This window comes from Felis catus, chromosome B1, assembly GCF_018350175.1.
Source record: "Felis catus isolate Fca126 chromosome B1, F.catus_Fca126_mat1.0, whole genome shotgun sequence".
In the NCBI taxonomy this organism is placed as follows: Eukaryota; Metazoa; Chordata; class Mammalia; order Carnivora; family Felidae; genus Felis; species Felis catus.
Window position 1 is genome coordinate 92,279,316 of NC_058371.1, and position 72,089 is coordinate 92,351,404.

Consider the following 72,089-nt stretch of genomic DNA (forward strand, 5'->3'; position numbering starts at 1 on the left):
TGTGTTAAATAACATGGAGGTTTTAGGTACTATTGGATGATTTTAATATATGTGTATTCCCTTCAGTAAATTTTATAAATAAAAGCATATTATCTTCCAAAATATGTTCTCTTAATTTACTTCCCTTTTGCATTTCTCCTATTATCTTTTGGAACTAGTCTAGATTTGTGTTGGTATTATGGACCTTTACCAACTACTCAAGCATAAAAGACCTCCAATTTAAAGGGATAAGTTTAAGGAGGATGTCCATGGGATTTGATCGACAGATCAGTAGAGAGCAGTTGGAGAGGTTTTTGTAACCATGTATCAGAATGACTATTCTTCTCTATTGGGTAAATTAAGTCTATTATGGAGGCTTGAGAGAAGAGACATATCCTGCTGAGCTGGAAAGGGTAAATGAAGAGGAAATTAAGAGTTTGACTCTTTACAAGTGAAATTAGTGGTTTACAGTGTGCAATTGGTCAAACATAAAGATAAAAATACTTGTTGTTTGGGTAACACAAATAGATACTAGTTATTAGAATCAGTCCAACATTAATTTTCTCTTAAGGACAAAGAAGAGCCGTTTTAAATGTCAAATGAAAATTTAAAGCTAATTAGAGAATACCACTGAGAAATTTAAAAAATATAAATAAAAGAGAAAAGGATTTTCTGAGTGCCCCAATATAAATGAAAGTTCTTGAACGAAACTAAAATGTAATCAGATAAATGAAGTACAAAATGCATCATGTAATGAAACATTGAGACATGTATCTGACATATTTCTGAGATGTGATTACTTCCATTTTGTTATATAGCCAAATCAATTATTTAAAAAAAAATTAATGTTTATTTTTTGAGAGAGAGAGAGAGAGAGAGAGAGAGAGAGAGAGACAGAGTGTGAGCCAGGGAGAATCAGAGAGAGAAGGAGACAGAGAATCCAAAGCAGGCTCCAGACTCTGAGCTGTCAGCACAGAGCCTGATGCAGGGATTGACCCCCACAAACTATGGGATCATGACCTGAGCCAAAGCTGGATGTTCAGCTCAACCAACTGAGCCACCCAGGCGCTCCTCAATTATTTTTCTCAGATAAACAATAACACTAATTCTATCATCATGACAAACTATAGGCACCTAACTTTAGGTATTTAAGCTTCAAATTAACATCATAATAAATGTATCCGTTTGAATATTTTTGGAAAAAAGCGAAAGGTAATACTTTTGTCTAATAAATTAAGAAAAATACATTATAGATTATTAATGTAATGTCAAAGTTACTTTTATGTATGACAGTATCCCCAGCTTATTAAAATATGTGTTTTTTTGAAATATGTATTTTAAATGTAAAGTCTAATATTATGCTTCTGATCTCTCCATTCCTTGCTTAACACAAATCCTCAGCAGAGTGAAAATTCATATAATAAGTCATAAGTTAACAGCAACCTTAATAGCAAAAACACAGCAGCAGACAGCATTTACTGGACTTCTTACTATGTTCCATCACTGTGTAAGTGCTTTACAGGAACCTTCTCTTCACTTCTCACAACAACCCCACTGAATAATTTCTATTGAAACCAAGACTCAGAGAAATGCAGTGAACTGTGAACTATCCAAGGTCACCCAACTACTGTCAGTCCAAGGACTCTGGAGTCATTTTCATTTTATTTAATTAATTAATTAATTAATTAATTAAAAAAATGTTTTAATATTTATTATTTTGAGAGTGAGAGAGACACAGCACAAGCCTAGGAGGTGCAGAGAGAGATGGAAATATAGAATCCGAAGCAGACTCCAGGCTCTAAGTTGTCAACACAGAGCCCGACATGGGGCTTGGACTCACGAACCACAAGATCATGACCTGAGCCGAAGTTGGCCATTTCACTCACTGAATACCCAGGTTCCCCGAGTCGTTGTTCATTTTAAATCACAATTGAACTTTTACCCTCTGTTTTGTGTTCTACTTCTGCATAGCAAACCATCCATAAACTGGGCTGTTCTAAGCAACAACATGATGCATTATTTCTCTTGATATTATGGATTCACTGGTGCTATAGACAGAATATTTTCATCCCCTCAAATTTATATGTTCAAACTGAAACACCAATGGGATGACTTTAAGAGAGGTGGGGTTTGGGGGAGGTATTTTGTCAGGAGGATGAAACCCTCCTGACTAAGATTAGTGCTCTTATAAATAGAAACGACCCTAGAGATCTCCCTTTCCCCTTTCATGATGGGAGAACTCAGACAGGAGGTGCGCTTCTGTGCACCAGGAAGCAGGCCTTCACCAGAACTCAAACCTGCCAGTGCCTTCATCTTTGACTTCCTGGCCTCCAAAGGCCAGAGAAAGAAAGCGAGAAAGAAATTTCTGTTGTTTATAAACCACTCATTCTATGGTGTTCTACTGTTGCAGCCTGAAAAGACTAAGACAATGGACTCTATTGAGAACATCCTGTCCTTCACATGGTGCCGGCTGGAACTATAATCACCTCGAGGCTCAACTGGACTGGAGCATCTAAGATGGCTTACTCAACATGGCTGCTAGTGGGTGCTGGCTATTGTCTGAACACTTGGCTGACATTGCCAATGGGAGCACCTTAGCTGTGACCTCTCCACCTTCCTTGGAATTCTTTCTGTATCGTGGGTGAATTTTTAAGAAGAAACTATCCAAACAATGAAAGCAAGAACTGCCGATCTATTAAGGTCCAACCTCATAAGTTATAGTTATTTCTGTTGTGTTATAGTGGTCAGTGAAATCTGTAGGTCTAGCCCAGAACCAAAGGGAAGAGAAATAGACTCCCATCCCTTTTTGGGAGATGTGGCCAAAACTATGTAGCCATTTTAATCTACTATGTTACTAATTTGTTAATAGGTCATGTTGATTTCAATAAAAAAGTTAGTATTTATATTTTAATGAAGTTAAAATTCTCTTGGAGATTTTAAATTATTAACTTCTGTTTTTTTCTCATATTATTTAAATCACAAATACCAGAGGTATATGACACCATTGTATTAACTAACCTTTCCATGACTGTATATTTTATGGGATGCTTTATTACCTTATGGAAGGTAACATTTTTGTTGTTGGAAAAAATAGAGATGTTAATGTTTACTGTCATCAATTTCACAACTTTTAGTATGTTTTTTTCTAATCCAATACATTATTTTTATTGAAACATGTCTTTGTAGTTATTTTCCTTACTACTAATTTTTCTGTTATATTTTTGGAGTTGACAACCGAAATTTCACAATCTTCTCTCCATGGTCAAGGAAATATAGTCCTGTTACTTTCCCATGAAAAAGAAAAGAAAGAGTGACCACATTATGTTTCAGACATTTGCCTGATTGTTTCCATCAAAACACCACAAATATGACTAAAATGACTATTTAGTACTTGAAAAATTAATGTGGGACTTTATTCCACATTTCTTTATGACTTTAAATATCTAAATATTATAAATTATTTATGACTTTATTATTTCATGATATTGCTCTTAAATCATTAAAACCATATCAATAAAACTGGGAGCTGATGAAATTATAAGATGGTGAATAATGTGATATACAATTTAAATAAATTGTTTTCATACTGAATACAGTTATATGTAACTATCATACCCTTGATCTGGGTGTTATGCAAGCATGCTGTCATAACACAGATGGGTCATTTTCTAAATCGGGCTTACTGCATTTAAATTCTCTAACTAAATATTTGGAAGTCTATGATATTAAGACATGACCTATTTTAATTTAATTCTTTCCTGAAATTTATGCAAGAACTGATTGCCTACAACTTTTCTATAAATTACTTTAATGTATGTAATAATACTTACAAAGTATTGGGCATGTAGTTTTATAGGCTTCCTATTGGGAATTTGTACTGACCATTTATTATATGTAAAATATTTTTTTAAAGTTTATTTATTTACTTTGGAGAGACAGACAGAGTGAGTGGGGGAGGAGCAGAGAGAGAGAGAAAGAGAATCCCAAGCAGGCTGTGCACTGTCAGCATGGAGCCTGATGTGGGGCCTAAACCCACAAACCATGAGGTCATGACCTGAGCCAAAACCGATAGGCAGATGCTCAACTGACAGCGCCATCGGGGTGTCCCACTATACATAAAATCTTAAAGGACAGGTATTTATTAATTATATCCATTATAAAGATAAGAAAATTTAAGGTTAGAAAATTGAATAAATTATCCAAATCACACATCTAACGGGTGATGGAGGCTGAATTTGATGCTTTAACCTCCTGTCTCTAAGCCTGTGTCTTTATAATATTATGTCCTATATAAGTTATTAAAAGAGCTAACTGATAATTCTTTCTACAGCATATAAGAGATTAGTTTATTTATCTTCTCTTTGTCAGGTACTGTTCATGGCACTGAGGAAATAGTAATGAGCAAAATAGATATGGTTGTGGACTTATGGGGTTTTAGGGTAATGCAGTATATAGCCACTAAGCAAATATATCAGTTTATAATAAAAAATGTGTTACAGTGCCAAGCCAAAAAGGAAAAAGATAAGATAGCAGGAAATCGAAAGACTTTCTTAATGAAAATTCATTTGAACTGAGATCTGAGAAAGAGAGTTTGAAAAGATGAAAAGCAGGGAGGGCTTGGGATGAGCACCAGCCAGTGAGAAAAGCATATTAAAGCCTTCTATGAAAGAAAGCAATGTTCAAGTAATTTAAACAAAGTCCATATATTCTGGAATGCAAAAAATTAGAAACAGGGTATATCAGATGATCCACAAGTATGTAAGGGCAAGATTAAGTTTTAGATCATGCTGAATATTTAAACTTTACCTTGAGATCACTGATGTGTTTTCCAGAGTGGGTGACAAATGAGTTTTACTTTAAAATGGTACACTGGCTACATTTGTAGAGAACAAACGGAATAAAAAACAGTTGATGAAAAAGTTTGAGGTATTTTTATATATCCACGTAGACACGAATAAATAGATTAGAATTCAGAGAAGAGATCTAGGCTATGAAAAAATATTTTGAAATAATTTGAAGCATAGAGATGCTAATTGAAATAAAGGCGACTGAAGATTTAGAACAAAAAAAAATGAGGTCTACGTCTGTTACACAAGAGCTGAGTCAACATTGAAGAATGATATTCCATATTTCATATGGATGAAATCTTGATGAAATGATTTTTTTTTAGTACCAAAAAAAGAGTGTTTGAAGGAAAAAGCAGGTCGTTAAAAATATTGAAGGCTGCTAAAGAGTCAAGTAGACAGGAAAGGAAAAGTATCTTGGATTGAATAATATGGAGGCCATTGGCTACTTTAGTGGGGCCAATTTTGAAAGAAGTTTGGGGCAAGAGCCAGATTGGCATGGGTTGAGGGGTGAACACAAAGTGAGGAAAGAAATGCAGGAAGAAAAGACCAACTCTTCCAAGATATAAATCTTACAAAGAGGATAAGAAAATTAAGTTTATAAAAGAATTTTTATAGAAGATCCCTTGGAAAAATATTTTTAAAGCTCTGTGGAAGTATAATTGAGTCTTAATAAATTGCACATATTTATTTTTTTTTAATATTTTTTTTCAACATTTATTTATTTTTGGGACAGAGAAAGACAGAGCATGAACGGGGGAGGGGCAGAGAGAGAGGGAGACACAGAATCGGAAACAGGCTCCAGGCTCTGAGCCATCAGCCCAGAGCCTGACGCGGGGCTCGAACTCACGGACCTCACGGACCGTGAGATCGTGACCTGGCTGAAGTCGGACGCTTAACCGACTGCGCCACCCAGGCGCCCCAAATTGCACATATTTAAAGTGCACTTGACAGATTTTGAAATATGTATACCCTTGTGAAATCATCACTCTCAATGAATACAACCATCAGCCTTCACTTTTCCTTCTGCCCTTCCTCCTGCCCCTCCCTTACCCTCACCCTATCTCAAGACAACAACTTACCTGTTCTCTGTCAATTAGTTTTTTTTAAATTCTAAAATTTTATATAAATGAGAGCATACAATATGTTTCTATTGCTCATCTGGCCTCCCGTTTATCTGGCCTGTTTCATTTCATGTAATTTATTTTGTAAGTTCTGTTTTTGTATATATCAAGAGTTCATTGTGTTATGTGGATATGCCACAATTTATTTTTCCATTCACTTATTGATGGACATTTGGGCCATTTCCAGTTTGGAACTGTTACTAATCTGCTATGAATATCCATGAAAAAAATCTTTGTATAGATGCATGCTTTTATTGGTCATGGGGAATAACTGGAGGTAGCAATGTCTGGGTCATATGGTAGGTGTTTTAATTTCTTAAGAAACTGACAAACTTTCCAAAGTGGCTGTCCTATTTTCCATTCTCATTACCCTTTATCTGAGTAGTCTAGTTTCTCTACAAACTTACCAATACTTGGAATGGATAGGCTTTCTCATAAGTGTACAATGATATCTCATTGTAGTTTAAATTTTTATTTTACTAATCATGTTAAATACCTTTTTTATATGCTTATTTGAAATCCTTATATCTTCTTTGACAAGGTGTCCATTCAACTACTTTACCCATTCAGTTTTTGAATTGTTTACTTTCTTAGTGTGAATTCTTTATGTATTTTAAACACATGTCCTTCATTAGATATACAATTGCAAATAGTTTTTCCCATATGATAGCTTGTCTTTTCCTTCTTTTAACAGTATCTTAGGAAGAGTGGAAGTTTTAATTTTGATAAAGTACAAATTAGGATTTTTTTTTCTTTTGTGGATCACACTTTTTATGTCATATTAAATAAATGGTGGCCTAACCCAAGTCACAGATATTTTCTCCAATGTTTTCTTCTGGAAATTTTATAAATTTTGTTTAGGTGTAAGATCCATTTTAGTTTAATCTTGCATATAATTTTAGGTGCAGTTTAAAGCTTTTCTAGTAAAATGTGAAAAGATTAATTTTTTCCTTTGAATTGTTATTACAACTTTTTCAAAAATCAAATGACTTAAAATTCATTATCTTGGCTGTGTTATCCTGGACAAGTCAAATGACTTACTTTGAATTCGAGTTTTCTTTTCTTCCAACAGTGGAAAATAGGAGAAGCACTTTAGATTTGTTTTGGAATTAAAATTAAGTAAATATGTAAGACATTCAGTAGAATGTTTTCTACATAGTCATTCTTCAAATATTGTTTCATTTTATCCCATTTATACTCAAAGTAAAACTTAGGTGAATTGTTTTAATATAATCATACATAATGTAATATAGAATCATCTGGAGATAATTATCAAACATCCACATGATCTGCCACATTTGTATTTTGCATTCATATTATTATACACATGTACATATGTATAAAGTTATTGAGGAAATATGGTTGTTAATTATGAATGACCACTTTTGTAAGGAAAGAAAAGTACAATGGTATAACTTTTTTATTATTAATAATTTTTATGTTTCTTTTTGGAAATTCTTAACATATATCCATGTATACAAAAATTTTTTTTTGAAAATTAGACCACAGGGATCAGGCAAAAATAATGACTTTTTCATTCTGTATATGGACACTCATCGGTTCTCATTGCTTTCTGTTGCTTCCTGATGTTGTAAGGTAAATCTATACTGGAACTTGTATTCATTTATTGTTTCTTTGACTGTACAAAGGTGTATTGACTACCAATAATATATGAATCATTTTTGGGTTGGTTTATGAAATGAATAAAAGCATCATTATTTTTTTAGGAACTCAGTATACTCTGAGGAAGAATAAAATATAACTGTTATAAACCAAAATAGTAATATGTGCAAACAAACAAATATTAGCCATGAAGAAGATTAAGCACATTATTTTATAGTGAATTTGGGAGGGAAATTTGGGTAAGAAAGCATCAAAGAAGAGATAAAAATTAAAAAGACAGGGTGAAAATGATAGTTAAGGAGAGGAAGAGCATTTTGAGGAAGAAAATAATATGCCAATGTAGATGACCTTAAAAGAAATGTCTTATTCCAAAAATCTGGAGTTGTAATGTTTGCTGAAGTCAGGTGTGTATGTTGGCAATGATAACAATTAAAAATTTGATTGTCACAGTTGGTTAAAGTGAAACCTAGGATTATTTTACATTAAAATTAAAATGATGACAGTAAAATGATCACATAGTTTTTAATTTTGTATGTATAACAGGAATTCAAATATTTTGTTTTAATATTTTAGTGGTAAAATATTTAAAATGTGAATATAAGGATTTTAATGACAATTCAATGAATAAATAATCTTATGATTTTAAAAAGATTAGTGGTCAGTTTTTTAGCTTATGTATCAATTGAGAATTTGCTCGAAACATGTTACATAAATATTTTTTAAAAATTATTATTATTATTATTTTTTTAATTTTTTTTCAACATTTATTTATTTTTGGGACAGAGAGAGACAGAGCATGAACGGGGGAGGGGCAGAGAAAGAGGGAGACACAGAATCGGAAACAGGCTCCAGGCTCTGAGCCATCAGCCCAGAGCCCGACGCGGGGCTCGAACTCACGGACCACGAGATCGTGACCTGGCTGAAGTCAGACGCTTAACCGACTGCGCCACCCAGGCGCCCCTAAAAAAATTATTGATGGTTGTATTAAAGTGAATTTAGACTACTTTTTCACATTCTTATTTATTTTTCTGTTACTTTTTTTTCCAATGTTCAAGCTTATACTTTTAGCATATTACCATCAAATAATCTTTGTTACCTGGGTATGATTTTTCTGTCTTTCACAAAATACTGCTCTATTATCATCTAAAATTAATTATTCTTGATTTCTCAGTGTCAGGGCTTTCAAAGAAACCCATACTTTTAGAGATTACTCTAAAACATGAGTGATTATACCTTATTTTGCCATCACTAAAAATAAATGGGACTTCTTCTGAAATTATTATTTATGTATTCTCATTTCTTTCTGTTCTCCCATATGATCACTCATCTATACCTTTAAAATATTAACTGATTTCATGTGATTCTCGGACTTTAATTCTAAGAATGAAGCCCTATAAGTGTATGTAATCTAAAATGACATTTTCTTCATCTTTCATAGTCTTATTGACTACAAAAATTTTCTGTTCCAGGCTATCAATCTGTCCTTGCTTAATTTGTTTCCATTACTGCTGTTTAATTTAATGTATTTATTCTCATTGATTAATTTCAATTTCTCTGTGTTGAATATTTACTGTTAATTTTTTTGGCATAATGTTAATATATTCCTTAGTCCACTAATTGCCCCTGAGATAAGTGTATATTCCTCATTTCAGATCATCTTATTTCTTTTACTTATTTTGAGGATATTTTCATCCATCAATGTGTCTAACTCTCCCTATTATGACATCAAGTTAAATACCTTTTTTTTATTCTTTTGCCATAACAATGCCTTTTCATAGAAAAAAGCAGAAAATAATCTTACTGCTTTTATCTAATGGATAAATAGTATATTAGTTATATGCCAAAATTTAAACAATGGTATAATTTCTTTAATTACAATTAAAAAATCAATTTTAAAATATTTGCCCTACATGTTAAAAATTCAATCATATGTTCAAAGGCAGCTTTTTTTTCCCCTTTTCTGGCAGGAATTTTATGATATGTATGGATGTGTAGAAGAAATGATAACCACTTTTGCTTCGTCTTTTTTTGGCATTTTTATTTAATTGTTATTGTGTCCATTGCTAATTCATTGCCTATTATCAAATTATCCTTAAAAGTTTTGAAGATTTTGATAACATAATGTAAATATAGCATACCATTACAGAAGTGAAACAAACTACATGAGATTCTAACAGGACTTAGGTTTAAAATATTCTGGAGTAGGGGCACCTGGGTGGCTCAGTCAGTTAAGCATCTAGCTCTTGGTTTCGGCTGGGGTCATGATCTCACAGTTTTTGAGTTCAAGTCCTAAGTGGGGCTATGAGCTGACAGTGTGGAACCTGTTTGGAATTCTCACTTTCTCTCTCTCTCTCTCTCTCTCCCTGCCTCTGCTCTGCTCATGCTTGGTCCCTGTCTCAAAATAAATAAATAAACTTTAAAAAAAAAAACATATTCTGGAGGACACATGTAATAATTGGATTTATTTATTTGTTTGCTTATTTGTTTATAAGTAGGCTTCATGCCCAGCACGGAAACCAACACAGAGTTTGAACTTATGACCCCAAGATCAAGCCCTGGAATAAGATTAAGAGTCAGATGCTCAGCTGAGTCCCCCAGGAGCCCCAATAACTGGATTTAAAGTGAAATTGTTTTGGGGCGCCTGGGTGGCTCAGTCGGATAAGCGGCCGACTTCGGCTCAGGTCATGATCTCGCGGTCCATGAGTTCGAGCCCCGCGTTGGGCTCTGTGCTGACAGCTCAGAGCCTGGAGCCTGTTTCAGATTCTGTGTCTCCCTCTCTCTCTGACCCTCCCCTGTTCATGCTCTGTCTCTCCCTGTCTCAAAAATAAATAAAACGTTAATAAAACAAAATAAAATAAAATAAAATAAAATAAAATAAAATAAAATAAAATTGTTTCAAGGAGTCTGGGTAGCTAGGTTGGTTAAGTGTCAGACTTCAGCCCAGGTGATGATCTTGCAGCTTGCGAGTTTGAACCCCACATCGGGCTGTCTGCTATCAATGCAGAACCTACTTTGGATCCTCTGTCTCCCTCTCTCTCTGCCCCTCCCCCACTTGGGCTCGCTCTCTCTCTCTCTCTCTCTCTCTCTAAAAAGTAAACATTTATAAAAAATGAAATTGTTTCAAGCATAAATGACTATGTGAGTTTTAAAAAATGATCTTTAGTTTATGGAGCAGTCTAGATTTATAGAAATATTATGAAGATTAGTAGTGTTCCCACATACCCCACATCCAGTTCCTCCTATTGTTAACATATTAGTATGATACACTTGATAATGTTGATAAATCATTAATTGAAGTCCGTACTTTATTCATATTTTCTTGATTTTCATCTGGTATCATGTTTGTGTTTCCGGATTTTGTCTAGGATACCACATTACATTTAATTGTCATTTTTACTTAGATTTCTTTTAGCTCTGACATTCTCTTAAATCTTGTTTTTTTATGGCTTATTTATGTTTTGTTTTTGCTTTTTACATTTGTTTTGTTTGTTTTGCTTTGCTTTTGATGACTGTATTAGTTTTGTGGAAAACTGGTTAGGTATTTTCTAGAATGTCTCGCTCTCAGAATTTGATGTTTTTCTCATGATTAGACTGGGGTTATGGGTTTTGGGGAGGATGACCACAGAGGTAAAGTGCTATTTTCATAACATCATATCAAAGGTACATACTATCAACATGACTTATGACCACTCATGCTGACCTGATTCCCTGGCTGAGGTAAGCTTTGTCAAGTTTCTCCATTGTAAGCTCTTTTTTCCCCCCACCCTTTCCCTACTGTACTCTTTGGAAGGAAGTTTCTATATGTAGTTCATCTATAAGGCATATATAGAGGTACATTCCCCCCTCCTTGAGGGTGGAGTATATGCATAAATTATTTGCAATTCTTCTGCACAGGATATTTATCTCTTCTCCCTCTTTTATTTATAAATTAAGTCGGTATGATTTGACAGCTTAACAGTAGTCTTCCTGTCCAAGAACACTATTTATTTAGATCATTGACTTTTTTGTCAAAATTTTCTAGTATTTTGCATATCAGTGCTATGTATATTCTCTTTGATTTATACCTAAGTTTTTCAATCATTGGTGCTATTGTCAATGCATTTTTTTTCTTTTTCCCATGTGCTCACTGCTTACATATTGGAAAGCTACATTTTAGAATTTGCTGTTGAATAGGAGTGGTGAGAGAGGACATTCTTGACTCTTCCAGATCTTATGGGGGAAATTTTCATTTTCTTATTGATTATGATGGTGGCTGAATGTTGAGTGTGTGTGTGTGTGTTTTGTATATATTTTTGTTCAAGTTGAAGTCTCCCTCTGTCTCTACTGTGCTGAGAAATTTTATCATGAATTAGTGTTGGACTTTGTTAAATTCTGTTTTGGTATCAAATGATATGATTATATAATTTTCTTTCCTTTCTTGATGTGGTAGATTACAATGATTTTTTAAAATACTTATTTATTTTTGAGAGACAGTGAGAGAGAGAAGGATGGGCAGAGAAAGAGGGGGCCAGAGTATCTGAAGCGGGCTCTGAGCTGACAGCAGAGAGCCCCGTGTGGGGCTTGAACTCAGGAACCATGAGATCCTGACCTGAGCCAAAGTCAGACGCGTAATGGAAGACTGAGCTATGCAGGTGCCCCTACAATGACTGATTTTTGAATGTTGAAATTTCTTGTTTGCCAGAAATAATTCCCACTTCTTTATGGTATATGATTCTTTTTATACACTGTTGGGCTTGATTGCTTATTATTTTGTTGTAGATTTTTATATTTGTGTTTATGATAGGTATTGGTCTTCAGTTTTCATCTTTTGTAATATATTTATTTGATTTTGGTACTAGGGTAATGCTGATCTCATACAAAGAGTTAGAAAGTGTTTTCTCTGTGTTCTGGAAGCGATTGTTTAAAATTGGAAACTTCCATCTTTAAATATTTGGTAGCATTTATTGTCAAAAATATCCTAGCCTGGTGAGAATTTATCTTAATCTGGCTTAATCTTGGGCTGTATTTAACTTGTTCTGCAGTTGTAGGTTTTGGGGGCATCACATTTCTCTGTCATCCTTGTTTTCATTTCTCCTGTTGTCCTTAGGCTTCCTTAAATTTCTTTCTTAGATTTTGTGTCTTGCAGCTCTTTTTGCTCTAATCCACTGCTATTATACTGAAGTCCTTCCTGATGGTGTGGTTAAGTTAGACACGAGAGAAGAGGGTGATAATCTAGTGACTATAGAGTTTCTTTCACTTTTCTCCCCAGAAGCAAAGATAGAAAGCCTAGAAGAGGCTGGGATAGGGGAGATGCATTTGCCTGATTTGGGATACATCTCTGGTAAAGTCTTTTCTAGAGCAAAGGCCCTTCGTTGCTATGGAGGACACTTAGATTATTTCAAAATAGGTACATTTCCACTACCCTTGCCAGAGCCATAAGGACGTATTTGTTGACTCTCCACTCTGAGAATCTGGGGAGCTGGTGTGGTGCAGGGAAAAATCACAAATATGTGGACTTCTCTAAGACTACCATCCTCCAGCATTTTTTTTTCACTTCCATGCTAATCTGTGTTCAGCTTCTAGCATGCTGTTAAAATTATCATTATCCTATCAGTTTAGAGTTTTAGCAATTTCTGTTTCAGGTGAGCAGATCTCAGCCATGTCCTTTAGATTTGTATCTCCAGATTTATTAGTGGCTTTTTACCCTCAGTTCTCTGATGTGTCCAAGAAAAGTCATTACACTGAGTTTCTTCATGTTGTTGTTGTGAAGGCAGGAGTGACAACTTACAAGTCAATTAATTGTTAGCACGGAAGGCAGAAATTCTATGGTACGATTATTTTAGCCTTTAGCTAACTTTGTTCTGTTTCAATCTATAAATCTGTTCTTCTCTATATGTTACAGACATTTATGGCTGAAGAAAAAAATAAAGCTAAGAAGATAATTATAAATTTAAATATTTGAACCTACACAATATACTCTAACCACAGAGGTATTATTACCAGATTAATACTTCATTTTATGATGAGGACATGTGAGTGAAATTTGTTTCTATCCTTTCAAGACATGCTGCTATTACCAGAAATTTAAAACATGGTCTTGGGTTGAATAGTGTCATCCATGGGAAATTTTCCATTTTGATATTTGCAATTTCAAAGTGACTGGCAAAATATGTATCAAGTAAAGATCCTGTCCCCATGAATAAACACTGACATCAAGAGTGCCCTCCACTTAAGCATTTTGCCAGGGGACTTCGACTCAGTTATAAACACTTTTGTGTTCAGTTTTTTAAAAAGAGATTCATCCACTAAATAGGAACCTATATTTGACTCCCTCAAAGCGCTCTATCAAATCTAAGAGATGTGCTATTCCTACTTAATTTCAGCTTGAAATTCTGTAATAATTAATTCTGGCATTTTGGACGGCTGAAACCTCCAACTTTACAGTTAATAGTGTGAAACCCCTTTCCCCAAAAGCTACATGAGACATAATTATTTTACGTATTTAAAATTCAAATTGCTGTTATTTTAGAATTCTATAAAACTTCTTGTGATAATTAGAGATCTGTCTAGAACAAAGTGACTACATATCTAACTATCGGGTTTTGAAACTGGAAGAGGCTAGCAGGCAAGGAAATTGACAATGATTTCTTCCTCTGCATTTCCAAATCTATAGAATATGTCCTCTGAATATGGAAGCAGGCTTTAACAATGTCAGAAAAGAAGTTTGTCTTTACTGTTTCTTTACTGAATTTGACTTTCACAAGAAAAAAAAAACAACAACAAACAGAAAAGGGATTTTGATGTCCAAAGTATTTGCATAGTTCCTCTGCAATATTCATGATTTGAGATGCCTGACTTTGAATTCTGATTATTAGCTATGTGACTTTGGGCCAGTTACTTATTATTCTGTGCCATGTTAATATTGAGATAATATATTACTTTGTAGTTTCTATAAGAGCTGGATTAATATGTCAGGTGATATGAATACTGTGAACATTGTCTATACAGATAGTGTTTGCTAATATTATTAGACTTTTGGTGTAATAATTCACAAAACATACTATCAAATGCACAACATAGTTTATTTACAAAGAGTTCCATAGAAGAAAATTGTTTTGGATTGTTAATAAAACAACAACAACAAACAAGAAAACAAAAATGAAAAAAAAAAGAAAACCCTGCAAGGAAACAATCTTATTTCAGGATATATCAAAATCGATATCGGGAGTCACTGCATAAAAAACAAAATTCATCAGTTTTCCTATGAAGCCCTTCCTCTCTTTCTACACATAGTGATCTTATTTCTTCTCCACATATTATTTTTGGAAATATGGTAAAATCTTTATTTTCTATTTGAGGTAGCAATTCAAATATTCAGCAATCAAGATATAACCTTATTCCCTCTGGTGTTTGTTTACTAGACATAGTAGCATGTCCCAATCCCAAGCAGGCTCTCTGTCTCTCTCTCTCTCTCTCTCTGCCCTTTCCCCATGCGCTCTCTCTCTCTCCTTCTCTCTCAAAATAAATAAATAAACTTAAAAAAATAATGTATCTTATTTAATCCAATATATCACACATATGTAATTTTAAAAATAAAAATTAAAATTAATGAGATATTTACATTCTTGTATCAAACTAGGTCTTCATAGACCACTATGCATTTTATGATTAAAAGCATATCTCGAATCAGACTGTTCATATTTTAAATGGCTCAGCAGGGTTTCAGTATGAACATACCATTCTAGAACATATTGTTGCTCAATCATATAACAATGTTTGTGTGTAATTTCAACAATAATAGAAGCAATCCCCAAGCCATGTCTGAATTTTAATCTGAACTTTAGCACACGTAAAGTAAGAATAATTATTTTTTTAAGTTTATCTATTTTCAGAGAGAGAGAGAGAGAGAGAGAGAGTACAAATGAGGCACGGACAGAGAGAGAAGGAGAGAGAGAATCCCAAGCAGGATCTATGCTGTGAGTGTAGATCCTGCTGTGGGGCTCTCCCAAACCTTGAGATCATGACCTGAACCAAAATCAGGTATCAGAGGCTCAACCAACTGAGCCACCCTGGCATCCCAAAGTAACTAACTTTTTTTAATCAACTTTTCATTGTACATAATTTTACCAAAATCATTTTATATTATTTATATTATTTATATACTAAGTAAGAAGAAAAGATTAATGGGGGATGCTAAATTTAAGAAATCAAAATATGTTACTATCTTTATATAATTAGACCTTACAGAAAATAGAACAATTGTGACGCAGTCTTTCACTTGTAGTAACTTAAAATTAGAATATACAGGGCATACGTATTAAAATGTATTAGATAAATGAATCAGGTATTACAGAGTAATGGACTAAAAGTACAGTTCAAGTAAGAAGATCTTTGCCAAAAGGGAAGTTGGCAAGGTGAAAAAGTTTTGAACTTAAATTGAAACAGGGCTCCTTTTTCTACCTCTAATATTAAAAAGATCTAGGTGCTGATCAGACTTGTGTATCTTTAGGGATTTTTGGTATTGGTTTACACTTGTAAAAGAAAAGACTTGATTGAATTATGTTGCTTGACATTTTCAGACAACTGAAAAATATTACGACTGATAATGTACAGCTCAGAGAAGCCCATCATGTGAGCACTTCATTTACCATAATGTAGACAAATGATCTGATCATATCTGATTACTTAAATTTTAAGTTTTGATGTTCATATGCAAAGTGTACTCTGGGTTTGAGGTTGTGGGAGAAAGGAGTCACATGTCTTGCATCTAAATTTCAATGTTATCTCCAAATACGTGTTAGCAGCTATCCACTGAAAGTATTGAAAAAAGATGATTACTCTCACTTAAATTTAAGTCATTTGTACATTACAAAGTCAACTTCCTTAGAAATTTCATAACCACCCTATGGATGACGCAATTAAGTTGCACAGCATTTTCATTTCAAAGTATAAATTTTCAAATAAATATTTAAAACTAAGCGTTTTCATAAGTCTGAGATCTTTTGCTCTTTTTGAAATAAAAATAAAGTCATTGGCAAAAGCCTTACTTCCACTACTTTCTTAAAGTACATTATAGAATGGTATAAAATTGGCTCATAAGTATAGCTAGCATCACCTCATCCTAAAGAAAGCAGCCAAACAATCAGATACCTCACAGTTGCTTTGCATGATTACTATCGGGGAATTAGAAGATTCTCTGGTATTTGTCCTTGATACAACATTTTCACAGCTCTGGGAATTACATGTAAATTAGAAATCAATTGAAGTAAACAGCATGCTATTATTTAAAAACAAATACATAATTTCAGGGGTATAGGTATATGCATTAACTGCTTTAATGCATTAATGTTCAGAGAAAATAATTTGACTTTTAATTTCTAAAGCTCTAAAATTGAGAAAAATATTTTGCAACTTTATCAAAAAGATGAGCTACATGGAATGCATTGTAACATGATTCATCAGTCATGGCACGTCATATTTTATTTCGATTGGGCACATTTGTTCAACATAAAGAGATCAAGCAGAGAAAATAAATGACAAATATTTCTTCAGACACCATTTGACCCAGCAAGTGTTAGACTCTGCGGGCAAGTCACAGTGGCTGTAAATAATAGGGTTAATTGCAGGCTTTTTTCAGCTTCAAAAACTCAGTTATGCTCATCAAGAGAAAAACAACAAAGTTCGGCAGTGATATGTTAATAAGCAATTTCAATTTTGTTCATCATTACTGTTGTTTATCAAAACTAAAGCATGCTGCTGGAGGTGGGGGGATCCTTTAGTTTTGAACTCAGGGCCAAAGAAACCGATCTCAATGGATATATTTAGCACACAGAGATTGAATTCTCCACCCTCTGGTTTGCACTACTGGCTGTATATCAAAATACGTTTTAAAATTCACATCTTCAGTCCATCAACATTTGATTAAATGAGAATGTTTTCAGGTAGATCCATTGCTTCAGTATTTTTCAGAAATAACCCCCGATGATTCTTATGTGCATCTATGTTGACAACTAATCGACTGTAACACCCTCTTCTTTCTTAAAATAACGTAATAGAGATCTTTGAGGCTGTGTAGTCAGCAAAGTATTATCAAAGTTTTCTTCACTGTAAATTACTCAGTTAGATCTATTCTTAATCAAAAATGCCTGACAGCCCATTGGAGGTGCATACCAGCTGCAGAATTCCATGAAAGATAGGTACTTTCAGTATGCAAAAGTTTATTATTTCAAGCTACCATGTATCTTTTTTTTTCTTTTAACACACTTTATTTGATTGAAGTGTAACTGACATACAACACCCTTGTAAGTTCCAGGTGTATGTCATGGTGATTCGATATTTGTATGGTGATAGATGGTGGTAACTAGACTTACCTTAGGGATAATTTTGCAACGTATAAAAATATCAAATTGCCACCATATACCTTGAAGGCTCATCTTTCAAAATATGAAAGGATAACAATGTGCTGTCTTCGCATACAATTTAAACATTATTGAAAAAAAATTCTAATTGTTTTATTACATGAGCAAAAGATGACAGCAAAACACTGAAACAAAATTTGTTATCAACCAGCTATTGTGAAGAAAATTAGCGTTCGTCTCCTAACCAGTGTATTGGTTGTCAATAAGTACTGACAGAAGATAACAGCACACCTACAGGAGTCTGAATAATGGGCACAGACTTCTGCTGTGTCCCTCATTTTAGAAACTTGCCTGTTGTGCAAATTTACGCAAAACCAGTAGCAAACAAACATGACATCTATAAAGAAAAGACTACACAAGAGATATGTAATTAAACAGAAGAAAGATATGCACCATGGAAACCTGTACACCTTACCATGAGAACTCAGTATCCTAAGTCCGTTGATGGCATATATTCTAAGAATAAGACCTCTAAGAAAATGACACAAAAATTAATCAAAAACCCATTTCCAAACTAGGCTACAATATGTATATTTCAATCTGATATGTTAACATATCTAATATAATCTATGCTTTGCCTTTCTTACTGTGTGTTTTTGCTGGCAGGTCCACTGGTAAGTGGCCGATTTGCTGAGATCCATGCCTTTGAGACCCCAGAGTTTTGTATATAAAATGTGATGGAGGGGCACCTGGGTGGCTCAGTGGCTCAGGTCATGATCTCGCCATTCCTGAGTTAGAGCCCTGCGTCAGGCTCTGTGCCTATGGCTCAGGGCCTGGAGTCTATTTCAGATGCTGTGTCTCTTTTGCTCTCACTACCCCTCCCCTACTCATGCTGTCTCTTTCTGTCTCAAAAATAAACATTAATAAATAAATAAAAATTAATTAATTAATTTAAAAAATGTGATACAGTCTTTTACTAAACTTACTCAAATAATAGACACACAAAGCAAACAACAGAGAACAACGAGGAAAAATGAACTCTTAACCTATAATTTATATAAATTAGATTAAATGAGTAAAGTGATCATTTTCTCACCATTAGTCTTAGTTAATGGTACAGTAGCATTGTTTGAATTATACATGTTGGAGATCACAGTGTCCTCTTTAAATCATTCATGTTTCTTAACCTCACATGTAATTATACTCAAGTTCCATTTTTTCTTGATTTTGTTTCTCTTCATTTTTAAGCTAACACCTTCCAGTCCCAAAGTCCAGGCATCCATGCATTCTTACATATTATTACATCAGCCTCTAAACTATTACTTTCCTCTGGTATCTGCCTCAAATTGCTGTGACTCACATTTCCACCATTATTTGTCGAAACATTGATCTAATTATAAACTCATCCTTAAGAAAACCACGATTTTCAGTTGTTTCCAAGTAAAGTATGAATTCCACCCATTTCAGATATTTTATTCTTTCATTTCCCAACTCCTTTTCAATCATATGCCATAGAACCAATTAAATTGGACTCTTTAGGAGGCAAGATAACATAGTGACCAAATGGCTTAGATGGCTTAATTGCTTAATGACCAAAAAAGATGGGCTTTTAAATTAGCTGTGGTATTTGAGGGCTGACTCCATCACTTAACTTTCTCTGACTTTGGTGAAATTACTTCAGTGAAATCAAAATTATGATATTAACTATTAACAGTAATACTGTGAGTGCAAAATGCTTAATGAATATAAAATGGCTTCTTAGTACTTAATATTATTAGCTCTTAATCGTAGGGTGAATTGTGGTCTCCCAGAAAGGTATATTGAAGTCCTAACCCTCACTCAGCACTTCAGAACTGGACCTTATTTGGAAATAGAGTAGTTGCAGATGTAATCACTTAAGATGAGGACATATTGGTGTAGGGATGACTGGTACCCTTATAAGAAGATGACCATGTAAAGATGTAGAGATACAGGGGTAATGTCATGTGAAGATTGAGGCAGAAATTGGAGTGATGCATGTACAGTGTAAGGAATGCCAAAGATTGCTGGCTGTTACTAGAAGCATGGAATAGCTTCTAAGGGCGCTCAAAACACCAGTGTCAATATCCTGATTTTAGACTTCCAGACTCCAGAACTGTTTGAAGACACTTCATTGGTGGTATTTTTGATGGCAGCCCTAGGAAGCTAATACATTTTATTATTTCAAGTTTATTACTTATATTCTCTTATCTTTATTCCTTTGTTTCTGCTTTACTAGTTGTGCTTTTCAGGACTTGATTCTTATTTATGGGTTAAGCTCAGTTCTCTAATGTCTGTATTTCTACCAACCAATCCCTACTCCTATTAACTCATAAGTACCTTTGTTACAGTATTTATAATAATTTTGTTTATTTATGTATATTCCCTTTTTCTGGAATATAAACTCCAAATATTCAGAAACTAGGATTTATCTACTTTTTATTCTTTGTTGGCCCTGTGTCTTTCACAGAGCTTTGCATGTAGAAGTTCATGAAACATTTTTGAATTAGAATTGCTTTTAGTAGTTGGGTCACCTGGTTGGCTCAGTTGGTTAAGTGACTGACCCTCGATCTTGGCTCAGGTTATGATCTCAGGGTTCCTGAGATCCAGCCCTGCATCTGGCTCTGTGCTAACAGCAAGGAGCCTGCTTGGGATTCTGTCTTCATCTCTCTCTGCCCCTCCCCAGCTCATGCTTTCTTTCTCTTCTCTGAAAATAAATAAATTAAAAAAAAAGAATTTATTTTAGTGAATATGACAATGACAGAGTATCGTTTCTAGACAATCTTTGTAATGATAATTCTAAAACTCATAAAGACATTGTAAACTTTTTAGAATATGTTGGACAAATGGTGTAAATGAATTTTATAATAATGAAATTATTGAATGAATAATTCAATGAATTTCAATGAATAATGAAATCTAAAAAATGAAATTTAGAATAAGGCTACAATATAGATACACTTCATCATTAAATTTAACATTAACTATTTTTTGTTAGAATATTTGTTTGCTGATTAGAAAAACATAAAACTCCTAAAGATTTCTTTTTTAAAGGAACATATTATTTGAAAGTAAGATTATGATCCAGTTCAACATTTTATACAGCAAATTTAAAAATTGTTAAATTAGTAGAAACTTGAAAAAGTATTCAAAATTGGAATGTCACCATCAAAATTCACCTTTGTATCTTATTCTTACACTCAATGACAAAATAAAAGCTCAAAGTTTTTTAGCATTTCTTGTTTAACTGAAAGCACAGTCTCTAGCATATTCTATATCTAGTGCTTATTTTTACCAAATCTCATTAGATGAATATATCCTCATTCTTTAACCATCAACACTACAATTTTTAAACATTTATTCATTTTGAGAGAGAGAGAGAGAGCTGGGAAAGGGGCAGAGAGAGGGAGAGAGAGAATTCCAAACAGGCTCCACGCTATCAGCACAAGGACCCATGTGGGGCTCAATCTCATGAACCATGAGATCATGCCCTGAGCAGAAATCAAGAGTCACTCAACTGACTGAACCACTCAGGTGCCTCGAAAGTGCTGCGTTTTTAATTTCAGCTGTAAGATCCTTTCAGGCAGGTCTAAAACCTGGGTGGCAAAGAAAAAAAGTCAGCTTCGATGTACTCAACTTTACAGTAAACATCCAGGAATGTGCTGAGGTTAAGATAAAACAAATTACACCAGAAGAGTTGGGATTTTGACAGAATTTGTGAAGGCTTGAAAGCCAGAGAAACTTGCACCTCTAGTCAGGAGGCTGCTTTGTGTGTGGTTCGTTGAAACTAAATATTCCACTTTGCTTGTGTCCCTTAGCATTCTTCTGTCAATTTTCTCATCTACTTGTGACAATCCTACATTTTATAATTTGTTGTACTTTATCATAGAAACAGACTTTGTCACATAGTATCTCATATAAGGTTTGGCATGGAATTTAATTTTTATTTGAAAAACAAACCAAAATGTAGGGGTTTTTTTTGTTATTAAAAAGTGTTTGATAAGAAAAATAAACCTCTCAAATAAGAAAAGAAAATGGGAAAGGAAAAGGCATATGCTTGGGGATAGGAGGTAATCAGTAGGTGCTGCACAAAAACAAAATATGTGAAATTCACTTCACCGCCTCATGGTTTTTACCTTAAGCTGTCTCCACTATGAACAATCATCTCATGTGATACCTTTGGAAAAGAGTTTGCTCTGGTTAGGTTTTCTGTGTATAAAATATCAATAGCCAAAGGTGTATCTATAGAATCACCTCGCCCCTTACACGTAAAAGTCTACAGAATAAAAATCATTCATTTTTTTTCTTTTTTTTTAAAGCAGGTCAAATCAGTTTTTTGAGTGTGTGTGTGTGTGCGCGTGCGCAAGTGTATGTCTTTGTTTAATCACAGTAATAATTACAGTGGTATTAGGTAAATATTAGCAGCTGTGTTTTCGTATTATTGCAGTTTAAGATGGAGAAACACCCACACCAGTAGAAGCCTTGTAGAATGTTAAACTGTATTTAAAATGTCCATGCTATAGAGTTAAAAGAGAAATTTTAAGAGCATAATAAAATCATGACTCTCATAAAGATATAAAATAAACATATCACAGGTTTTATTTAATTTATTAAATAAAGAGGGACTAGAACAAGCAGAAGGTATTTATACCCTGAGTATAGGTTATATTTACACGGATATAATTAAATGGTTTATGTAGCACCTGCAAATCATGCTTTATAGTTGGCTGAAAGTTTCACTGGGATAGGCACTATGAAAAACTGAAAAATTGAAAATGAGGTCTGGAGGTTATATTGATATTATACTGATAAAATTTAGTGCCCACTAGTAATTGCGGTAAAAATGTTAAGGAAAGATTCATGGTCTGCTTACAAAGTTGGATAGCGTTTTTATTTGCTTCTAGAACTCACTCTTCAGGATTAATGAAGGCTCTTATCTGTTCAGTCTCTTCAACCAACATATCTCATACTTCTTATTTAACACAACCTAAAACTCTGCTGAGGAAATTACTTCTCTGCCTCCCTTCCAGGTGGAGTTTGTTCTTCCATATTTTGGGTACCATGCACAAGGTATGGTAAATGCTCTCGTCAGTTCTTCAGTATCTTTCATGCTGCTTAGCTTTGATGAATTTTTTAAATATTTATCCACTTTTGAGAGAGAGTGTGTGCGCAGGGGAGGGGCAGAGAGAGAGAGAGAGAGGGGGACAGTGGATCCAAAGCGGGCTCTGCACCGATAGCAGCAAGCCCGATACGGGACTTGAACTCACAAACCGTGAGATCATGACCTGAGCCAAAGTCGGATGCTCAACTGACTGAGTCACCCAGAAGCTCCTCTTTGATGTATTTTTTAAAATCCTTTGCTCATTTAAGTCCCATGCCATGGGAATAAAATGCCTCTACCCCAGTGTACCAACAGTATCTACTATTTTACTGAAAATGTTGCCCTGTAGGTTGTAGGATTAACATATTGATCTTGTAAACCCACCCAAAAGTATGGATTCTCAATTTCTTGACTTACTCACCAATAACAATTTATTACCCATAACTCCTTTCATTTACCTACACCCTAGGATTTAGCACCTGCAAATGTAAGACTAGTGGGTGAATACATTCAGACATTCTTCTTTCAACAAAACTTTTCGTAACAACTTTCTCTCTATTTGTAATCTAATTTTTTCCCCTTTACCATGCTGGATCCCCAAGTGCATCATGTGTCTCTGGTTTTATCTAGCACTTGTCACCTTGTTATGATAGATTTTTCTAACACTAAGAGTGACCAACCATCACAGCTTACTTTGAACTAAGAGGTTTGTGTGAACACAGGACTTTCAGTGCTAACACAAGGACAGTCCCAGCAAAACCAGGGCAGTAGATCACATTACTCCATTACTGTAGTCTCTTACTCTGGTTCTACCAGCCTGGTTAAGACCATAACCTAATCCACTGGAAAAAATCTCTCGGTTAGACTCACACCACTATAGACTCATAGTTTGTCTTTAACACCACCCAAGAATCCAATATTATTTATGTCAATGACACTTCTTTATATTGTCTATTTATACCTCAAACTGTCACATTGCCTTCCCCCTATTTCCCCGAAAAAACAAATTCATTAAACTTACTTCCAATAGACCTAAATTTATATCTGTAACACTTCCATCACCTTTTATTTATAATGGAAGAGGAATCATTTCTTATCCAAAGCTAATCCCCTGATTTATAGTCTGAGTTGGTTTCGTTCTGCCCCTTTCAATTGTACCTCCAATTGGCCTCCAAATCTGATTTATTCTTGCTCTAGAATATCCCTGAAGCTGTTCCATTTTTTAATGTATCCATATCTTAATTTTTTAAACATTTATTTATTTTTGAGACAGGGAGAGACCGAGCATGAACGGGGGAGGGTCAGAGAGAGAGAGACACAGAATCTGAAACAGGCGCCAGGCTCTGAGCTGTCAGCACAGAGCCCGACGCGGGGCTCAAACTCACGGACTGCGAGATGATGACCTGAGCCGAAGTCGGTCGCTTAACCGACTGAGCCACCCAGGCGCCCCAATGTATCCATATCTTAACCATTATGGTAGCTTTATAACTAGTCATATGTCTGTAATGTATCTACCGTCCAGGTGACTTAGGGCACTAAACTCAAGTGATCTTTGAAAAATACAAACTGATTATATTCTTCTTCTTGAATCAAAATGATTCAAAGACTTTTAATTATGCTTAGCATAACACTGCAAAACATTAATATGATCTGTCAAGTCCTACATCATCTGGACTAAGACTCCTTGTCCAGTTTGATTTCTTCCCCTTTTATGTATTTATTTTTTGATGTTTTTATTTATTTTTGAGACAGAGAAACAGAGCATGAGCAGGGGAAGGGCAGAGAGAGAGGGAGACACAGAATCCGAAGCAGGCTCCAGGCTCTGAGCTGTCAGCACAGAGCCTGACATGGGGCTCGAACTCACAGACTGTGAGATCATGACCTGAGCTGAAGTCGGACGCCCAACCAACTGAGCCACCCAGGTGCCCCAATTTCTTTCCCTTTTAAATTGTACTCCACACACGCTAAACTTTTCTTGTGTTACTTGGAACAAGTGTGCTGATATCTTACTTGGAGATTTCCCATATATTGTTCCTTTCAGCCGTCCCTCTTCAGTACCTGTTATTCATTCTTCAGATTATGACTTATATATTACCTTTTAGGACTTTCTTGGAGTCGTAGACTGGTTAAGAATGTCTGTTGCTTGGTCTCATGTACTTCCCTATCAGAGCACCTGCCACAAGCTCAGTGTCTGTCTTCCTTACTTGATTATGGATTACCCAAGGAATCTTGCCTTTCCTTTTTACATTGTATCCAAGGCAACAAGCTCAGTGCTCGGGACATAGTAAATGAGCAGTATGCATTTACAAATAAAGTAAATCAGTAAACTTAATTTTACAAATTCTCTTGTGGTATCTGGTTGTATTTATTATCAGAAATATATTATAATAAGTCATTATAATATATTATTTTAAGAGAGGAAGAAAGCATGAGCAATGGGGGGGGTGAGAGAGAGAGAGAGAGAGAGAGAGAGAGAGAGAGAATCCCAAGCAGGCTCCGCAGTCAGCATGGAGCCTGCTGCAGGGTTCAGACTCACGAACCCTGAGATCATGATCTGAGCTGAAATCAAGAGCCAGATGCTTAACCAACTGAACCATCCGGGGGCTCCATCCTGTTTTACTTGTTGTTGGATCTAAACTGACCCATAATTAAAGATCAGAATTGTTATTATTACTTTATCAACAGCAAGCTTTCTTAACTAGTTTTATTTCCCATTGCTAATTCCATTACATTCCAAACTCTTTTTACTCACCTTTGATTTTGGACGTACCTTTAGCTGGTTAGTAGGAGTGGTATCATTATTTAGCCTTTGCATCTAACAGAACAGCCTTCCCTCCTTTTTAAGAAGATGTTAACACTGTAATGTTTCCATGATATTCTAGGTTCTTTTAAAATAGATTTAAGATTTTTATTTTAAAAATAAATAGACAAAAGTGTAAGAATGAGATACTTAAAGTTATTATCCCAAAGAAACTCAGCAAATCTTATATATACATGTATGTATACATCTATACATATGTTATTATAGACAATCTATAAAATGGAAGAGCTATAGGGAATTTATTGTGTCCTCTATTTTTAACTTTTTATTTATTCAACTATCTTAGTTAAAAAAAATTACCTTGTAAATATTGCCTATGGAATGTATAAGCATTTGAATTTAGCAGCAGAAACTTGCCATAGGAAACTTAAACTCATACACAACTCATACAATATACACACCATGACATTTTAATTCCATAATATTTGAAGTGCGCAGGAATACAACCTCTTGAGTTATGATTTTGGCAATCAAAATTTTCAGTTGAGTGTAGGAACACATCTTTTTGAGTTATGAATTTTGCAATCAAAATTTTCAAGTGATATTTGGTGTAGCAACAAGAAACAGGGAGGCACTTTAATAGCTTAGAAAGATTTCTACCTTGGGTAGTTTTAACTGTGCCATTTGTTAGCTTGGTGACATTGAACAGAATACTTAATCTTATCTTGCTTTTCATTTTCAATCTATAAAATGAGGGGTAACCACAAGTGCTTGATGAACCTTAGTTACTATTTTTTTTACAAAGATCAAGTTAATATGAAGTAGTATATGATAAAATAATGAATGATAAGCTGCTTATAAGCTGTTGGTTACAACTTCTATGGAGCTTCCTCCTTCCTGATACAGATCTGCTGTATGTCAGGCAATTCCTGGCAGGCTTCTGGCAATGAGTGGTGGAGCGGCTTAATGGGGTTTATTGTACTGAGGGATGGCCTTTGGGACCCCACATTTATGGTGAATATATCTCCACTCCATAGCCCATGTGGAACACATTCTGCATGTGGTTTCTGGTATTGTGATGCCTATGCAGAAAAATCTGATGTTCCAAGTTCCTGGGGTTAGGAAACGCTCTCATGGCAGAAGTAACTGCAAGAGTAATTAATTCTTTGGGTTTTGCCTTCTTTTGCACTTCGGGTAGAAATTTTATTTTACCATCTCTTCAATTAATTTTTAGTGGTTTTCAGGGGAACAGGTAGCCCTAATACCTATTCTATTTTATTGAACACAATACACAGAGCAACCATCCAGCCATATTCCTGGATATGGAAGGATCCGTGTATGTCTTAACTTTTATTTTATATTCCAGAAGTAACATGTGCTTTGAGGGCTGAAGTAAAAGACATATTTCAATAAAGTGCCATGTGGAAATTAGAAATAATTAATTCCTTAAGTTATCTAATCACAAAAGGATCTTATTTTTAAGATTCTGCCTTAGTGTGGCACCTGGATGACCCAGCTGGTTGAGCATCTGATTCTTGATTTTAGCTCAAGTCATGATCTCATGGTTCATGAGTGCAAGCATCATGTCAGACTCTGCATGGGTAGTATGGAACCTGCTTGGGATTTTCTCTCCCTCCCTCTGACTCTTGCCCCTTCCCTGCTCATATGTGCACCTTCTCTCTCTCTCTCAAAATAAACTTAAAAATAATAAAATAAAGGGGCGCCTGGGTGGCTCAGTCGGTTGAGCGGCTGACTTCAGTTCAGGTCATGATCTCGCGGTCCGTGGGTTTGAGCCCCGCGTGGGGCTCTGTGCTGACAGCTCAGAGCCTGGATCCTGTTTCAGATTCTGTGTCTCCCTCTCTCCGACCCTCCCCTGTTCATGCTCTCTCTCTGTCTCAAAAATAAACGTTAAATTTTTTTTAAATAAAATAAAATAAAATAAAATAAAATAAAATAAAATAAAATTCAGCCTTACAATGACAGTGCTGCTACCGATACGGTTTTAGTAATTCAAAATATCACGGAATAAGATTGCGGTTCTCATAAGCCTTACCTTCTCCTGGGAGGAAACAATAGACAAGGAAACAAATATGTAAACATTATTTTTATACAGAAAAAAAATGCTTTGAAGAAAATTAGGGCATTTTAATAGAAAATGACTGGAGGAAGAGGCTATCTAGTTTAGACTGGGCAAATACGTAATTTGTGAGCTAAGTGTAAAAAAGGAGCTAATGAAGTGAACATCTTAAATCAAGTAGAAAACCCTGAAGCTGCTGTTTGTACTAGAAGATTAGACAGAGAGTAAGCAGGCTGGAATGCAGGGAGTTAGGGGGGAGAGTACAAGTTGAGAAGTGTTTAAGGACCACTGCATTTAGTGCTTTATAGACTATCTTCAGAAATTTAGTTTTGATTCCAATTGCAATGGATTGTTTCAAGCAGACAGGTTATCCAGATTTGATTTAGGATAAAAAACAAACAAACAAAAAATCACTTTCACTCTTATGTGGAAAATGGATTGTAAAGAAGAAAGACACTAGTCTTTGGGCTGCTTTTGGCCAGAAAGGAAAAGGGCTTAACATGAAGCATTATCAGTGGTTGTTTTTTCAATAGAAAAAAAAAAACATATTGAAAAAATAAATATTAAACAAATAGAATCCATGAGAATTCTGTGCAGATTATGTAGAAAGAAGTCTATGTGGTTCACTGATTTTTGGCTTGAATGATTGGTTTGAAATGCAGCACCATTTCTGTGAAAGAGACAGCATGAAAGTAGACGTATAGAGATGATGCAATTGTTTCAAAATTGGGTTTGAGTTGTGTACTGAACATCTAAGACATTTCAATAGGGAGAAGCAGCCTGTCTTGGTAGGAGAAACCTGTATTTGTAATCAGACTAAGATTTTAATCATGGCTTTGCAGTTTACAAACTGTGAAAAGTTAAAAAATTAACTTCTTTGATTCTCAACATTCTTTCCCAGTAAAGAGGGTTATTAATACAAAATATTGAGTTTATTTGAAAATTATAGATTACATAGTGCTAAAGGTTTGGAATTTGGAAGCTGTTTTATATCATCATTAGCATATGTGGTTTGTATAGTGGGAGGAAAAATTATAGATACCATTTGGGGGAGATTTTACATATAGTTTTTTTAATCTATGAATTTGAATGAAATATAATACAAGAACTAAGGGGAAAATGATATGATGGAAAGGAAGGAGGCATCAAGGGGGCCAGTAAATGTGGTGGGTAAAGTTGATGCTGAATATGGAAAATATCTCATAAAGGAGAAGTTGGGAAGTTGGAGGGAGGGGAAGCAGGAAGAGGGAGTTTAGGATGGAAACTATAGTCAGTTGTAGATACAAAGGGAATAGAGAAGTCTCAGTGAGTGATAATAATAATGTCAGTCATCATTAACCTGGTAAGCAGTTGCGTCATTGGAGACAGAAATCTTGGAGAAGAAGGAACACCTTTTCTATTCAGAGAGGTGTAATAACATAATAATATGGAGACACACGGGTGGCTCAGTGAGTTGAACGTCTGACTCTTGATTTCAACTCAGGATATGATCTCATGGTTTGTGAGATGGGGCCCCACATCGGGCTCTGCACTCAGAGCACACAATCTGTTTGGGATGCTCTCTCTCCCTCTCTCTGCCCCTTCCTCCTTTGCACTCTGTCTCTAAAAAGAAAAAAATAAAAATTAATTAATTAATTAATTAACAAATAAATAAATAAAATAGTATGAGCATATAGCTTTTCATTCATAGAAACAAAGTTGCAATAAATATTTTCTTCCGTACAACACAAAATCGTGTACGTAGAGTGAGGGTGAAAAGGTTTGGGAAGGGCATTTGATGAAGGAAATGACAGTTGGAATAAAACTATCAAGTGTACAACTTCTCCAAAATCACTTGCTGACAAGAACAGTAAAAGTCCTAGAAGGATTATTGGAAAACATTTGCTTTCTTAAAAAAAAAAATCTGGCACTATATTCTTATGTCATTGTCAGTAAGAATATGAAATTAAGGTACACTAAAACTATATTAAAATTAAATGTAATTCAGCATCTTCCATAGACTAAATTGTGACATACATGTTTTACCAAAAATGATCTACTTAAAAAGAAAGACTATTTTTATATATTGCTGAACTTGAAGACATGCTGTTTTATTAATTAGTGTACAAGGAATTGTTAGGTTACATGATTATGTTCAATTAAGTATAATGAATATAATTAATGTAGTTGCTGTTTTAGGTTTTTGAGTTAATAGTGCCATTAAATGCTGCTGTTTTTGTTGTGATACTGATTATTGTTATAATAGAATACCAAACTTTGAAATGAAAGGAAAGCTAAAAGTTTGGCTATAGCAGTGTGTGCATGTGTGTGTGTGTGTGTGTGTGTGTGTGTGTGTGTGTGTATTTAATTTATGTTGTCGTTTAAACCCAGATCATAACTTAAACACATTATGCAATAATTAGCTTTTTAAGTCATTACATTAACTACTTAAAAACGTTTTTATCTATTTAGAAAGAATATTTTCACGTTAAAAAATAGCTGTCAAATTACAACTGGAAGATGAGTATACATGCCTGTTAATTATCTGAAATGAGAAAACATATTCATTTAGTTCCTAGGCAAGTGTGTTAAGCATCTTCAACATGTCAACTTTTTAAAATAAGGTTTTTTTTCTTTATCAAATTCTTCAATAATTTACTTCTATGTAAAAACAATTTCCATAATATTCACCATCAGTAACAATGCACAATTAAATTTTAATACTATTTGCAGTTTCTTTTCACACCTACTTGTTCTACCGGAGATAGAAATGAATATTTAAATATGAATAAATGAAAACCCTCCTTTTACATTTAAGCAGTGCTATAAAAAAACATGTGTGTAATATGCATTTCTTGGATTATTTATAGTTTAAAGATCATAATTAAATAGGATGTTCTTAACATAAATTAGAAATGTACCATTGATTCTAAGCTATAGCTATATTAATCACACTGAAAAAATGTGAGGGAATACTTATTAAAATTATTTTATATATGTTCTCATTTTAGATATGAAAATGTATAATTTCATGTGTTTTATTTTGTGTCATTTTAGCCACATAGCCTCCTGGACACTTGGCTTCTGCTATGTGAGTTAACTGAAAGTTCCTACTTAAGATGTGAAAGAATGAGACCCCAAAAATATTTTACTTAGTTTTAAAATCATTTTACACAGTTTTTGTGGTAGTAAACATTTGTGGTGTTTTTCCCTCCAATAATGTAGCATTTTGATGTTTGAGGTTTATAAGTGGTATCATAGCATGCAATTTCCCAATTTATTTGCTGAAAAATGGAGATGACTCTCCTGTGTGTTGGGTGTTGAGAATGGGTCTGGAGTTATAATTTATCAATCATGTATTTCTTTCTCTGTTGGGATAAATATGAGGTTTCTGTTAGTTTTCTCTCAGCAAAAAGATCAGATTAAATATGGTTGAGGTTTATTTTTTTGTGTTTATTTTTGAGAGAGCAAGAGAGAGACAGCATGAGGGGTTAGGGCAGAGAGAGAGAGAGGGAGAGAGAGAATCCCAAGCAGGCTCCTCAATGCCAATGCAGAGCCTGACCTGGAACTTGAACACAAACCATGAGATCATGACCTTGAATTGCAATCAAGAGTCAGATGCTCAACCCACTGAGCCATCCAGGTGCCCCTGGTTGAGATATCTTAATTCAAAAGACATAGTGCAGAATTTTGAAAGGGCATTGTATTCAAAATCAGTTGACATTATTGATATGTAAGGCCCAGTTCTGCTCTTTCTCACTGAAAAACACTTATTTTGTTCTACTTTTTCATATTAGTTGACAAGGGTAATCCAAATTATGTTCTTTTAATGCCCTCAGGTGGGGCTGCTGCTCAGTGGTTTCCCACTTCATAAATGCTGAGGGGCCATTGAAAACCTAATCTACTCACAGGACCTGGTTCTGAGTGTAACTCACAAGGGAGTAGGCAACAGGCCCAAGAACTAAGTTTTAAAATTTCAAGTGCCGATTAAGTCAGAATAGGTTGACTTTCAAATATTATTAGCAGATTGAATTGACTGATTCCCTGAATTCGCTCACTTGTAAAACTTTTTTAGGCCTTTTTCTGTGTATGTGAAAAGAATTAAAGTTATTGATTCAGTTTTTTTACTGTTCAGTGCTATTCAAGCTGTTATTTTTCTTGAGTCAGTTTTAGAAAGTTATAATTCATCAGATTATTTTCTGTTTAAATTTTCTTCAACAAAAAAAATTTATCGTTTTTTTAAAAATAGATGCAGCATGTGTAGCTATACCTATTTTTTAAACACATATTTCTGTGCTGTTTTTAGGATTTCTATTAATGTTGTCATACATTTATCAAATTTCTTTTATTTTTTAATTTTAGTTAACTTTTTTTTGTATAGCACTTTGCTTACAAACTACTTCCACATTTTTAAAGTTTTAATTTAAATTCTTGTTAGTTAACATACACTGTGATATTAGCACCCAGTGCTCATCACAACAAATGCACTGTCCATCCACATCATTGCAAATGGCAAGATTTTATTCTTTTTTATGGGTAAGTAATACTCCTATATATATATATATATATATATATATATTGTATATATATATAATTCCTTAGCTATTCATCAGATGATGGATAGTAGGGCTGTTTCCATAATTTGACTATTGTAGGTAGCCAAACCTACATGCTGCTATAAACATCTGAGTGCAAATATCCCTTTGAATTAGTATTTTTGTATTCTTGAGTAAATACCTAATAGTGCAATTGCTGGATCATAGGGTAGTTCTATTTTTAACTTTTTGAAGAAACTCCATACTATTTTCCACAGGGGTTGCCCCATTTTGCATTCCCACCAACAGTTCAAGAGGATTCCCCCTTTTCTAAATCCTTGCCAAAACCTGTTGTTTCTTGTGTTGTTTTTTGTCATTCTGAGAGGAGCAAAGTTATATCTTACTGTAGCTTTGATTTGAATTCCTTTGATGATCAGTGATGTTTGAGCATCTTTTCATGTCTGTTAGCCATCTGTATGTCTTCTTTGGAAAAATGCCTATTCATGTCTGCTGCCCATTTTTAATTGGATTATCTGGTTTTAGGCTGTTGCATTTGATAAATTCATCCAAATTGGCAAAGAAGAAGTAAAACTGTCACTATCTGCAGAAGACATTATTCTGTAGATAGAGAACCCAAAAGACTACCAAAAAAACTGCCAGAACCGACTCAAGAATTCAGCAAAGTTGCAGGATGTGAAATAAACCTATAGAAACCTATTGCATTTCTATATACCAATAATGAAGCAAAGTAAAGAGAAATTAAGGAATCAATCCCATTTACAATTAGACCAATACCAATAAGAAGTGAAAGACTTATATCCTGAAAAGTCTAAAATACTGATAAAGAAATTGTAGGTGATAGAAAGAAATGGAAAGATATTTGTTCCATACTCATGAATTAGAAGAACAAATTATTGTTAAAATGTTTATGCTATCCAAAGCAATCAACACATTTAATGCAATCCCTATAAAACTATCAACAGCATTTTTCACAGAGATAGAACAAATTTGTTTTAAAATATGATTCAGGGCACCTGGCTGACTCCGTTGGTGAAGCGTCCAATTCCTGACTTTGGCTCAGGTCACGATCTCACAGTCATGACATCCAACCCCACATTGGGTACTCTGCAATGAGTGTGGAACCTACTTGGGATTCTCACCCTTCCTCTCTCTCTGCCTCTCCCCTGCTCGTGCCCATTCTCTCTCTCACAAAATCAATAAAGAAACATTTAAGAAAATAAAATATGTGTCAATTTTATCTTGTTGAACCTCTTTACTGTATATTTATCATATTTAAATATATTATTCATGTTATTGTTTATCATTTGTATTCCGTTAAATAGTGTTCTCAATTATTCTATTCTCTTTCTACTTCATTTATATTTTTTCTTATTTCTTTCCTAACTTCCAAATTATTAAAGTGTGTTGTATTTATTTTTGAAAGAGAGACAGACTGAAAGCAGGGGAGGGGCAGAGAGAGAGGGGGACACAGAATCCGAAGCAGGCTCCAGGCTCTGAGCTGTCAGCACAGAGCCCAATGCAGGGCTTGGGCCCATGAACTATGAGATCATGACCTGAGTCAAACTCAGACGCTCGGCTGACTGAGCCACCCAGGCACCCCTCTAACTTCCAAATTTTTTAACTTTAACCTTTTATCTATTTAATATAAGCATATTATGTAAATTTCCTTCTATGTCTAAATTTAGGTTCATTCTATGAGTTTTCATAAATATTATTGGCACTTTTGATTTCATTGGGCAGTGGATGGGAATTTTTAAATGTTTATATCATCATTTTCAACATAATTGCACGTTTGCACAATCCTAATATATTACATATAATGCAGAATCTATGAAATTTGCTTTATATCACATTTCATTGATTTTCTCAAATGTACTATACTATAGGTGTATTTTCCAATTGAGTACAGAAAAAAAATACACACACACACTGAATGAAACATTTTCTTAAAATCTCCTATATATTACAAATTAATAATCTAGGTATATTTATGTCCTTTAATTTGCTGATTTTAACATAATCTTAAATTTGTGGAATTGTTTATTTTTCTATTTTAATTTGTTAATTTTTGGTGTTTTGAATTATTATTAGATGTACAAATATATCTCCCTTTGGAATTATGCCTCTATCCATTAGGTAGCAAACTTTCTTATTCTTGGCTATTTGAATACATATCAGCTTTAATTTGGTTGATATTGCCCTTCCTATCTTTTTTGTCTCTCCCCACATATCTCCCTATATACACGTATATGTATAACTCTATGTATTTGTATTCTATGTATATATATAGAACCTATATATATACACACACACACACACACACACACACACACACACATATACACACCCATTGGGTATACATTGGGTATAATTTGTACATGATAAAATAAAATCTTAAATGTATAGCTTGATAATTACATATGAATTTTCATATATATATATATATATATATATATATATATATATATTATGTAACAACCAACCAAATAAAAACAGAAAATTTCTTTATTGTAAAATACTATTACACGTATCTATAACTTGTTCTTTACTACTGCTTAATATTATTTTGTATGAATTTAGGCCCATTGTTCCATTTTCCATGTAAAGGACATTAGTGGTATTCCTAGGTTTTGGCTATGATCAGTAAAGCTACTATAAACCTTGTTGTACATGTATTTTTGTGGCCATAGGTTCTCATATCTCCAGAAGCAGAATTAATGGATTATTGGGTACATGTATTTTAACTTTAGTAGCAAATTCTGAAAAGTTTAAATGTGTGTTTAATAACATTAATATATTTTTGTATACATTAAACTTTATATTTAAAGTGTATAATCTGGTAAGTTTTGTCATATGTATACAGCCATGAAACCATACCATAATAAAGAGAATATACCTATAACCCTTCCCGCCCAAATACTACCTTTCTCTCTTGCTCCTCTGAAATCTTGTTCCCTGGATCACTCGGGTAAATAAATAATAGTAGTATGTCTGGGTTATATCATACATGTATGTTTAACTGTTGAACTAAAAAAATATTTTCCGAATGATTCCGAAGAATATGTAAAATTTCCAGTTGTCCCACATTCTTTTTAAAAAAATTTTAATGTTTATTTATTTTTGAGAGAGAGAGAGAGAGAGAGAGAGGAAGAGAAGCAGTGGGGAAGGGGCAGAGAGAGAGGGAGACAGACTCTGAAGCAGGCTCCATGCTCTGAGCTCTCAGCACAGAACCTGATTCAGGGCTCAAACTCACAAATCATGAGATGATGACCTGATCCGAAGTCAGACATTTAATTGACTGAGCCGCCCAGGTGCTCCCAATTGTTCCACATTCTTACAACACTTGGCATGATTACACATTTTAATTTTAGATCTCTAATAGGTATCTAATAGTGTCTCATTGTGATTTTAATTTATATTTCTTTAATGAATAATGCCAATGTGACTTTAGTATTTTATACCTACCAACCATGTATGAGAGTTTCATCGGGGATTGTAAATAGATTTGATTTTCCAATTTGTATGAGTATCTAGTTGTTTTTGACTGTGATTTAATTTGTGTTTTGAGGAATAATAATGTTTGACAATTTTTCATGTGCTAATAGTCTAATTGAATATTCTACTTCAGCAGAGAATTTTAGAAACTTTCGCTCATTTTTTTAATTGGGTCATTTGCTTTTTCTTGTTATTTTTTAAAGTTTATGTGTTCTGAATATGAAATTTTTGCAGATATTAGAATTTCAGGAATTTTCTTCCATTCTGTGGCTTACCTTGTTACTTTTTTAGTAGTGTGCTTAATAAGCAGATTTTTAAATAATTTTGATAAAGTCAAAGTTGTCATTTTTTCCTGGTTTAAGAAATCTTGGTCTGACACTAGGTCATGTTTATATTCTGCAGTGTTTCTTTCTGGAAGCTTCATAGTTTACCTTCATATTAGGTTTCATCTTGAATTAATTTTAGAATATTGAGCGGTAGGAGTCAAGGTTAATGCGTTTCATTCTGGATTTCCAATTGGTACAGCACCATTTATTGAAATTATGTTCTTTTCCCCAATGAATTGTTTGGATGCCTTTGTTAAGTGGCCATAGAAGTGAAAGTCTATTGTGCTCTGTTCTGCTCCATTGATGTGTCTTTTTTTTTAGGCATTGTTCTTTTTATTTAGATCATCAAATATATTTGTGTAGGAGTGCTTACAATATCCTTTTGTGTTGTTTTGTTTGTTTTGTTTTGTTTTGTTTTAGGATTTGTTGATGTGTCCCTTTCTTTACTATTTGGTAAATTGTTTTATGCTCTTTTACTTACTTGGTCAAAATTGCTAAAGAGTTATATTTTATAACTCTTTCAAAAATTGATTTTTTGATTTATTTATTTGGTCTACTTTATATCTGTTTTCTAGTCTATTGATTTCTTTCCTCACACTTATAATTTTGTTCCTTCTAATATATTTGGGATTAATACACTTATCTTGATCTGGTTTCTCGAGAAACAGGTTACTTCTTTTTTAACATATCATGTAAAGGGGTAGAGTTCCTTGAGCACTGCTTTAATTGTTCGCCACTAACTTCATTGTTTATATCATTCAAATTATTATTACTCAAGGCAGATGATTCTGACTTTTATTAAAAATTGCTTAATAAGGTAGTTTTTTGTTTCTTTTGGTGAATGTTCCACATGTAGTTAAAGATAATAGGTTTTCTGAGGTTGTATAAATAGTGTTTCATGTATAAATTATCTCAAGTTGGTTCAAGTCTTGTTTATATCTTTTATATCCTCACTATTATTTTTTTTATACTTGCTTCTATCATATGTTGAATAAGGACAGTTAAAACCTTCAAATATGATTGGGAATTTTACTTCTCCGGTTAATTTATTTCTTCATATATACTGATGCTTTGTTATTAGGCACAAACATATTTAAGACTGTTAGATCTTCTTATGGAATCGTCTGTTTTATTATTTTGAAATGTCTTTATTCATCTCTGATAATACTCCTTTATTATGGTTTACTTTGATATTAACATATGTGTAACAGCCATCTCATTGTTGGTGTGTGCCCAATACTCCTATGTCGTCCATGTGGTTGCAATAGCACCCTTCACTGAGTTCAGTCTTATGACCATATTAAGGGATGCTATATTGGATTGGGGAGAGTCATAAAAGATGGAGAGGAAACATAACCGAGCTTTCTATTTGAATGAATGGGTCAGTATGTTCGTATAAGTCAAAAATCAGCAACAGCTGCTTTATAGTCAGTCAAGGTTGGCCTTGAAAGAAAGTGGCAGGAGAAAATATTTTCAATGGACCAGGCTGTGAGGACCAGACTGGTCTTCTACTGAATGTGAAATGTATACTGGTTCAAGGTAAGAATTTATATGGACTTATGAGCGGTGGCAAATGGCCTGAGTGGCTATTCAAATCATTAAAGGAAAAAGCCTAGAAATTGGAAGAAAAGTGGTATGAAGTAGACACATATGGCTGAATTTATTAGAGTCGGCATGGGTTTGCAGACCTTTGTGTCTCATATTCATGACCACCAGGATGTATCCACCATAGAAAAGGATTGGAACAACTAAGTAGACTCAACTAGTTAGCATTACCAACTACATGGTGGGACATTTGGAACCTTCTGGAGGGTTAAGAGATTTGTTCTCATTGGAATAGACACCTATTCTAGAGATGAGTTTGCCCTTCTTACACATAGAGCCTCAACCAGCATCATTATCTGGAGTACATGGCACGCTAAATCCATAGACACGAAGTCCCACATATTCTATAATTTGACAAAGAGACTCAATTCACTGCAAAGAAGTTATAGAAGCTCACCAATGACTATGAGATCAACTAATTGCATTTCTTTCTGCACCATACTGAAGCTGATGGCCTGGCCAATCGGATGGCCTACTATAGCACATCTGATATGTCATTTCAGAAGCTGTGTGCCATCCAGGATGTAGTATACATGCTGAATCAGAAGCCTCCATTTAATTCTATGTTTGTAATAAAGAATAATACATGATTCTGGTAAGTGAGAGGCAGAAGCAGGTGTGATAACTAATTTTCTGAAGCAATTTGGCTGGGCTACAGTGCCCAGATATTTGGTTGATTATTCTAAATGTTTCTGTGAGTATATTTTTGTTTTTTTTAGGTTTTATTTATTTATTTATTTATTTATTTATTTATTTATTTATTTATAGAATAGGGCAGGGACAGAGAGAAAGAGAGAGAGAGAGAGAGAGAGAGAGAGAGAGAGAGGGAGGAGAATCCCAAGCAGGCTCCATGCTCAGCGCAGAGCCTTAAGCAGGCTCAATATCATGACAATGGATCTGAGTCAAAATCAAGAGTCAGATGTTTAGCTGACTGACCCATCCAGTCACCCCCCCACTTTTTAAAAGTGTTTAATTAATTAATTATTTATTTATTTAGACAGAGAGAGTGTGAGTTGGGGAGGGGCAGAGATAGAGAGGGAGAAAGAGAATCTCAAGCAGGCCTGATGCCCATTGCGGAGCCAAATGTGGGGGTCTGTAAGTATATTTTTGGATAATATTTACATTTAAATCAGTAGACCTTAAGTAAAGTAGATTGCTCTACATGTGAATGGTCCTCATCTAATCAGTTGAAGGCCTGAATATAACAAGGCTAATCCTCCTGGAATAGGAGAGAATCCTGCTAGAATACTGCTTTTGGACTTAATATTCAATGTTGACTCTTGGTTCGCAAGCAGACTGTCTTTAGACTCAAACTTCAACTGTTTCCTAGTCCTTTAGTCTGCCAGCTTCTAACATCAGATTTCAGACTTGTCAAGCCTCCACAAATGTGAGTCCATTCCCTAAAATGATTTTTTTTCTCTCTATATCCACATACTGTTGATTTTGTTTCTCTGGAGAATTCTTACATTATAGTAAACATAGGCCCAATTACCATCATCCAGATGATCCACTGGCAGAATCTGAGTTCTTATCTTCATCACTTTGATCTCTTAAGATTTAGAGGTCTTTGTTTTAAAGGGGGTGCACTCTTGCCAGACGATACAGCCATGGTCCCATTAAACTTCAAGCTATAATGACACCTTGAAGCTTTAGGTCCAGGGACCAGAAAGAAAGAAGAAACATCATCTTTTTTTTAGATTTTTTTTTTTACATTTATTTATTTTTGAGAGACAGAACATGAGTGGGGGAGGGGCAGAGAGAGAAGGAGACACAGAATCCAAAGCAGGCTCCAGGCTCTGAGCTCTTAGCACAGAGCCCGATGTGGGGCTTGAACTCACAAACCGTGAGATCATTACCTGAGCCGAAGTCAGACGCTCAACTGACTGAGGCACCCAAGCGCTCCGAATCATCATCTTGATAATAGCACTTCAATCAGCAGGGAAGGGTAGAGTTACTCCTACACAGAGGCAAAGAAGGGATTATGTGGGGTGATCCACCTGGGTGCCTCTTGGTCATTTTTATTCTAGTTGTGAATGGACAAGTGCAGCAACCATATCTTAAGAATAGTACAATCATCATAAGCTCAGAACCACAAGAATGAGGCATTAAGCTACAGTACCAGATAAGCCACCAAAATCAGTTTAGAGAGACTATGAATTCCAGATGCAGCCCTAGACCAATTGCAGCAATGGACTAAAGTGAATTTCACTAACATGTGACTATTGAGTTTCCTTGAGTAGGAGGATCTCTGCTATGTTACAATGGCTACTCACTGAATATGTATGGACAAACAAATCTGAGTAGCACAAGGCGTCGGCAGTAGCCTACATGGAGGTGCATTATCTGAGTTTCCCTTCAAGAAAGAGCTTGTCTTTTAGCTGCAAGGAGTTCCGCTGACAGCTACAGTTGTTAGAGTCTTTTGAATCTACCTCAAGCTTGAGGCCAAGGCCAAGTTCTTCCTGCCCACACCCAGCAAATGATTGAGCATACTGATGGTACTAGGGTCTGGCTATTTCTCCCTCTAATGAGCAATCTTCGCTCCAGAGCGTCTACTGAGCTGGCCAAGAATTTACCAGGTTTGTGTTATGATCGAAGTCTCTCTTTGCCTAATCCCGCTTACTTCTTTGGCTACATATATTTCATAAGCATTACTAACTAATAAATGTCTTTCTTGTACATAACAAAGCACCACAGACTGGGGGGCTTAAACAATAAAAATGTATTTTCTTATGCTTAAGTTGTCCAGAAGTTTCTGATCAAGGAGTTGGCAAATTCGGTTTCTGGTCATATCTCTCATCCTGGCTTATAAATGGCTGCTTTCTCTCGATGGCTTCTCCCTGGTGTGTGTTCACGAGAGCAGGGGAGGATTTAGCTCTCTGGTATGTCTTCCTAAAAGGACACCAATTCGATAGGATTAGTGCCCCATCCTTGTGACCTAATTTAACCTTAATTACTTCTTTAGAGGCTTCCATCTCTGAATACAGCCATACTGAGGTTTGGGGATTCAACATATGAATTTGCGTCAGGGGGCACAAACATTCATTCCATAACCCTTGTGTTTTCAACTCAGCCTCATATTGCTTCTTGGAAGCTGAAGTTACATACCCTGAAGAGTCTCGATGCCTGCTCTGATCCCTACGCACAAAATAAAGAAGTGTCTACCTCTTTCACGAAAGCACTAATTGATATCTGTGAACTGATTCCTTCTATGAATTTTGTTTGTTTAGACATCTCTGTATTCTAAGTTCACCCTGATACCTTTATTCATATAAAAAGGAACTGATAAATAAAAAATATTTTGTGTATTAATATATTACAATACATAATAAAATAAATTAAATCATTTATAAATTAAAATCACATATTGATTATAATAATCATATTATAATATATAAAAGATTTTAAAAATTTATCAGTTCCTTTTTTTAATTATTACTGCAGCTGTGATCAGCTGAATTGTTTTTTATGTTCCACTGATGTGGCAACATTAAGATATTAAAAATTTTTTTTTTCATGTTTATTTATTTTTGAGAGAGAGAGAGAGAGAGAGACAGAATGCTAACAGAGGAGAGGCAGGGAGAGAGGGAGACACAGAATCTGAAACAGGCTCCAGGCGTCCAGCTGTCAGCACAGAGCACAATGCGGGTCTCGAACTCACAAACCATGAGATCGTGACCTGACCTGAAGTCAGGTGCTCAACTGACTGAGCCACCCAGGTCCCCCCGAAGGAATTTTTTTTTTTTTTTTAGTATTTATTTTGGTGACAGCACAAGCAGGAGAGGGACAGAGAGAGTGGGAGAGAGGATAGGCGTAGGGCTCTGTGCTGACAGGCTGACAGCAGTGAGTTTGATTTGGGACTAAAACTCAGGAACCCCAAGATCATGACCTGAGCCGAAGTCCAAAACTAAACCAGCTGAGCCACCCTGGTGGCCCCCAAAGTTTTTTTGTTTTTCGTTTTTTGTTTTTAAGTTGTATGCATTTGACTCAGTCCATTTTCATTTCCATGTATTGTAGCTATTATAAACTTAGATTACATTTTACTTGTTTTTTTCATTGTCTCATTTTATTTTATTTTGTTATATTTTATTCCTTTCTAGTTGTCTTTAGATCTGATTGAAGTTTTTCTCCCCTTCATTATTAAATTTTCCTCCTCCTGATTTAAAATATATACTTTCTGCTTTTCGTCTTCCAGTTTAAGGTAATCAGTATTTTTAGCATGTGTACTTATTTAAAATCCGAAGTTAACTTTTTCACATTGCAAGCAAAATAAAATAAGAAATTTAGAATTACCAGATTCCCAATTTACACTGTACTATTGTTATAATTTAGTTTTGTTATCTCTAACTTAAGGAGTTTAAAATTATTTATAGTAATTATGTTTGGCATGCACTATGTTTGTATAAAAAGTCTTCAATGAAAATAGCTCAGTGCTATTTATTTCTATGCTTTAAAGTGGTTTCCTTTCAAAACAGTTTTGCACCATTTTCTTTTGACTTCCATTGTTGCTCTTAAGAAGTCAATTATTTTACCAATTGCAGAAAACTTTTGTTTTCCTATGGCTGCTTTATGATTTTTCTCTTTTCTTTCACTGGTCAACTGTGGTTTAACACTGAACTTACAGACATGAATTTATTTTTATTTATTGTGTTAATGTTCTTTAAATTTTCTGAATCTGAAGAACAGTGACTTTCATTAATTGATTCTACTCATTTAAAAAAATCTGTCCTAGAAATTCTAATATATACCTTGAATTTTCTAGTTTTTTTTTCAAATACCTCATTCTTTGTTGTGTATTTTCCATATATTTATTTCTCTGTGTTTTCTTTTGTTTATTTCCTTTGATTCAATTTTAATTTTATTAATTCTATTTTCAGGTCCATCTAATTTGATGTTTAACAGCACCATTACTTAAAAATGTGTGTGTTTTTAAGTTTATTTATTTATTTTAGGAGAGAGAGAAAGAGCGAGAGAGAGTGCAAGTGGAAAAGGGGCAGAGGGAGAGTGGAGAGAGAATCCCAAGCATGGCCCACACTAAGCATGAAGTCTGACAAGGGGCTCAATCTCAGGAACCTGTATGATCAACACCTGAGTTAAAATTAAGAATCCGATGCTTAACTGACTGAGCCACGTGCCCCAAAATGTGTGTTTGTGCATTGTTTCTAAAATTTCTGTTTGACTAAATGAAAAGATGCCTCACCATTTGTAATAGTTTATGGTGCTCAATTTATACTTTGTTTTTCTTATTTTACTTTTTTAAACATAAAAACATGATTGTTGCATTGTTTTAAAATGTATTTAAGTTTGGAAGTACTTGTGGGTTTGGTTAATTAGTTGTTTCAGATGAGTCTTACTCATTGAGCAATTTCCCTTTGTGTTTTGTAATTTTTGATTGTGAGTCCATTATTGTTAGTCTATCTATGGTAATTCTAGAGGATGACTTTCATCACGATTCCCCCAGAATAAATTATACTTGATCTTATAGGTTCCTGGGACCATTGCATACCCAGTTACTCTTAAATTAAAAATCCTAGGTTAGTAACAGATTAGAACGAAAGTGGTAAGTCATTTTTAAAATGCTCATTATATCTCAAAAGTTCATTCATTCATTCATTCATTCATTCAAACATCACCAAATAACAAAGCAGGCTTAAAACTTTTTTTGTGACCTGCATTTATTTATTTATTTATTTATTCATTTATTTATTTATTTATTTACCTTTGCCCAGGTATTTACTTCATCCTGAGATTAGCTTTGTGTATTCTCAAATTCATCTCCCTACTTTTGCAAGCTCCTGATATTTATATGAAAGAGATGTGGTACCTAGGTTCTATCTATTCCCTGATGGCATCTGCAAATTAATTGATTAATAATATCTCTGAAACCACATTCCATTTTGTTCCCTGGGCTCTGTTAATTTTCTTTAGACCTACATATTTGAAAGCATGTTAAATTATTTTACTCAGCATTTTACATTTTATATAATCAGTTTTTCATATCAGATATCATCTGAATAATTAGTGTTGATGCTATAAATTTTTTAAGTCCACTGAAATATATAATTTTAATGTCCCTTCTAATTCCTTAAAATTTATGATGCTTTTGCTTTTCGTAACTAGTCATTAATGTATAATTAATTGATTATGGCACAAAATAAATTCTTTAAGAATTGAAGTATACATAAATAGCAAAACAAAGACTGATTCCTTACAATAATCTTAAATTATTAATGTGTGGATTCATTCACTTTAAATGCTTGCTTCCCTCATTTTTACCCACCCTACCCATAAGAACAATTATGGTTTTTTTTTTCTTTATTTTGGAAGAATGCCTTATAATTTTGGCTCCATGATACAAAATAATTCTCAAATAGAGCAATAACTCCTTAACTTTATCCCTGAACTATAGATATGAAAATGATTATAGTCAGTTGGGTCTCAACAGTAACATTTATTGCTTACTTAGTTATTGTGCGAATTTAGATATTTTCTGAAAAATTAAAACATGATATGTGTAAAATTTTAAGGCATTATGTAAACTTTAATGAAAAGACTGACAAAAAGTCAGCATAATAATTTAGAAGATCTTAGTTGTTGATCCTCATATTAAAGCCAATTAAATCATGGACAGTATCAATTTCACCTTGTAATGCCTTTGTAATATTACAGTTTCTATATTATGCAAACAATAGTGTTGTCCATACCTGAGAAAATTGCCTATACAGCAAATCAGCACAGTGTCTGTGATACTAAGATTTTCACTGGTTGTTTCTGCTACATTGCATTTTCTTTCCCCTTTCCTGTATTCCTTTCTTCTTTCATCTCTCTCTCTCTGTCATTTTTTTTTCTTTTTCTCTCTTAGTAACCTCACTTGTTACCTAATGACTTGCCCACTTTAAACTCTTTATTTCTGAACTGCCATGATTCATTTTCCACCCTACAGATCACTGCAAAAACAGAGGCCAGAAATACTTCAACTCAAATTTTTCATTATTTAATGTGACAAGTCTATCCAGATCTCCAGAAAAATTACACATTTCTAACCCTAACTTTGAAAACACCTGTCCTGAGTTGAAAAAGTATCTTCCAAGTAATTTTATTGTTTCCTCTCTGCCAGTCCTGTTCCCACAGAGATGCTTAATGTATTACTATTGGTAGTGTGGTCTGAAAGTTTGTGTCTAATTCATATGTTGATATGTTGAAGTTCATATGTTGAAAACCCATTGCCCAAAGTGATGATATTAAGAGATGGGGCCTTTAACTAATTAGGTTATCAGGGCAGAGCTTTCAGGCTTGGGGATAATACCTTTCTAAGACACCCTACAGAGATCTCTAGGTTTTTCCATCACGTGAAGACACAGCAAAAATATCCTGTCTAGGAAAGCAGGCTCTTACCAGATGTTCAATCTGCCAGCATTTTGATATTGGACCTCCCAGGCCTCAGAACCGTGAGAAATCAATTTTTGCTGTTTATAAGCCACCCAACCTGTGGCATTTTGTTACATCAGCCCAAATGGACTAAGATGATTGTATATAGTTGTTGAATGCTTTCCCCAAATTTTATTCTTTATCTTTGCAGGTACAAATATTTGCCGATGCTAATACAAAAACATGAAACCGATTATTTACTTTAAACTAATATTTGAATAACATTTCATAATCTATAAAACAATTTAATGTATATTATTTTATTTTTTATTATTTTTTTAAATTTTTTTTCAACGTTTTTTATTTTATTTTTGGGACAGAGAGAGACAGAGCATGAACGGGGGAGGGGCAGAGAGAGAGGGAGACACAGAGTCGGAAACAGGCTCCAGGCTCCGAGCCATCAGCCCAGAGCCTGACGCGGGGCTCGAACTCACGGACCGCGAGATCATGACCTGGCTGAAGTCAGTCGCTTAACCGACTGCGCCACCCAGGCGCCCCATAATGTATATTATTTTAAATGCGAACGGGAGATAGAATTATCTGTATTTTGTGGATGGAGAAATTGACACTCAAAAAGGTGAAATAATTTACTTAAAAAAATAAAACAGGAAATTCCAAAATTTATTGGATCCGTACTTACCTAGAACAGTTCCTCACGTACTTTGAATTATTAATAAACCCTTGCTGCATTAATAAAATAAGACAGAGGTGGGTTTACATCAAACTTTTTTGCATGCATGCAAAATCATAATCATATATGATTTTGCAAAATCATATATGATTTTGCACAATATCCTTGAGCATTCTGAGCTTCAGTTTCATTGTCTGAAAATTGAATATAGTAATGTCATTTAAAAAAAATTAGAGAGAGGAAGAGAGTGTGAGTAAGGAAGAGGTGCAGAGGAAGGGGGGGCGAGGAGAAGCATAAGCAGGCTCCACGTTCAGCATGGAGCCCAACGCAGGGCTCCATTCCATGACCCCTGGGATCATGGCCTGAGCCAAAATCAAGAGTGAGACATTCAACTGACTGAGGCACCCAGGTGCCCCCCCCCAAATACTAATGTCATTAGTATTGGTATGATCATGAAGTAGAATAACATATGTGACATAACCCACAGTATGTCATTTAATTTCCTCTCCTATCTGAAGAATCATAGTTCTCGGTGTTTCAGGACATATAACAAAGTGCAAGATTCTGTATCGTATCCTTCACCTAAATTAGGCATTTTGTTTGTCTGCTACTTTTTTTTTTGTTTCTGTCTTTGCAGATTGTGCTATTTGTCACCATCAAAAAGTAAAGACAAAGTATGGATCACTCACTTAGTGATAAAGTGGAGCTATATTTCCATTCTTGCAGCTTGTATATATGTATTTGTTTTAATGTCCATAATCATAAAATTGCTATGCCAAATTGTTTAAAACTTTTTTAATTTAAAAGTGAAAATTTAATTTTTTAAATAGTCATATTTAGTAACCTCACAAAACATCTGTGTATGCCATATTAATATTCTTAAACAGAATTGAAGACAGAATCCCAAGAGAAAATGAGTGCAAGGGTATTTCCTCCCTAAGATCCACCTGGAAGATTCTTTCAATCTGCAGAGGATTTGTCCTTCTTTTATTATTACCAGCATTTACTAAACTTATCTTGTTCTGAGAGGCAGACACAGTTGACAGTTTATAGAGAGAGACTACTGCAGTTTAAGAATCCTATTCTATTTGATCCTACACATCATTCTTAATTTTGAAACATTCCAACATAACTATTCTTTGCCTCTATACTTACAAACAGATTAACTATAAAAGTCAGCTGAACAGTTGAATTCACTTCTTGGATGATTTACTTTCTAGTTTGGATTTCTGAAAGCTGACTTCCAGCTTATGCTGGGTAAAACTATCGTCCTTCACCTCTTCAGGATAACTTGGTTTTCTGCACAGCAATGTGTAGTTTGTATATCTTGAACACACCCTTGCACATACTCCTTATTGGGTGTCTGGTGCCAGCCTAAAAAATTGTCTACATCTCAAAATTATGCACTAATTGTCTTATTTTTATCAATCAACTTATTAATAAAATAGGCTAAATCTCATCTTTGCCATTTATTTTCAAGCACTTTTTATGTACTGTATACACATCCTTGCACACATTGTTCAAATGTCTTGGCTGAGAAAGACACTCTTCAACGATTTCTTTAATGCTTATTACGTGCCATGAACTGGCTGGAGGTACTGAAATAAAAAAAAAAGATATTGTTCTTTCCTGAAAGTGCTAGTGAATAACAAACTCATGAAGTCTTTTTATTTTCATTGTTCTGATTCCTTAAATGTTTGGGTGTAAATAACATACATTCAGACATACTTCTGACTTCTACAGCAAAGATAGGCCATGTAGCCTCCAGAAATTGCCAATTAACTTGAATATTTATACTAAAATGAAATGATTTGCATAAATAACCCCAGAATCCAGATGAGTTATATTTTGGCAAGGTTATCATTCTATAAATGGTTCATTCTCGTACAGTGGAATTAATCTTAGAAGGTCAGAGGGTTGGGAAGAGATAAAATTAATCCACATTACTGATAAAATAAGAACTTAACTTGCTTAATAATGAGACACTGGAACACTTTAATGTTGTGAACTCACATTAGAAAGTTTCAGAGGGCTGCTATCATTCACCAGATGCTTAAGACTACAATAGATTGAAATCAAATGAAAGTCAGTATGTCTTAGGTATCAAACATCTTAATACATCATGTCATTAATAAAACTGACTCAACTACTTTTCCAATGGCACTGTTAGATTTTAAAATTAAAAACAACAACAACAACAACAACAACAACAACAACACGGATCTAATATATCTAGAGAGATGGTGAATATAATGATATAGAGTGGTATTTCCAAAAGTCATTATTGTACAGTGCTAATTCACTGAACACAAGCCTACTCATATAAAATGTCTCAATTACAAGCATTCTTGGTCTCATTTTTCTTGGGTTCAAGAAAGTTTTTACTATGATAACAAATTTGGGGCTGTCTGTGACACCATCGTCTCTGGATAGATGTGCTACAGGTGACTTCTTATCTAGTGTCAAGAAAAGAGCACTTATTTAATAAAGGTACATTTTTCTCTTTTTCTCTTCATCCACTGCCTCATATTTTATATACTTTCTGTACCTAAACAACTTCCTACTGGACATTTCTTCTTTGATTTATCAGTAGGTAACTCAAACCTGACATGTTAAACTCAACTATACATCATTTGCTTATTGGTTAGGTTTTGTTATGATAACACCCCCATTTTCACATGGGATTATAATTAACATATATTGTTTGTACTACGTGAGGCCTATTGATCATTTGTATCTCTGCTAAGCTTGACTGAATTCTGGATGACTTCTTTTTCTGGGACCACTATCTGGGTGTTCTCATGGAAGAAAGTAGATGCAAGAGCCAGACTATATTACAAAGTAACACTTAAAATTTTACCTGGATGAAGTCATGGTACAATGATGTCTGCTGACATTTTCTTCACCAAAATACTCATTGGACTGTGCATAAGGTCAGTAAAATTCATTGTTCAGGGAAAGTGGTATAACAATGAGTACGATTGCATAACCCTAATACTGAGAGAATGAAGAGTGGGCAGCATTAATTCAGTCTACCACAATGTCGCCAATCTGATCTTTTCAATAAATCATCCATCTTGTTGATCATGCCTTTATGATAGTGATAATACCAACTACATGAAACTTAATAATATTCCTGAACTCTTGTTTATTCCTCAACACACAATTGGCCATCAAGAATTTCATGAGGCCATCTCTTCGAGTGTTTTCCATTATCTCTCCATCTGATTGCTACTACCTAAACAGGCGTCCTATCATTTGTCATTCATGTAATTATCACTATTTCCTTATTAAATCAACTGATTTAAGATTTCCTTGAATCCCTTTTCCGACTGAACAAAAATTTTTATTTCAAAAAATGTATTATATAATCTTTCCTAAATTCTGTTTTTTTTTTTTTTTTGTAGTTCCCATGACTTTGTGGATAAAGTTTTTAAGCCAGAACATACTCATCTTTTATGACAAAGACGCTGTTTAGGGATGCAGCCAAAATTTCCAACTTTACCACTCTTCCACAATATATTTCAGCTAGTTCAATATTGATGTTTCTCAGATGGTATCTTCACTTTGAAGTGTCTTCTTTCCTTTCTCTATTCAGTAAATGCCTGCACAGGGTCCTGCTTTAACACCATATCTGGAGAGGCCACTCTCCATCACAGCCACATGGTGTTTTGTTGTTTTTAAATTTATTAACTTTGAGAGAGATAGACAGAAGAAGTGAGAGAGGAAGAGAGAGAACCCAAGCAGGCTACACACTGTCAGTGCAGATGTGGGTCTTGATCCTACGCATCCTGAGATCATGATGAGCCGAAATCAAGAGTCAGTTGCTCAACTGACTGAGCCACCCAGGCCACTGAGCCACAGGATGTGGTTTAAATGGTCTCCTGTGTGATGCAGCACTGTGTGCCTACACACATAAGACATTTTTGCACTTTATCCCAAATACATTCATGTGTCTCTATCCCTCACCTGACTATGAATGTGAAAGTGGCATTTAGCGATATAATAAAATAAAAACTCTCAATTTTTTGCACGTAAATTTTTGCAAAGATTGTTTCATTTGACTTTATTTTTGATATCACTATTAGTATTTTCATAATATTGGACCTTTTCACAGTATGATATTTATAATGTTTTGCCAATAGATAATACAATTCCAATTTATAATGGTTTGACCTGCCATACTATCTAGGAAATAATTGGGCCATAACCAAATTTTCACCTAAACTTATTTGAATTTACAGCCAGTGAAATCTTCCTTATACAGAATTCTCACAGTGATGCATTGTTATGAAAATTTTAAATAAAATATTTCAGCTTGATATGTATATACTTTATGATTAGTCTATAAATTAAGTTACACCTCAACAGGTGAATCATTCCCCTTAAAATCCAAAAATTGAAAAATAAGATCATGTACTTTGAGGATTAACAAAAGTTAAACTAGTGGCTAAAAATTAATCTCATAAGATTACCAACTATTACACTAGCCAGACTTTTTTTTTTTAATTTGCTACATATATGTTACAGAATTTAAATCCTTCATGTTGATTTGGTTCAGATAATGTTTACTCTCTTGTTGGGAGATCGGTCTGCCCTGGTTCCTGTGTGTCCTTGCACATCTTTGCTGAATTTATCAAACAGCGAGATCCAAATGTCTCCTGAGAATGAGCAGTTTCAGTAGCTAGTCACATAGACACTTAAGCATGTCAAGGAAGCCGTATGTGACTACTAGGCAAGTCCTTGTTCCCCAGGAGAGAGGAATGGCTTATTTTCTGCCCTGCTACAAAAAGTGTTGAGCCATTGAACCTAGACTCCTCTGCTGTGATACAACACAACTTGTATGTAGTCTCTATGTGGGCCCATCTTGATTGCTGTGTTGTAGACAATGAGCTATTTCCCTGGATCCCTTGAGTTACATTATTATTGGCTTATAGTCTTCCTACCTGTTTGCTTTTTTGGGGTCATCTTACTACTCTTTGCTATCTTCTCAGATCGGCGTCCTTCCCTGTCAGATTTCCTCTCTTTCCAATTAGTTGTTTTTTCACATTCAAAAATACCCGTAATCTCCATTTACAATATTTTTTTCTTATAATTTGATGAATGGAATGGTATACAGTGTGAACACACAAGGACTAGCCTACACAAAACTTTGGCTTCAGTTGCAATTTGTAGAGCCTTTTAAAATTGGATTTATGCCACACTGGCTGATACATTCAAAGGTGTTTTTTGTTTGTTTGTCTGTTTGTTTGAACAATCTTTATTTCTTAATAACTTGAAGTTGTGTGTCATTATGTCCTTAAACTATTCAATATAGTCAAAGATATGATTACTCTGATTTTGATCCATTCGAGCTGACATAATCATTCTAATGTACCCATGAAAGTTGGAACTCAGTCAAATGAGCTTATGTGTTTTTCTTGAAATGAATTTAGATATTAGATATTAGTTTAGATATTTAGATATTAGTTAATTCTGTAAGAGCTTTTGTTTGCATTGTTCTTAATCGTGTGTTTTAGCTTCTTGCGTGTCTGTAAACTAGCGTCTATACAGGCATACTTCTAAAAGGTATTTTGTGATATTTTTTTTTCCCCTGGAGGACTTCTTCAAGCTGTTCTATTGATAAATGCATGGTGAAACATTAAGAAGGAAATGCAAGGTAATCTTGGTTTCCCAAAATTACTTTACCATGACCCCTCCTCCTCACATCCAGCAGAAAAAAGGTAAATCGTGACAAGTTAAGTATTGTTCCAAAAGGATTGTGTGACATACCTCCTTAGTGATCCATACTGATAATGTGTTATTGAGAATGATCCGTGTTCCAGAGTACCGTATGTTATGGTAATTGGTGGCACCCTGAGTTTCTTAGGTTATGCAACTTGACACCATAATTTTTTTCTTTTGAAAATATTTTCAATCATAACTTCTTTTTTTTAAACGTTTATTTATTTTTGAGACAGAGAGAGACAGAGCATGAACGGGGGGGGGAGGAGCAGAGAGAGAGGGAGACACAGAATCGGAAGCAGGCTGCAGGCTCCGAGCCATCAGCCCAGAGCCCCATGCAGAGCTCGAACTCACGGACCGCGAGATCATGATGTGAGCCCAAGTCGGACGCTTAATCAACTGAGCCACCCAGGCGCCCCTCAATCATAACTTCTTAAATGTTTAAGCGAAAGGTTGATGAAGTGCTCTCTAGACCTTAACCCTAGCAGCAGTCATTTTCTTTATTAAATTTAAAACAGGTCTTTATATGAAATAAGGTTAACTTTATTATTAGTTTTGTGATTAATGTTAATGCATTTATTAATGTAAAATATTATACAAATGCTCAATTAAAGGTATTACAGTGAACAGTTACTCTTAAGCATTATTATCTGTATCTGTAGGTGGGTAACAGATTCAGAGGATTTAACAGTTGAACTAGTAGAACCCTAGATTCAAAATGGATATTTCTGATGAGAAAATTGAAAGTATAAATAACCGAATACCATGTTGCCTTTAAGAAAAATAATGCATATGTATAACTGCAGAGTTAATACAATTTTCACATAACCTTTCTATTTTGAAGTTTTGTTGTTAATTACAACACTAAACAAATAACAGGATAAATGAGATCCAAGTTGCAGCCATAATTCTAAAAAACACATGAATTGTCCATATACATTATTCTATTGCATTTCATTCACTTTATTGCCTGAATGCTTTTCTGCACTTTGATTTCTATTTTAATGACATTATAAGCTGACATAATAAGAGATCATTCTAGAGAGTTAGATTTGAGTAATTAAGCAATTCAGCAGTTCTGGATTCCAACCAAATAGTTTTTAAACATGCCTTGTTATGATCCATAGATATTTCTTGTTTGTTTGCTTTTTTCATTATGAATAGCCTGGGACATGTAGATGACATCTTGGGAATTTGTGCTTCCAAGAACAGCCCAAGTAGCCCTGTTTACCTTGCAGCTACGGTTTCTTATTTTTATCCTAATCTTACTATTTTTCACCTCCAGCTTCTGCCGGGGAAGGTGTTCCAGAAGGCACTGGACCTTGGCAAATCAAATGAGCATTTTTAAATGAACACTACTTAAAATGTTTAAAATGAGCATATTTTAAAATGTGCAATAGCGAAAGCCTTTGTGTCACTGATTTTCAGAACACAAAACTAAAACCCAGCTTAAAGACCAGCTTGCCTCCTTAGCATGTTGCTTTATCCAATTATATACCTTAAGGAATTTTATTCATCCTTTTATAAACCTGTATCAGTGTTGAAAGTGACTTCCTCTGCTTTTCCTATAGAAAGACATCATTATAAGGATATTAATTTAAAATTAAACCAGGTAACAAGATACTTATTTGAAGAACAGGATTTCTATGGGTTTTTTGGGAAAAATTACATAGACGTTTTTAATGAGAAAATATTACTTATCTTGAACAGAACTATGTTAGTAAAGTGCTTAAACCATGTAATTTATAACACTTTGATAATATTAAAATGTGATGAATGAGGGAAACTTAATAATCTTTGGGATATTTAGAGGTTTTCTAATTAGATAAAACAAGCAATTAAATTCACTTATAAGGGCTTCCTGGAAGGATAGAGAAATTATTTTATTTTTGTAGATCTCTCCACAGCATCCAAATTTGATTTTGCCAATTTTACTTTCCAATTAAATTCAGAAGTGGCAAGAATGTGTTACTACTCACAAATGTCATTTATTCATTTTTTTTTATTTGTCAATGAATTATTAAGCATTTACTATTTCTGTTGTCCCATGTTTGAGGTAGTGAGTATATAAAAGGAAATAAAACACAGCCAATTCTGTCAAGTATTTCAAATAAGAAAAAATTCTCTGAGCTTCTCTGTTAATTATATGCTCTTTTTTTTTTGCTGAAAAAGTTGAAGTTTTATGCCTCCTGAAATTATTTGTCTATGTTAAAAGCAGGACTTTAGAGTCTTCAGATTTCTTTGTTGATGTTTGTGTTGGTGTTTGGAGGAATATTTTATGTATTGTTTGATATAAGAAATGTGTATAGTGATTCAATCAGGCTTAAAAGAAAGATTAAATCATTGCAATCTAGTGGAATAGTTTATTCGCAGGGATTCGTTATAGCATATTGAAAATAACAAACTTTCATATTCCCTTAACCTGTCTAAGATAGGGTCTCATAAACAACTTCAGATAATCTGGGGGAAAGGTTGACAATATATGTTACTTAACAACAGTGGCTCCTTGTGGGTTACCTAACAGTATGTTTCATTGGCTCTAAATTTCCTGACAGTGGATTTATTCCCCCTACTCTTCTCTACAAACAATTTCACGTTTAGCCCCTGACAGCATTTTACTGTGTAAGCCCAGAACAATAATAGAGGTTCACCTGTGGTCCTCTTTTATGATATCTAATCCTGAGCTATTCGAACATTTCCGCTTACTGTGCATAGAAGGGCAAACGGGGTTAAGCAAAGGAAAAGAGAAGTTAGCAAAATGAAAGCAAAAACTTTCTTCATGACACCAAAGCACGAAAGGGTCAGTTCTATTTATAAAAGAAGATTAGTATTAGCTCACTGAACATTTACAATTCAGATGACAAGGAGATACTTTTAAGAGCTGATTTACTATTCTCAGGCCAGTACTCATGCCAAGTGAGCTAAAGTAACTTCACCAGCTGAGTTAGTAAAAGTACTTAATAGACTCATCTAAGATATCCACAAGAGTGGCTTTTTGGCTGCAACAACAGGGCCTGCAGCTGTCAGCTTTCTCCACTGTCACCAGTAGATATCACTGCAGTCAATTAGAATTACTACAGAGGATTTCAGACAGAGACACATGCATCTTTTCGTTCTTGCATAGGCAGCTGCCCAAAGGTCACTAATCCATGACTGGAGGGAGGAAGTCTTGGCAGAGATGGGCCTCATGCATTCAATGAACAGCTATAATCATCTGTCTAAATGTCTTAGCGACAACATCAGACTGATCTCTCAATGCAGTGAAATGAGTTTCCTTTTAAAACCCATATGATATATCTTGGCATATTTAAACAGGTTAATCCTGGTCACAATGACAACTCTTCTTGTAATTTGAAAATTTGAAAGGAAAATGTTAAGTGTTTACACTCTAATTATTTCCTAAAATGATAACAGTAAGCTCGGTGCTATTTTTTTCTTTTCAAAGTGTTCTTCAATAATGAAGGGCATTTGTGAGTATTTCCTTAATATAAACATTAATAATTGTATAAGCATATTATTTCAATTTAAAGATTTTGGTAGGCATGCAATCTATTAATTTTGGTTGATTAAATTATATCTTTAAATTTTTCTATATATTTTAGGTTTTAGATTCTGAACTTCCAGAAAGCATGGGAGTGGTGGCAGAGAATAAGTTTTCTATACTTTAAGTTATCTAATTATTCATTAGAATGTAGTCAGAAATACACAGAAAGGAGGAATTCTTTCAAAAAGTAATAGGAGATCAACCTTCAGTGGTATGAAATCAATGTCATAGTTTACTTTGAGCCAATCTGAACTCATTTCTTAAGAGATGCTATATGGTTACGGTCAAAAGCAATTAATGCTAACACCATCTTTTGGAAAAAAAAGTTTTATGCTAAGTTGTATTACTATGTTTATGCTATGGCAGAAAAGAAAACCACATTCATGAAATTCATAAAGGAAGTAAATTATTATTAGGTTGTGAGAAGAATGATTTTACCTTTATATCTATATAATATCAAGGTAAATGGAGTCTTAGCAGAAATGTTATAATTTGGTTCAAATAATCCTTTTATTTAGATTTGTGGAAATAATAATTTTTACAGAGTTCACACATAACTAATTCTAGGGGAAATTTTTCAAAATTTTACGTTTATCTTAATTATCTTTATTTTATTTGGAAAATCATTAGCTTATTAGCCTATACAGGGTTATATCTTGTAGGTTTCATGTGTATGTTTCAGGTTTTAGATGGCTTCACATCCCCAATGTTCACAAGATGATGCAGCAACTCTAACCACTATGTTTCTCTTTACTGCATAAACACTCAAAGCAAAAGTGAGGAAGATCTTCTCACCCCTCTCTCCTCTCCTGTTTTGATCAGAAAGAAAATCATTCCTCTTCCATTTTTTGTCTCTCTGTATGAAAATCCAGCCGAAAAAGAGGCTAAGGTGTGATCTCCTGGTAGGGAAGGAAGAGGAGGAAACATTTTTGCTGGTTAGGGACAGATGGTATCTGCCGCACTCACCATAGTTAGAACAAGAGAGGACATCACATCTTTTTGAATCTTTGTATAAACAAGGGGGAACTGAGAGCCACTCTATTTGCATGAAGTGTGTGCAGGTGATCTTGGAAACTAGTGATGCTTGGATGTCGGCTTCAAACAGCCAAACATTAGTGAAGGATTGAAAAATTACAGAGGAAAGAAAAAAAATTCTCTTTGATGTAGAATATAATTGCATTCAATTACCTTGATGACAAAGCTACGTCCGTTGGACACCCATTTGGAAAATACGTGTCATCATTTTGAATGATTGATATTTCTGGAATAAAAATTTTATCAGTAATAATGCTTGATATGGCTTGTTTCTCAATTGTATAATCCAGTTGTTCACAATTCTCAGAATAAAAATCATGAACCTGCGAAATATGAATAAAAATGGAATCTGGGTAAGAAAATAAGGAGATGCATTTTAAAAGCATCTGATTAAGTCTGAGGCTGATTTATAGCCTATAGACTGTTGAAGGGAAAAAATTACTGTGTACTTAGACACATTTTCCCCTTAATATTAGGGAAAATAAAATTGGACCTGGTAAGTTAGTGCCATGACAAACTCACGTTATTTCCTTTCTTTTTTGAGTTTTGCTATTTGACAAACTGAAATAGAAAGCTGATAGCAAAGAAGGGACTTGTTTGAGCAAAAATTGGAAATAAATCCTAGAGCTTTAAAACAGGACTGTAACTTGAAAGATTTGTATTAAGCTCTTTTGTCAGATTCAAAGTTCTGCATAAGTAAGAACTCAATGAATGGTATATTTTAAAAAATAGTTCCTTTCCTGCTCAGATTTGTTTCTAGTAAATGCAAAAGCATTTTAGGAGAGTAAGAGTTCTCTGATAAGTATCACTTTCAAAATATAGTGCATGCTTTTATATTGAATTTTATCTGGAATATCTACATGGACTTCCCATAATATCCTGTATTTTTAAAGCAAGCATTTTTCTTGTGTAACCATATATTTCAATATTGTTTTAAAATTTGATTGTTTCCGGGAGACTGTTGTCATCCAGGGGCTGATTTATTCAGTGAATATGGTGTTTGAAGAAGTGCCCAGCAAAACATCATGTGCAAATAGGCCCGTAACACATGCATTTGCGAGTGATGGTGATGGTGATGGCAGATTATAACCAATATATTCTATTGTCCGTTTTTTCCTTGGAGAATACCGTCTATACTAAATCACTGAAAATGTCTTATTTGTTATTATAAGTGAGATAATATCGCATACTTCACAAATGTTGTCAGTCTGTTTAGATAACACAGAATTTGAAACTTATAAATAAAATTAAGATGAATAATAAATCTCATTGACTAACAAAGAATTTTAAACAGCACTTGATTATCTCAATGCAATGTACAGACATACGGCTTAATCTACGAAGATAGAAAAGAAACAAAAATAAATGAAGTGTTTCAGGAGATGGTTCCTGTAAATCTTGTAAGGGGGTACCAGGAACCTACTGAGATGAAGTTTATGCTTTTATTTTTCTTTTCCATTTGAATTTTTAATTTTTTTCCCAACACAGAGAACAAACAAAATAATTACCTGGCTATTTCTTAAAAGCTGTCTTTTCATTGTTTAAAACTTACTTATTATCAACCATATGATGGAATTATTTTTAGGTACTGGAGATACTTAATTCATATTTATTTCTCAATAACTTACACAAGGAAATTTAATCTTTTTCAATATGCTAGCTTAATCATCTATAATTTTCAAGCTAGTATTTTAATTTAGCATTAAAATATCATCCCAAATGGTATCAAATAAGCAGAGGAGACATTTCACACCAACTTTTACTCTAATATTAAGCTTTAAACTTTCTACTTAATCATTCAAATTAACCTGTGGACAGTTGATTTTTACTCTCAACCCCATTGCTCTTTCTGATTTCCCAGTTATTTTTTTTAATTATCATAAACTATTGTTAACAACAGGAATATTTTGTTATAGTTTGACAGAAAGAAATACAATTCACTCCATCAGTCAAAGACATTATATACCAAAGTAAATTTCTTTCCTTGAATAAGTTCTTCTCTTGTAGTTAAAAATAACAAGTTTTGGGGCGCCTGGGTGGCGCAGTCGGTTAAGCGTCCGACTTCAGCCAGGTCACGATCTCGCGGTCCGTGAGTTCGAGCCCCGCGTCAGGCTCTGGGCTGATGGCTCGGAGCCTGGAGCCTGTTTCCGATTCTGTGTCTCCCTCTCTCTCTGCCCCTCCCCCGTTCATGCTCTGTCTCTCTCTGTCCCAAAAATAAATAAAAACATTGAAAAAAAAATTAAAAAATAACAAGTTTATAAATATGAGGGCTCGTATGTTATGCATTTGGTAATAGAAATGCAAATGTATGAGTCAATATCATGATTATTAAAATATTAATACAGATGCGGTTGAATACATTCATGTTTCTATGAGAAAATTGTTCTCAGAGATCATTTTGATGACATGTTTGCTAATTTTAGCATAATACAAAATTTCATGTGCGGCAAGAAATACGTGTTGAACACTTAGCATTTATTTCACAAAGTTTTTCTTCTTCATTTCTTACTAGCATGCAGAAGTGCAGAAACTTTATCACATTAGGTTCTTTGAACTCAGTGTTCTTTGTGACAGTCAAGTCTCTTTGGTTATAAAGGATGGAGACTCGCCGAACTACTTAGGAATAGTGGGGCAGAGATTTATCATGATTATGATATACTTCAGTGTTCAGAGATCTCCTTAATTGGGAGACAGGAAACAAGGAATCAGCCTGTGAGGTAGATCTGGGCACATGAAATGCAGTCAGGCGAGGCTGCTTTTCATCTCTCTCTCTCCAGTTCTACCTGCTTCTTGTATGTTTTCTCCTGTGAGGAAGGAGTGGAAGGGACGCTTTATTCTCAGGCTATTGCACTTTCTAAGCATATCTTCAATCTGCATGATCTTTCCATTTATATACCATTACCTAATAACTAGTTAAGACTTTATCTCTTGTAAGAAGACTGTTATTGGTCTAGCCTGGATTAACCCCCTAAATGTTATTTGTTGTCTGGATTTTGATGGTCACAGGGAAGAGGGATGGGATTGCAGAGCCATGGCATAAACTGTGGGTGAAGGGAGGTCTCAGGAAGGAAGCTATGAGTAGTTGGAACCTTAAAAACTGTCTAAAATAGTATTTAGAGTGGACAATTATAACTTTTAAAATGTTATAATCATACAATTACTTGCAGAAAATGAAAGATCTTTGAAAAATTTCAGGCTCTGGAGCTTGGAAAACGTAGATTAAGATCCCTGCCCTTCCTCTCATGAATAGCATAAGCTTTGCCAAAAATCTAAACTGTTCACTGTTGTTTTTAAAATTGACATACTGGGCAGGTTTTATTGACTGCACTGCATAGAATCTCTTCTAGAAAATCTTCCCTGTTAGGAACCCATCAAAGTGATTGCTCTATATACATTGTGCCTTAGCTCTTGTGACAATAGTGGTGTTTAACTGAATGGAGTGGATCCCCGGATGAAGCCAAGACACCTGACCGTTGGAACAAAACTTCTCAGATCCTTTCATCAATGACAGATGGAGGTGGCTATTTGAGCTCCGAGGCCAGGGTTCTGGAAGATTTTTAGTTCCCTTGAAGCTATCCTTTGTAAATTTTCCTTGCAATCAATGAACTCTGTATTCCTATTGCAATAAAGCCTCTGTATTTTGAGAATCTCTAATTGTAGCTGAAATGACTGTAACTAGAAAAATGAAGAAGTTTTCATAGTAAAGACTAACGCATTTTGAGCACTAATTATGTGCCAGCCATTGTTCTAAATACATTACACATAATTTGCTTAATTTTCAAAGCAACTGGACAACATAGGTATTATAATTATTTCTGATTTTACAAGTCAAGACCCTAAAACACTGCATTGAACACTATGCTTTCATGAGCCTAAAAGCATTGGAACTGTATTTGAAACCAGGCTAGTTGGATTCCAAAGATCATGTTATTAACCACAAAGAACCGCATGATAAAAAGTGGTTTGAGCCTTGTGACAAAGTGACTGTTTTTTGGTATTACTGTTACCTTCATATTCAGACACTGAATGACTATTATTGTACTTACATTCAGATGAGGAAGCTGAAGGTCCGGGAGCTACCTGAGTTCGTACAACTATTTGGTGTCGAATAGAGAATGTGAATTCAGAGTCTGTCTCTCTATTATTTGTTTTAAAAATAATAACTTTAGGGGCGCCTGGGTGGCTCAGTCAGTTAAGCGGCAGCCTTCAGCTCAGGTCATGATCTCGTGGTGCGTGAGTTCGAGCCCCGCATCGGGCTCTGTGCTGACAGCTCAGAGCCTGGAGCCTGTTTCAGATTCTGTGTCTCCCTCTCTCTGACCCTTCCCTGTTCATGCTCTGTCTCTCTCTGTCTCAAAAATAAATAAAGGTTAAAAAAAATTAAAAAAAATAATAACTTTAATTGTTTTGCAAAATTTTAAAAATCAATTCTGAAAGCATTTTATTTACAGAGAGTTATATGCTTAACTGTTTTTTGGTAGCTTGGATCTTTGCTAATACAGATAACAAGAATATTAAGTAGACTCAGAACAAGCTATGTCAAATCTTTAATTTTTAAATGCTTATTTAATTTGAGGGAGAGAGGGAAGGTGTGCACATGCATGTGCACAAGGGCGTGTGGAGTAGGGGCAGAGAGAGAAGGAGACCGAGGATCCCAGGCAAGCTCTGTGCTGTCAGCCCACAGCCCAACATGGGGCTCCGTCCCCCAAACCGTGAAATCATGACCTGAGCTGAAATCAAGAGCCAGAGGTCTATCCCACTGAGCCACCCAGGAGCCCCTCAAAGTTTTACTTTCATTCACTGTGTGACTATGGCCCAATCACCTAACCATTCTGATCCAAGTATTCCTAGATAGGTTAGTATTACGCCAACAGTTTCCAGGCACAACGCAAGACGTACTGGATTTTAGTCACTCATGAATTGTGTGTTGTCTTTCTCTTACAGCACTCAGGGCAACTGTCTGCTGGTTTCCACAAGGTTCCCATCATTTGGAATGAGGAAATAGAGAGGGATTCCAGACTTAAACGTTTACATCCTTTGCCTATTTTGTAGTTTTGCACAGAACCTTTTTTTTTTTTTTAATTTTTAACGTTTATTTATTTTTGAGACAGAGAGAGACAGAGCATGAACGGGGGAGGATCAGAGAGAGGGGGACACAGAATCTGAAACAGGCTCCAGGCTCTGAGCTGTCAGCACAGAGCCCCACGCGGGGCTCGAACTCACAGACTGCGTGATCATGACCTGAGCCGAAGTCGGACGCCCAACCAACCGAGCCACCCAGGCGCCCCATTGCACAGAACCTGTTTAGTTTTGGTTTTCAACATGCATTGATGATTCATTATTGATATATTCTTTAAATATAAATGAAGGCTAACAACGTGAATACACTTAACACTCCTGAACTATATACTGAAAGTGGCTAAGCTGGTAAATTTTGCTGTGTGTATCTTATGACGATTAAATGTGACAGAGGGGAAACAAAGTGAAAAAGAGAAAAACAAGGAGATTAAAATGTACTATATATTAAAATAACTCGAATCTGCCCATATAATCTTGACTATACTAGCATTGCAATACTTAAAATACTCACACTGGAAAAAAATATACTTACATTGATTATGGCTGTGTATGTGTGTTCCACAATATTTAATTTGGTAAATAATACCAAGTGAAAATATATATATGGGGGGCGCCTGGGTGGCGCAGTCAGCTGAGCGTCCGACTTCAGCCAGGTCACGATCTCGCGGTCCGTGAGTTCGAGCCCCGCGTCGGGCTCTGGGCTGACGGCTCAGAGCCTGGAGCCTGTTTCCGATTCTGTGTCTCCCTCTCTGTCTGCCCCTCCCCCGTTCATGCTCTGTCTCTCTCTGTCCCAAAAATAAATAAACGTTGAAAAAAAATTAAAAAAATGTTTAAAAAAAAAAAGAAAGAAAGAAACATTAAAAAATATTTAAAAAAAGAAAAAAATATATATATATGTATGAGCAAATAATCTAATTCTTATGGTTATTAAACAAATTGAAATCACATATATAAATGAATATCCTGCAGCAGTATAGTTTTCCATATGTATAGGATTACCATAGAATTTGTTGTCCTTACAGGGAAAATTTTGAAAGAGAATAAGAATGTGGAAACAAACAAACAAGGCAGCAATCATCAAGTGTAACTATATTGAACAAATGTGAACCAAAAATCGCTGTCTATATGCAAATAATAAAACTGAAGCCCAAATTGTTTAAGTGCTAGGCCAGAAGAAATAAAAAAAGAAATAAAATTAGCATTTATCTTCTCAGAATTTCCAACTAACTAGGTTTTATTACCTCTGTTCTATTCCAAAGTAATCAGTTTTTATATGAAACAAGTGAATTGTGAATTAGTTTTCATATTAAACCTCTGCCATTTAGTAATACAGGTAAAAAATGAAAACACAAATAAGTATAACACGGAAATTATAAAAATATTCTGTACATCTATTGTAAGTATGACAAACTACATTTTTTTAAACAACTAGAATCATGATGATTAATCTTTTGCTTCTAATTAGAAGCAATACAACAGACTACATTTGCTCTATTGGATTCGTCTCCTGAAACTATACAAAGTTATACAATTAAGAATTATTAAAAAGCACATCAAATAAAACTCCTAAATACTTTTCCAGCCTAATACAAGTTCCTTTTCCATCATAAGATTTAACGGTGGTATTAATTTGTCACAAATAATTGATATAGTGGCTCAGTGTAGTTATTTTTCAGTAGAGTGTGTATAATTTACTTCTAGTTGAAATACTAAAGGGATATTCTAATGATGTTTTTAATCTAAAATTGATACAGTATTGGGATACCTGGGTGGCTCAGTCGGTTAAGCAACCAACTTCGGTTTAGGTCATGATGTCATGCTTTGGGAGACTGAGCCCCTCATTGGGCTCCTTGCTGTCAGCACAGAGCCTGCTTTGAATTCTCTGTTCCCCTCTCTGTCTGCCCTTCTTCTGTTTGCATTCTCTCTCTCAAAATGAATAAACATTAAAAAAATAAAAATGAATTTAAAAATGAAATTGATACAATATACAATATCTAAATACATTTTCATCAAAATTCATAAGGAGTTTCCGGGACATATAATTCTGGAAATATCTAATTTTTGATTGTTACTTAGTAACTGTTATAAACAATATGCAGCTCAATTGAGGTCGATCCGCTAATTAATGTGTAAACAAAATTAATAAAATGTTAGGTTATTCTTATGTTGCTATTAATGTTATGATCTAACTTTTCAAGATTAACATATTGATATTCCAACGTATTTTTAAATTACATAGTTTAAGGGATTTTAGGGAATTCAAAATTTATTAGATGTAATTAATACATAAAAAGTAAACAGAAACCCAATTTATTTTTTAGGTTTAAAAAACAGAAATAAACATAATTATTATATATGTGTAGTTTATTGTTATATATAATATATTATATAATATATTAATAATTTTTCATATTATATGTAATATTTCATATCCTGGCATTGGTTCAGGACCTCTGGCATCGGGAGCACAAGCAGGTCATAGGATACAGAGAAGGGCGTTGAAGGCTTTCCATGAAGACTTGGGCTTTAATCTCAGTGTTATATATATTATATATTTTATATATTATATATTATCACATAATATGTATTATATTATTATTAGCATTAGCATTTTTAAAAATTATTTTCAAAGAGAGAGACAGAGAGAGACAGAGAGAGAGAGAGGAAGGGAAGAGTGAGGGAGGCAGGGAAGAGAATCCTTTACAGGCTCCACACTCATCACTGAACCCTACACAGGGATCCGTCTCACAACGCTGGGATTATGACCTGAGCCGAAATCAATAGTGGGATGCTCAACTGACTGAGCCACCCAGGTGTCCCAGCCAACATTTCTTGATGACAACAGCCAGTAGTTTCCCATCACCTTGAAATCATGAATCAATTAATGTATGAGTTACTAGGTTATTTTAATAAAGAAACACAAAGTCTTGGTATGCATAATCAAACATGCTACAATAATTTAAAATTCAGAAAACCTTCAAGGTATATTTGTCCCTTTGACTAAGAATAAATCTATACATATTGGGGCACCTGGGTGGCTTAGGCCATGAAGTATCGACTTCAGCTCGTGTCATGATCTCTAGGTCTGTGAGTTTGAGCCCCATGTTGGGATCTGTGCTGACAATTCAGAGCCTGGAGCCTGCTTTGGACTGTGTGTCTTCCTCTCTCTCTGCCCCTCCTCTTTTTATGCTCTGTCTCTCTGTCTTTCAAAAAGAAATAAAAAAAAAATTTAAATTTAAATAAAAAAATAAGTCTACATATAATGATCAGTAAACCAAAAGAAAATCATGTAGTTATTAAAATTACCAATTTTTCAAAACATATATTTTTCTAGGTACTGTTCTAGACTATAGAGTTAATTGGGATTCCATTGTGTTATAGAGACAATAAAGCAATACAGAAAGGGCAGGTGAAAAGTTACATGAAGAAAAGAAAACGTCTGTGAAGAGTAAAATTCTAAGGGCTGATAAAGTATGAGCAGATATGTTGGAAGGAGGGAGGGATTCAGAAAGACCTGATTTACCATGAGGAAGGTAAATGTGCCCTGAAAATATGTCAAATAAAGGAATTTCTGACAGAAGAAACCTAAGTGTAAATGCCATGAGGCCAGAACAAACTTGCTGTTTTCTAAAGAAACAGGAAGGCCAGAGGAAGAATATCCACTGTCTACTGTTTAGAAGGAATGAGTTGCCTTATGACCATGACTAATCATTGCAAGTCACCAGACTTCTGTTTTCATCACTGCCCAGTAGAGACATAAATATGCCCTAACTACCCCAGGCTTGGGAAATGGTAACGTTTGCCAAAGCACATTGAAAATCTTAAAGGACTACAATAGTGTAAGTTATTGTTTTAGAACTACTCTTATATGGTCATTTAATTTAAATAGTGTGAGCCCCTGTGCCTGCTGGATGTCACAGTAATCCGTGATGTTTACTTGGTGAAGTGTGTAGGAGTGAAAACGACTTACTTTATTCCACAGTTTAAAAGACCTTTTCACCATTTAACCATTTCCACTTTTCTCCACTTTCTTCTGAGTCTCAGTTCACTTATTGATAAACAGGAGAAATAAACCTTATTTATAGGTTTTGGTAAAAATTTGTTGAGATACTATATACCCAGTATGTAGCAGAGTGCCAAGGATATATTAATTACCAAATAACTAGTAGCTTTAATAGCTGTAATTGTCCATTCTGATAATTATTATCAACATATATACCAGAATAAAGTATCTAATCTCATATAAATTCATATGTAAAGTTCTTAATCACTGATGGAGAATGTATAATTATATCATAAAGTAATCATAGATAACAAACAAAATAAATTAAACACACCAACTCTATTTGGAAGTCAGTCATTTTATTAAATAATGAAAGTTTTAGAATAGTAGAAGCACCAAACTCAAAAACACATTCACATTTTAAAGAACGTTATGATTAACCAAAATAATTAAATACACACACCATTGGCTTTTAATTAAAAAAGATAACCATGTTATTTCATAAACCTCTTGAATCATTACAAGTATGGTAGTTTTATTTGTTAGATAATACCTTCTAAAATGAGATATCTTAACAGAAGCATAGAATGTGTTTCTGCAAAGGATACAAAGCATGGATTCTATAATTTTATGAATGCATATTTAGCAGCTAGCCTGTATTAAGATTTATGGATAAAATGATGCAACAAATCCTTTCTACCATTAATATCACCTAATTTGGGGGAGACTGTCACATACACATGGATATAATGTAATGTAGTAAGTTAAAGGAAACTAGGTATACAGAAATTAGGCTGTGATATGAGATTGGTTAAGGAGGGCATTTTGAATGAGGGAACCAAAAGCGAAGATTTCAAGGTTTTGGATCCAGCCAATCAAAATCAGGAGGATTTGAGTGTTAAGGCATAGGGGAAACATGAGCTACAACATTACCAAGAAACATGAGAAATATTGATTGGAGATGATGAATTTGTTCATGTTCTTTCTTATGATAATGATTCCATGTAACAAAATTTAAAAATCTTTGAGTTCATCCAGTGCAATATTTTAGCATTTGTCACATTGCCTGGCTCATAGTAAGTTAAAAAAAAGATAAACTTACCAAATTGTGCATGTTAATTATGTACAGTTTATTATAGACCAACTATATCTCAAGAAAGCTGTAAAGCATTTTGCAAAAAGATCTAACAATGGATGGGAAGTGAGAATGTAGGTAAACAGTAGAGGATCGATCTGTAACATATATAAATGAAATATAATAACATATTATTGAAATCTCATCTCTAAATTATGTATCAGGTGCATAGATAACTCACTAAAACTTTTGAAAAACAGATAATCCCCACAATCTTTCCACATTTCTGAAACATATCCAAAAACTCAAAGATTTTTAAATCATTTTTAACTTTTAATTTTGAGATAATTTCAGACTTACATGAAGTGTCATAGTAGAGTAGAATTTCTAGATACTTCTCATTCAGTTTCTCCTAATATAAACATTTATATACCTATGGCACATTTGTCAAAATAAGATTAGCATTGGTATATTATTGTTAATAAAACTACAGGCTTTATCAGGACTTCAGTTGTTCCACTACTATTTTTTTTTTTTCTGTTCCATGATTCAGTTCACAGTACCCCATCGTGGTCAGTTTTCCTGATTTCTTAGACACCTCCAGTCTGTGATGGTTTCTCAGTCTTTGTGTTTCATGACTTGGAAACTGAAGATACTATTCAGGAAATTGGAAGAATTTTGTAGAATGCCCCGTAGGTTTGATTATTTGTAGGTTTTGTCATCATTCAACCTGGGGTTTGAATTTGGGGAAAGAATATCACAAGATGAAATTGTCTTTTTCATCCTATCATATCAAAGGGAAAATGGTATCATTATGACTTTCTGCTGGGGATGTTTCATCTGCCAAGTTTTCTACACCATAAATCCCTTCAAATTCATGGGTCAGCTCCTTTACCCCCTTCAATATAGGTATATATTATTTATTTATAATATAATTAAATTCATTCTTTAGTCTGCATCCCATTCTGGAACCCCCTGACATTATGCTTTTGTTTCAATTTTAAATTAACCTATAGGAAAATTCCCTCTGTGAGTTTTGACAATGCATAATCATGTATCTACTATACAGTACTATATAGAACAATTCTATCATCTCTAAATGTTTTTACCTGTTGCCATTTGTAGACAACCTCTCTTTCTATTCCCTTCCCTAGACAACCATTGATCTATTTTCTATCCTTGTTTAGTTTATTCCCGGATGTCATATAAATTGAATCATACAATATATAGCCTTTGGGAGCTGGCGTCTTTCACTTCATAAAATACATTTAAGAGTTATTAACATTGTTGCATGAATCAGTCGTTTTTTTTTTTCTCTTCATTACTGAGTAGCATTCAATGAAATGAACGTTATCCAGTTTGTTTATCCATTAATCTGTTGAAGGATGTTTGAGTTGTTTCAGGTTTTAGTAATTATAAGTAACTGATATAAGCTGTTGTGTACAGATTTTATGTCAACATGTTTCCAGTTTACATGGGAAACTTCCAAAAAATGGAATTGCTAGGTTATATACTAAGTGTTCAATTCATTTTTTTGCCAGTTATTTTCTCCTCCAAACTCTTTTCGATTGAAATAAAATTTACATAAAATAATATGTATTATGTGGAGTTCAGTAAGTTTTGAATATCCATTTCTTCATGTAACTAAATCCAAATCAGGATTTAAAGCATTTTGATCATCCTGGAAGTTCTTTATGTTTCTTTCCAGTCAAACCCCCTTTGCTGAACCTATGTGGACACAACTGCTGTTCTGATTTTTATTTCCATAGATTAAGTTAATCAATTTATAACTTTAATTAACAAATGGAAAAATACGGTATGTATTCTTTTATGTTTGTCTTCCTTTATTGAACATCATGTTTTTGACATGATTCACTTGTTTTATGAATTAATTATTCTTATTTATTGATTATTTCTTTCATAAAATTAATTTATCACACTCAGTTTATTCAGTTGTTTATGGACACTTTAGTTTTGTTCGTTTTCCCCAAGATTTTTTGATTGGATGAAAAAAGATAAAATTAACAATTGTATACGTATATTTATAGAGAAACATTTTCCTTTCTTTTGGGTAAATTCATAAAATTGTAATCACTGAGTTAGGGGTGAGTATATTATTACTTTATAACTGACCAACAGCATTTAAAATTTTTTTTAACTTTTATTCAGGTTTTGACAGAGAAAGACAGGGCGTGAGCAAGAGAGGGGCAGAGAGAGAGAGGGAGTCACAGAATCTGAAGCAGGCTCCAGGCTCTGAGCTGTTAGCACAGAGCCCAACTTGGGGCTCAAACGCACGAACTGTGAGACCATGACCTGAATTGAAATCGGACACTTAACTGAGCCATCCAGGCGCCCCAACAGCATTTTAAAATGCTGGAATCATTTTACATACCTGCTAATAATCGGTTAGATTTCCAACTGCTACGCGTCCTAAATATTGATGTTATCTTTTTATTTTAGCTTTCCTACAGGATTTGACATCATGTCGTATTGTAGTTTTAGCTTTCATTTTCTTGATGAATAAAAACTGAAAAAAATTTCTTGTTAGAGATATGTCTTAGCAATATGTCCTTTGCAGTTACTGGTTTTCACTTTCTTTTTTTTTTTTTTTTTTTCAATAGATTATCTTTATGGGCAAGGTATTTTTAACGTTAATGATGTCCAATTAGTTTTTTTTTTTCCTTTCAGAAAGTTCAATTTGTGTCCTCAGAGATTTTTACTGACTCGTGCTTTGAACATCTTTTACTAGCTTTTATTCTAGATGATTTTTAGTTGTAGCTTTTACATTTAAGATTCTTCTTGTTGACTTTCTATTCTATTATAAACTATATTCTTTTAGTTCTAGGTTCTTTGTTATTATTATTATTTGTTCCTTACAATGTGTATGATTGTGTCATTTGCAGATAAAGAGGGTTGCGGTCTTCTTTTTCAATCTTTAGGAATCATCTTTTTTTTCATTGTATTTTTGCAAAAGCAAGGTCCTCAAGGAGAATTCTGAGGTGACAATAGAGTCTTTTGTAGGGGAAAAGCCTTCAATATTTCACCATTAATGATGAGAAAGTCCCTCTCCACCCCCCCCCCCTTTCTTTCTTTCTTTCTTTCTTTTTTTAAATCCTACTTCTGGTTTGCTGTGAGGTTTTCTACACATTTAATTTTGACAAATACTTTTCCTTTGTTTACGTAGATGATGCATTTTTTTCTACTTTTTTCATATAGTGATGTAGATCAATTTGTTTTCAAATGCTAAACCAACTTTTCTTTCCTAGGTTTAATCTATGTAGTCAAGTTGTATTAATTTTTTATGTATTACTGGATTCAATTTGCCAATATTTCTTGAAAATTTTTGCATCTAAATCCATGAAGTATATTGACCGGTAATTTTCTTTTTATAGTAATGTCTTTGGAAGGTTTGACAACATGATTAAATGAGTTAGAGAGTATTCTGTCCTAGTTAATCTATAAACTTGTTTAAATATTTGGAATAATTTACTAGTAAAGCTGAGATTTTTTTATAGGAATATTTTTGAATTCATTGACCAAAAAGATAGAGGTACATTCAGTTTGTATTTCTTTTCCTCTTCCAGTGTTTTTGTAAAGTTGTGGGTTTTTTTAAGTTTATTTATTTATTTTGAGACAGGGAGAGAGAGAGCACACTCATGCACACGTGTGCCATCAGGGAAAGGGCAGAGAAAGAAGGAGAGAGAGAATCCCAAGCAGGCTCCACACTGCCAGCACAGAGTCTGACGCAGGGCAAGAAAAGTTGTGCTTGTCAATTAATTGTCCATTTCTTCTGACTTCCTAAATATTGCCATAATCTCATTCATAATATTTGTTATTGTACATTTAATATTTATGGAATATGTAGTAATGATCCCTCTTCAATATCTGATGTCAAAATTAATTATTTTCTTGATCAGTCTTGCTATGTTTCTATCAATTATATTTACCATCTTTTAAAAAAATTTTTTTTAATTTTTTTTCAATGTTTATTTATTTTTTTGGGACAGAGAGAGACAGAGCATGAACGGGGGAGGGGCAGAGAGAGAGGGAGACACAGAATTGGAAACAGGCTCCAGGCTCTGAGCCATCAGCCCAGAGCCTGATGCGGGGCTCGAACTCACGGACCGCGAGATCGTGACCTGGCTGAAGTCGGATGCTTAACCGACTGCGCCACCCAGGCGCCCCTAAAATTTTTTTTTAACATTTATTCATTTTTGAGAGTGAGAGAGAGAGCTTGAGTGGGGAGGGGCAGAGAGAGAGGGAGACACAGAGTCCGAAGCAGGCTCCAGGCTCTGAGCTGTCAGCACAGGTTCTGACACAGGGCTTGAACTCAGGGAGTGTGAGATCATGACCTGAGCCGAAGTCGGACGCTCAACAGACTGAGCCACCCAGGCACCCCAATTATATTTACCATCTTAAAGAACATACTTGTCAATGATTTTTTATTTGTTTGCTATTGCATTTATTTTTGCTATTTTGTTTCCTCTCTTGTAAATAATTGAACTTTAATTTGTACTTACATCTTCCTTAATATATATAGTCTTCTAGCTTCTTTAATTTGCACTTCTGGCTTCTTAAGTTGAAAACTTAGCCCATACATTTTAAACTTTTCCTCCTTTATACTATGAACATTTAAAGCTACACATTTCCCTCTTCATAGATTTAGCTGCTTCTCCTGATGTTTTTGTTATGTTATACTTTAATTCTCATTTAGTTGGAAATATTTTCTATTTTCTCTTGTGATTTATTTTCCAACCAATAGGCTATTTAGGAGTATATTGTTTAATTTCCAATTATTTGGGGAAATAACTGGCTATTTTATGATTTATAATTTATTTTGGTTGAGATCATAGTGGATACTCTGCATGATTTCAGTACTTTACAATTTGTCTAGTTTGTTTTATATCCTGGCATTATAGTTGTAATATTCTAGAAATAATAATTAAATAATAATTAATATAATTAAATAATAATTATAATGTAATAATTGATTATAATAATATAATTAAATAATATAATTAAATAATAAATTAATTTATTATGTGGTTCAAATTTTATCATTCTATTTTCCTTCTACTTTTATATTTTCCATCATTATATTTTTATGTATTTGTCTTATCAATTACTGAGAAATGGGTGTTAAATGCTCCATTGTGATGAACATTTACCCTTTTTTAACTTTAGTGCTATCAATTTTGCTTTCACGCATTTTCAAACTGTTACTTAGTACATCTTTAGAAATACTTCTTTGACCATTTTATCTTTATGAAGTGACCCTCTTCATCTTTGGTAATACCACTTGCCCTGAAGTCTAGTCTGTCTGATGCTAATGAAGCCACATCAACATTTTGAGTTTAGATTTTGCATGATATATCTTGCTTTTTATTTTTAACCTTTTCATGTCTTTATGTTTCAAATGCATCGCTTGGAGGCACGCAGTTGTGTTTTAGTCTGTTTTTTTTTTAATTATTCTGACAATTTCTGTCCTCTCTTTTAATTGGAGTGTATAGTCCATTTACCTATAATTGAATTATTATGTTTATTTTTCCTACGTTTTCTAATTATTGTCTCTGTTCTCTATATTTTCTTTTTCTTTTTGCTATCATTTGGGCTAATTGAACACTTTTAGTTTTTTTAATTTTTTCATTCTATCTACTCTACTTTTTTTTTTTTTGGTTGTCCTTTTTTATTGTTTGCTCTAAGAAGAGTGAAAGTTTAGCTGCAGAAACAGAAGTACTAACTGCTGTATTA